This window comes from Prosopis cineraria, unplaced genomic scaffold (assembly GCF_029017545.1).
Source record: "Prosopis cineraria cultivar Desert tree isolate PC_DT_omini unplaced genomic scaffold, ASM2901754v1 PC7, whole genome shotgun sequence".
Taxonomy (NCBI): Eukaryota; Viridiplantae; Streptophyta; class Magnoliopsida; order Fabales; family Fabaceae; genus Prosopis; species Prosopis cineraria.
The window spans coordinates 21,680,719-21,752,807 of NW_026555338.1; the positions used below are offsets into that span (position 1 = coordinate 21,680,719).

General features: G+C 31.7%; 1 protein-coding gene and 1 pseudogene across 10 annotated transcripts; one reads left to right on the forward strand and one right to left on the reverse strand.

Annotated features, from left to right (window-relative positions):
* Positions 1-26,623: 26,623 nt before the first annotated feature.
* LOC129315610 (alcohol dehydrogenase 1-like) lies at positions 26,624-28,817 on the forward strand (annotated as a pseudogene).
* An 11,071-nt stretch (positions 28,818-39,888) lies between these two features.
* Positions 39,889-50,428, reverse strand: LOC129315609 (uncharacterized). Of its 10 annotated transcripts, none has more exons than XM_054959451.1 (6): positions 50,273-50,428; positions 48,547-48,608; positions 44,944-45,197; positions 44,734-44,858; positions 44,018-44,120; positions 39,889-41,693 (listed from the first exon to the last, which is right to left on the reverse strand). In XM_054959451.1, the coding sequence occupies exon 6, from the start codon at positions 41,249-41,251 to the stop codon at positions 40,178-40,180; it is 1,074 nt and encodes a 357-aa protein (XP_054815426.1). In that variant the 5' UTR covers positions 41,252-41,693; positions 44,018-44,120; positions 44,734-44,858; positions 44,944-45,197; positions 48,547-48,608; positions 50,273-50,428; the 3' UTR covers positions 39,889-40,177. The 10 variants fall into 10 exon arrangements, 8 of the variants coding, with proteins under 8 accessions (XP_054815426.1, XP_054815424.1, XP_054815428.1 ...); XM_054959449.1 differs by adding an exon at positions 44,333-44,429 and having other exon boundaries at positions 44,734-45,197; XR_008594546.1 differs by lacking the exon at positions 39,889-41,693 and adding exons at positions 42,665-43,555; positions 44,333-44,429 and having other exon boundaries at positions 44,734-45,197.
* Positions 50,429-72,089: the final 21,661 nt, after the last annotated feature.

Consider the following 72,089-nt stretch of genomic DNA (forward strand, 5'->3'; position numbering starts at 1 on the left):
TAAAGCATTGGATTATATTTATTTGCGGTCTCTTTTTTTGGTTCAGATGATAAATATTCAAAATCAGATTAGTATATTAACTGCTCATTGGAAGGTTGGGTAAGGTAGAAAATGCATTGCATGGCACCTAAAAATTTTAAGGGAATTTAATTCAGAGAACCTTATATATTTTTTTTAATTTTTAATCAAGTCCCTGAACTTTTTCATTTTTTTTCTTTTTATCAGATCCCTTATGTTTACTCTGTTTGAGGCGTTAATCCCTAAAGAATAAAACCATTTAGTAAGAACTAACAAGCTCTAACCGGCGTTTATAAACTATGAAGTGGTTAATGGGTTGATAAGCTGGTAGTGACTTTGCATCTTTTGGGTGTTTGAACTTGTTGTGGCATCTGAAAATGGATTTTTTTTGGGTTTTTGATCGAAGATTATGAGCATTGCTAGATGAAAATGATGCATCTATAGTATTGAAGGAGGTTGCTTAGCTGAGTGCGTGGATTTCTCAAATATGCAACAAATGAAGTTAATTTTTTTTCTGGAGAGAAAGAATATGTCCTCAAAGAATCTTTGTTACAAAAAAGAAAAATAATAGAAAGTCACTTTACCCAGAAAAAATTAGCATAGTTCTTGCCTGAAGCTCGTGACACCATTAAAGTTTAATGGAATAGAGATAGGACAACAAATGCACTATATTAATTTTTTTCCCCGAAAAACGCGGCTACTTTTTCCCAATTTGATTTTTGGTCTAAGTCTCTCTTGTCAAAAGATTCCCTGCTAGTTGCCACCTCACATCTTTTTAACAAATTTCTTAACTCTGTTGGCCTCTATTCAGCAATTTTATGAATGAGGGAGTAACAGATCTAACCGCAGAAACTTAAAGGATCTAATAAGAAAGGTGAAAAAAAAATGTTCAAGGACCTAATTCAAAACAAGAAGAATCTGTGAGGATTGGGAGATTAATTTTTCCCAAAAAAAAAAGATGTCAGAATATTTAACAATTTTTGCAATTTTTACCCATTGATGATTTTACAAGTTAAATGTCCTGAAAATAGTTGAATGTCCGATACGCTAAAAGAGGATTAAAAGAAAAAACTGATGATATCATTATTCATTTCTCTTTCTTTTTCTTTTTTTTTTTGTCATGTTCCTATGATGGTTTGTTTAGACTTTGTATTATTTGATTTCAAAAGTCAATCTATGCATGAAGCTACCGTGAAACAAGAACAATGTCACTAGAGTTTGCTTTGTTTTCTTGGGCTGATGAGTTGTCGCAAGGCAGAAAGGAGGTTGGATTTTATCAACTGGATTGATCTGTCCCATACTTTTTTTACTCCATTTTTTTTGATGATATAGCCAATTCTATTATTATTATTACTATTATCACCACCACCACCACTATCATTATTATTACTATTACTATACTAAAATTAAAGAAGGGCTTGAGTCTCAGGATTTTCATTTGATATTATATGAAGTTTCCATGAAACTTCTCAAAGCCACACATCTTCATTTTCTTCGTTTCTTTATAAGGCAATTTTTTTGCTTGAAAATAAAATATTGGATCAAATGTATCTAGAAAGAAAATAAAATAGGTATATTATATAACTTCAATCAAGAATTCGACCATATTACCTACATGACCTGAGGACTCCACAATATAGTGCATTACCAGGCGCTGCTATTTTTATGTCCCTTTTTTCTTCAAGACTAACAATCATTAGTAGTCATTAGATATGTTTCTTGACCTAGATACCAACTCTCTAGGTTTTCTGCTCTCAGGTTCTAAGTTGCAGCATTATCAAGAAAAACAAATAGGGTTTGCTGTCCATGCTTCATGAAAAACCTATTCATTAATCATTGGGAACAAGGGCACTTCTAACTCAAGACAGAATAGAAATCAAGTTCCTCAAGGCCGTAGATTATTGCCTGGCAAAATACTGCCAGTCACTAAGAGGAATAAACACTTACACAGGACATGAATGAATAGTATCTATGGGTGAAATTTAAAGTGCCATCTGGTACAAAGTGTCAACCATGGATAGAATTCTATTATTGATCCATTTTTGCTTCATATATTTAGCCTTTGACAACCTACTTTTAAAAATGAAAATTAGCTGCAAGTTAATTCTAACTTGTAGTTGGGTTTAGAAAGCCCAAGGTTATTCTCATCAGTAGAGAACTGATCAGATCCAAAAGACACCCGAACAGAGCAAACAATGAAGATTAATAACACAGTTAACAAATATGTCTTTATTGTATTCAGAATCTCAACTGAAGGAAGCAAAAGGCACATTAATTTCTTGCCTGGTTCATTGATGCCTCCTTGTCATAAAAATCATCAAGGAAAGGACCTGCTACTAAGCCTTTTGAATCAAAATAGTGTAAAGTTCTATGAGCCTTTGCCATAATGATTCATTAACAAAGCTGGCACTTGCCATGAGAACCTTGCACTTGCAACGATATAGCAGTTTGTTTGCATTCTGGTCCAACAAAACTAGAAAAAGAAGACAGCCAACATGAATGTCACATCACATTGACAATAATATGATTGACCTATGAAATGCTGTAACACACCAAAATTTTTTTTTTTAAATAATTTAACTCAACCATGGTTGGGTTACAGCCACACAACACATTTTTATATCAATAATTTCGATATAAAATATTTTATAATTGGCTTCAATTCACACACTATAACATTTCAGATAAATTTTTACCTCCCACATGCCATTAGGCTAAATCACATTTGTCCATCCTTATACTCCCAACAAGTAAACTAAATCACATTTGTCCATCCTTATACTCCCAACAAGTAAAATAAGCAATTTAGTCAATTTTCAACACAAGCCAGTTATTTGACCTTATAATCATGCCATTTTAACCAATCCAAAGTAAACCAAATATTAAAATTACAGTCATCCAAATTGTACCAAAAATAGAAATAGTTTGAAAGGCATGATTACATTTATATATTCATATAATTGACAATAAACAAAAAGCCCTAATATTGGCAATATAACACATTATAAATCATAAATTAAATACCCAAAAGAGACAGTGGATCTATACCACTAAGCCTCTGGGACTCCTCCACGTGTCACTCGTGGTTCTTCTCCTGAAAATTGTTAACCACATAATGAGACTCAAAAGTCCCAGTAACCAAAGCCAATTTATGATAGTGTATACAAACAGTTAAGTGTGTGCTTACTAAGTAAGAATTAAAAATAATATAATTCCAACAAATATAAGAAATATTATAATAAACACAAACAACCATCCTTATATCCCTCCATTAACCTCGAGCCGTAGCCCTCACTCGGTGCTAAATTACCCGGCCAAAGGTAGATTAGCCCGAGCCCTTACAAGCCACCTATTGAGCTCCAATAGGGGCGTACCACGTGGCACATAAATACAATAATAATAGCAAGTCTCCCAACACCTCCCACAATAATCAAACAAATTCATAATAATATTGCACAATTATACAATATTACAAAATTCATAATTTTCTCAATAATTACCCAATTAACATGAAGTAACACTAATCACAAATTAAAAGCATGGTTACCTTGTGGCTTTTTCAATAAATTATTCCTTAAAATTTTTCTCTCACCACAATCTTCACCAGTAATACAATCTACAAATAACATATTATTTATAAATATTAGTTTCAATTTTTGAAATTAATAAAATAATTCTAATAATAGAATTAAAAATATAACATAATTCCTAATCTCAATCTTAATACAAATCTAGAGTCAATACTATTAAGTAAAATTTTTAACTCCTCTTTTAATTATCAATAAACATTAATAATCTAAAAATCAACTTCTAAATTAATTTCTATTATCAAAATTTTCTTTTTATTTTATAAATTCGTACCTAAAATACTCAAAAATTAAAAATTGAGTCTCGAGCTTAGAATCATAATCCTATAACCATAATAATTCATTTCTCGTCCCAAATAATCATCTAAACCTCAATAAATCAACATATATTTTCAGATCTAGTTTAGAATTTGATCCATAAGCCACAAATTCAAAGATCACCAATAAATTTATACTCTAGAATATTTATTATACTACTAACAACCTCAAAAACCATATTTATTCAACATAAATTCATCCCTCTTCCAGATCTTAAATTTTCTACCACTACAAACTCAGAAATCAAAGAAGAAGGATGACTAAGAAAAATTTTAGAACACTTACTTAGTCTTGAAAAGCTTAAAATCACACCCTAAATATCCTATTAAAAACTCTTACCTTAAAAATTTAGATATTTTGCACCGGCGACTCGCTTCTCTCCGCCTCAGCTCGCGCGCAGGAAAAGAATTGCAGAAATGAAAGGAAACGGGTGAGTTTTATAAAAATTCAGTGGGTCCCACACATTTTTTTTATTCTTTTCTCTCTCTTCTTTCTTCTTCTTCTTTTTTTTTATTACTTTTCTTTACTATTGTTACTATTGAGGCGGCGGCACGTTTTCTTCCTTTTTTTATTATAATAATAATTTAATAATATATTTTTTTTATTTTTTTTAATTATTTTTTTTAAATTTTTTTATTTAATTAATTTTTTTAGAATTATATCCTAAGTTAGATTTAATAATCATTTCTTACTAATTTTCTTACCTCTAAATATTATTTTTTTTATTTCTATTAACCCAAATTAACTATTAAAATTTAAATTGGGATGTTACAAATGCTCCTTAGTTTCTACTAGAACTAGACTATGATTTTGAATTCTAGAGTTCAAAATAATTCATATTTCCATGTTATGAAAACTATCTGATAAATCCTGCTTACCATGAGTATTTTAAATCCAAGTAAATATTCATACTGTTTCAAAAACTTTTAAAGGATAAAATATAAATTATTCAGCAACAAGGTTGTGAAAGTAGTTATAGTCAAGTGGCATGATATATGAAACATCATTATTCCAACATGATTTGAAGTTCTAACATCAACATTAAGAAGTTACAGTTTAGTCGAGTTCCTGTTTGAACTTTGAAGGTAAACACACGAAAATCTCCAAGTGTATATATATATATATATATATATTAATTTAGATTGTAAACACATGAAAAATGAAAAAATTCACATTGAAAAATAAATAGGTTAAAAAATTGCTAAAAAAAACCAAACCAAGTGAAAAAATTAAACAGACAAAGACACATCACAGTACAAATAAACAGGAAAGCAATTAGTATATGTCAAATGGTCAGTTGAGAAGATCTCCATATCAATCATTAAAAGAAGGAGTAGCAAAACATAAAATGTTCAGCAAATTATGCCCAAACAAGGGAGAAGTAATATATGGAAGAAAAAAATTAGTTCAAGAAAACTTGGCGATATATGCATAATGGCCCACTGCTTTCTATTAAAGATCAAAGAAAAGAACTTGAGTTGTAGCAGAGCACATTGATTCTGATCAATGATCACAAACTATGGAATTTCATTAGTCTAAGCAATGCTTGGTATAGAGAGAAAGGGAAAAAAAATAAATGATGTGGTGGAGGAAAAAAAAACAAAGGTTCAATGAGAGGAATGCAAGACAAGTTAGCATAGAAATGTTCAGACACACCTGAGAAGAGCAAACATTATGAAGATTAATAACATAAAGTCAACAAACATGTTGGTTCTATATTTAGAATCTCAACTAAAGGAACGAAAAGCAACATTAATTTCCAATCCTTGACCTGCCATTCCGTGTTAAGTTCACTGATGTCTTCTTGTCATAAAAATCATTAGGAGAGGATGGGTTGCTGGCCCCTTGGAATTGAAATCATAAATAACTTCAGCAAACATGAACCGCACAATGTAATAACATAGCAGTCTGCTCACATTCTGGTCCATCGAAATTAGAAAAAAGTAAGACTACCTAACATGAATATCACATTAAGTATAATTTGAGTTACCTGTGAAATGCTCATCTGTTTCTACTAAAGATGGATCATGATTCTAAATTCTAGAGTTAATTGAGATTTCCATATTATGAACAAGAATCTGATTAAGTCTGCCATATGCATTCGTAATCCCAATAAATATTTAAACCTGCCAAAAAATTACACTGCAAGGGACTAGATGGCCTTTAAAAAGGACAATGTATAACTTATTCAGTAATAAGGCCATGAAAGCAGTTATTGCCTAGTGGCATGATGCAATACAATACCATTCATTTCAATATGATTTGGATTTCTAACATTAAGAAGTTACATTTTGGTAAAGCTCTTAATTGAAGGCAAACACAAGAGAATCTCCAAAGATATTGATCTAGATTGTAAGGAAAAAATTAAGATAAGCCGAAGATAAATAACTAAATAACCCATCTCCAAGCATTATCACTAAACATCCAGCAATAACTAAGGAAATGAAGCCATATTCCAATAAGTTATACCATTACACATGAGAAATGAAATAAATGTGTTTTAAAATTAGTTTAAAAAAAGACAAGTGAAATAATTAAATGTGCAAAAATTATCATCATTTGCATAAAATGGTAAAAGCAACAAGACCTCCATATCAATGAAAAAAAAAATCCTTAAAAGTAGGACTAAAAAAGCATAACAGGTTTAGCAAATTATACACCATGAAGGGAGAAGTAATAACAATATGGCAGAACAAAAATTAGTCTGAGAAAACTTAATGGTCACTATAAATTCCTAAAAGGATGCATAAATGACCTTCTGCTTTCTTACCAAAGCATAATTATCTAATCAGTAAAAATTGTAGATCTTTGTAGATTAAACTTGTTACATCTTTGCAAACTTAGAAAACATACTTTGCATGACATCAACTCTAAGCTTGTTGATATCAGTTACCTAGATTTATTCACATCAAGCTCCTCAAGCACTTGTCGGCATTGCACTTAGCTTTCCCTAGACATAGAAGCTTCAAAACCTGCAATACATGATGATATAAAGTCAACTATATCCTATAAAGTTAAAGAAAGAAGTTAACAATTTATAATAAACTAGAAGTAAAACACAGAGCTAGTTAGCATCCATTCAATAATGGCTCAATATTTCAAAATGCACATAGTGAAAGCTAGATTAGTTATAGTCATATATGATAATATGGAGAAACTGATTAAAGAGAAGTCACTCATTGAATAGAAATGTGCTAGCTGGTTAACTAAACAGGTACAACAAAATTAAATTTGCATTCAAATTTTTGTTTTCAATCTCTCAATATCTATGTGAAAGATATTGAGAGACTAATAAATATAAATAATGAAATGATAGAACCTCTACTGAAATGAAGAAGATTATATGATACCATCATCTTTGAAGTAGATCTGCCAACTTAATATCTGTAATTATCCTATAATTGTCCATGTCCTATTATAAGTTGCTGATATGGAGATAAATGGGTTTCCATATATACAAATAAGTGGTCATTTTGCATGATATTCTCTATTATATGAGACAACGTTTTAGTATTCACAGCTACAGACAATAGATTTAATCATAAAACTAGAAAATATAATCCTTTGTCTGATACTGATTGAGAAATTTTGTTAGAGCACTGAAGATTCTATATCATGACCAAAAGGCCTTTGAAACATGACTGATGACCCTTGTTTAACCATCAAGAGAAGAATTTGATGAGCTTCAATTCCCATTTTACAGCATTGATGACCATATAAAGAGGAATTCAACGATAAAATGGCAGACCCCCCCAGAAAAAACCAAAGAAAGAAAGAAAATATATACACACAACATTTGCATAGAGAAGACAGAAAGATAAGAAGGTACACGCAAATAACCTAAATTAAGGTAAGACATAATCTTCTGAATCCATCTTCATCCTCTAATGATTGACTGTTGGTAGGAGTGGCTGTATTGTTCTTGGATATGGTCAGCGTACATTGCCATATATGCCATGAAGTTTGTTAAGCAGCTTCAAGAATCCTCTGAGAAATAGGAGGATAAAGAAAATGGACCACCATAGAAGCTGCAGAACTAAAGGTGTTAGAGAGGCAACAGCCAAAGAGCCAGAGGCTGACATGAGCACTTCAAACAGAGAAGCAAAACCAGGAAACATGAACTTGGCCGCAAAACTGAAGTAATATGCTATGGAACACAGGACAGCAACCACGAAAAGGACAGGGTGAAGATGGAAGGGCAAGGCATTAGCGGTTGAACTTCGAACTTGAAGAAGGCTAGTAGAATTGTAATCGTGGGAGCGAAGACAGGTTGGGGGAAAAGGCTTCATTAAGGAAATTGAAGTTGTTGAGTTGCCTTCCTGGATACAAGTAGCGGTCATGGCAGTTGTTGTGAGAAGCTATCTCCGTTTGCTGAATAGGACAAAAGATAAGGTTATTTATTGTGGTCATAACTTCCGTTGTCATGTGCATTTTTTTTAATTAAAGTATCATTTTATGTTAAAAAATAAAAAATTACAGTTCAAAATTCTCAAAATCCTATTCTTTTTATACTTAGTATTTTTCACAATTTAGCCCGAATTATCATGATCTGCACTCCTAATTTTTTTCTCCACCAAAATTCAAGAGAGGGTGAGAGGGAGCAGTGAAGAGCGAGGGGCAAAAATGGGTGGAGTGGACTTTTCACCAAGCCCGTCCAGACGATTTTGATCCGACCCAATCTAAAATGTGGAAGCAAAGTATCAAATAGATAAAAGTAGTAAGGAAAGTTTCATATAAATAAATAAAAAAAGCTTGAGTTCAATGAACAGGAAAAAAATATGACCAAAATTTAGGCCAGGAAAGGGAATGTTGTAATAAATAAGCAAAGCATGAATTATAAAAGAGCTGACCAGCCAAGGTCGGCCATTGTTATGGGGTCGAGCAGCTAAAGCCCAGCTGACAGCGTGCTGATTCTCGTTATCGCCCACAGTTATGAAATCATTTTTCGGGCCCACCTGGGCTAGTGTGCATACAGTTGCCTACGGGTAGAAAACAATGATATAAAATGACTTAACTGATAATAAAATTATTTTAAAGTATATAAATAATAATTTAATCTGTTAAAATGTCATAATTTTTTTTAAATTTTTAAATTTTTTTTATCATTAATAAATTTATATAAATTATTAAGTTATTCTTCTTAAAAATAAATCATTTATAAGTTTTGTTTAAATATTTATAACTTTTCTTTTTATATTCACAACAATACAACAATAAATTATAACTTCGCATGTTGAATTTCTTATTTATTGTTGTGTTATTGTAAATATAAAAAAAAGTTGTGAATACTTAAATAAAACTTGTGAATCATTTATTTTTAAAAAAGGTAATTTAGTAATTTATATAAATTTATTAATAATAAAAAAGTCCTTAAAAACTTCAGGAGAATTATGGTATTTTGAGAGACTAAATTATTATTTACATATTTTAGAGATATTTTATTGTCATTTTTCTTAACTAAAACTTATTTCCCCCCTTAGAAAATTCCCTTGTCTGCATCATTTTGAAATAAATTCACTTATTTCATTAAAAAAATATATATAACCTATGAGGCTAAAATTTTATCAATGTCTTGTGATATTAAATTGTAATAGTTTCAGAAGGGATGAATCATAATTGAAAAAAATAAAACATAAATCGGTGTCCCAAAATGTAATTTCGTGATCCAAAATATAAATAACTTTGACAATAATTATGATGAGTAAGAAAAATGTCATAAGTTCCCAATAATTCAGAATAATAAATATAATGGGTAAAATAAAAAAAAATACAAATACTAAGTTCTATATATTTTAGATTAAGTTTAACTAAAAAAATTGTTTATATTTTGAATTAGATGGAGTAAGACATTTTGATAATTAAAAATAAAACCTCATTGCTCATCCTAGGCACAGCGTGTGAACACTTGGACTTTAGGATGTTGCGGCTCGAAGGAAACTTCCTCGAATATGACTTTCAATTTTTCCTGTTGCCATGGAAAATTTGGGATTAGATTTCAAATCTAGATCATTTAAAAATACGAGTTAAAAGATTTATCGAGTTATAGTTAAATATGGATGATACAAGCAAGATATAAATAGAGAAATGTTTATTATTTTCATCAATTCGAATGATTAAACAGATCATAATATATGCGGCTCATCCTTGATATTATAGAAATGATTTTTATTAGTCATATGCAATATGACTTGACTCAAACTCTGTATACAATGCAAGAAATCTACCTAGAGAACAATTTTTATATATTTTTAAAAAATTAATAATAATAATAATAATAAAAAGAATTCCAACTAACAGTTATTATTACCTCGGAATTTTTCACAATAGGAGCTTGCAGCCCTCTGATGACTTCTTGTATATCATACATATACATACATACAAACATACATACACACACACACACACACACACACACACACACACATATATATATATATTTCTTCAGTCTTTTTTATACGTTATTTTTATCAACATTGTCAATACTAATACAAAAAAGTAAAAGAAATAAAAATATATAAAATTTCAAATATACTCAACAACAACAATAACAACAAGCTTTATTTCACTAGGTGGGGTCAACTATATGAATTATATAACGCCATTGTACTCTATCATTTATTAAGTTTTTAAAAATAATTTCAAATATATTCATATATAATGAATTTAAAAACTGATGTCATGTTATTTTTTCTTTCTAAAAGTAATTTTGAAAATACATTTGAAATATTACCTAAAAAGCCAATTGTGACTTATAGTAGGACTAAATAGATCTTTTAAAATATATCTTATAAATAGGACAGGAGAGAGTACATATTTTCAAGGTGGATAGGGAGTTAAAATTTTCTTTTTAAGTTAATGGGCAAATAGGATTCTGAACTTTTGCTTGAAAATCATCTTGAACCCTAAATTCTTAAAATATGCAAAATAAATATTAAAATTTTAAATTCATAGCAAAATAAACCTTGATCATTAACTTTTTAACACCATTATCTATGAATTTAACCTTAATTGTTACAGTACCCGCGTGGTCAGTAATGATGTCAAAAAAGTTAATGGTTAAGATTTATTTTATTATGATTTTAAAAGTTTAGGATTTATTTTTCATAGTTTAAGAGTTCAAAGTTTAAGATGATTTTCGAGCAATAATTCAACGTCCTATTTACTCATTATTCCTTTTTTTTTTTTGTATAATACGGACTTAAAGTTGTTGAATCAACTTAGAATATTCAGAGACCTAATAGGCCCCAACACAGAATGAGCAATGATACTATTAGATTGAAAACATATGGTTCCACTTTTTTAAATGGTCAGAGTGTTTGTCGTGGTGTTTTGAAGAACGCGAATGGAATCTGAATCCTAGGCTTCAACCAAAAGCTGGGAAGTGTTCCAGCTACCATGCCTTTCTGAAATTCATGTAGTATTTTCAAAGAAGGCCTTGAGGTTTGATAGCAAAAGAATTTCTGGATTACGGAGGTTTTTTTTGTAATTGTGTGAATGTAATTTCGTTAATCACAAAGGATAATCATAGTGATCAACCAAGGCAATTTTTTTTTTACTATCATATATATATATATATATAAAATCCCCAAGTACTTTTAAAAAAAATTCCAAAAAATTGTGTGTATGGAAGTGGCTGCATTCAGAACGTTTCTAAAACATTCCCAGAGGTTAAAAAATAAATAAATAAAGGTTCGTATAAGCTTTTCTTTTTGTAGCGCACACCCTTTTGAAAGAAGAAGTCAGTTATAACATCAAGTGACATAAAGGATAGACTTGTAAGTGTAATAGATATACAATGGCAGAGCCAACGTGCGGAACCAGGGATACAATATACTTTAATTTAAAAAATAATAATTACACTAGAATTAAAATTATAATAATATAAATAGATTGATTATCATTATTTAAAAAATTATATTAAATATGTTAATAAAATCTTTTATGTAAATATACTCTTTATATCTTATCTCAATCACTAAAATATTGTATATCTAATAAAACTTTGAATTTAAATATTTTTTATTTAATTCAAAAAGTATAAAATATCATAAGTAAAGGTGTAAAGTTGCAAATTTCACTTACTCATTTTTTTTAATTAAAGTAAAGGGGTTCGTCTCAGAAACATATGCTAAACATATCTGGCGCAGGTTCGGTGCAAAGACCAAAGCACACCGTTTTGGTCATTGAGCCCCTTACTCCTATATAATAACAAACGTACTTGACTACAAGTCAAATTCACGGTAATATTTTTTAATAATATATTTGTGTGAGAATTAGTTTTTAATAATGTGTCGAGAATTAATTTTCATTAATTAAATTCATAACTGAAATTAATTTTATGTTGTCTTTTTTAATTAACGTGATTGGTTTTACTTTCTTTTTAAATCTCAATATAAAGTGGGATAAATTATGCTCAGCTCACCGATCTGTTAACGTTGAACAATTAAGAGCTAAATGACTCTTTTAGGCTTATTAAAAGATTCTAAACTTGTGACTTAAATTCATCATTTTAGTATGCTCAATTGGGCCAACTTCATCTATTTTGGCAATCACAGCAATTCAATCAATTTTTACCAACAACTTAATATTCAAGCCCCCACTAAAATATATGTATATATTTAATATCTAATTTTATCTTAAATATAATTACTTTTAATATAAGGATATTTATAAACAATAAAAACTTCCAAAAAATTTTATTTCAATCAACTCAATCTGTTTTGTTTCTTTTTTATTTTCTAAATTTAGGAGACAAACAGAATTGAAAAAAAAAAAAAAAGGTGAACCCACTTTAGTGTGTGTTTATGGAAAGTGATTCCTAGCGGCGCATCTAATGGGAGATGATTATCTCCTCTTCCCCTTGTTTTCCTTTTATAACAATTAAATCAAGATCTGAACAATTCATTTGATTTTTTATAAAATTATTATTGAAATTTTAAATTACAAAAAAATAAAATAATCAAATTAAAATTGTTAAAATTTAATCTGAACAGTTTAAAATTGCAATAAAACAAAATAAAACAATTATTTTATGAAGGATCAATTTCAAACCATCCATAATATTCATCTTGTGGCTAAAAAAGGAAGAGAATGAAAATTGGACAGGAAGGGAAGAGGATAGAATTCTCTCCCCACATCCAATTATTCGAATTAGCAAAGGATGCATTAATTAACTAAATTTAGTAGACATTGATTAGAAAGTATAAATAAATAAGTTTGTAACATGATAATGGACAGATAATTATTAAGGAAAATTGACAAAAAAAATATTCTTGAATTTTGCAACTGACAAAGAAGTCACAAAATGTGATTATTACTATGTAATACCTTGGAACATATCTGACATATTTATTTTTGACATAATCACAAAGTTGTCTTTAATTTCAAAATTTGAAGTGAAACATGTGGAGGATGGTGACTATTTCACAATATATTGGATTTTCAACTTAATCAAATGGCTAAAATTTAATAACAGATTTATAAGTACATTTCTGCCATTACCAGTAAAATGCAATGTAGGAAGGACGCGACAATGACTACTTAATAATAAGAAATATCCATAACTTCCCTTACCAAATGACTAAAACTTAATACTCTCTCTAATAATTTTTAACCGAATTATACTCCCAACGAGGTAATTAAATGTCTTTAAATTAAAATCACACACACTATTCCCATGTTCTCCCTTATTTAATAAGTTGCCTCTATTAAATTATTTTACTAATTACATCCTTTTAACTTAGAGTATTTTTGGAAAAAAATAATGTCATTATTACTGTATCTTGAAAGATCATAATGCTTTATATTTTTTAACATCTCACTTTATTGAAACTTACTTATACAGGAATATGGTGAGAGTTTGGATTGTTGGAATATTTATTTATAAATTAACATTAATTAATAAGCCTCAACATATTGGTCTTTATAATCTTGTGTGGATCGTGATAGAAGGACCACACAAGTGAGCCCAAATGGTAGAGGCCCAATCCACAAGCTAATACCCGTCAGTTATTCCTTATTTTTTAACTGACTGAGTCAGAAATAATGAAATATAATTATTTAATTATTTAATAAAGCAGATACTGATCTGATCCTTATAAATCGATCAGTCAATAACTACAAAACACACGATACATTTTTTTTCTAATCCATTATCTCTGCATTCTTTGAAAACTCTGGGATCTAATAAGTCATACGTCTGTCTATACTCGAAGTGATCGAAGTATCTCTAGTAAGTGATTATGGATTATTTAGATATACACATATTACTTTATTCTATCGTATTTAATTATATATGAATAGAGATGCTAAATCTAACATGAATGCCATGTGCAGTTTTGATGTAAAGTAGTTTTGGCTTTTGCCTCGATAATTTCACGTCTTGCAATTTGACGCCAAAATTCTTTCTTCAACTGTTTAATTTTAAACATTATCCAAAGTCTCAAACTCACTGGCATTGAAAAGTAGGCGACTCAATGGAGATTGATAGCAACATATGTATTATTATGGGCTAAGTGAATGAGTATGCATGTGCATGTTTATATTTGTGTTTCTCATGTCCCTTTACTTCGTTTTTACCCTCATGATCAGTGTTTCCATTGAATAACAGTACTCCTTATGGTCCTATTTGTTGGTTACATTTAAAAAGATTATTTTGATATTTAATGTAAGTCATTCTCCTTTATTTTATTTATGTAAATTAAACTTTGATGCACAATTCTAAAATTACCCTTCTATATATTTAAAAAAAAATATATAACATCTCAATTTCAAAAAAAAAAAATCTTCTATATTAAATCACTTTATTTATTTAAATTTTGAGATAAAAATAAAAAGTAATATACTTTTAAAATAATTTTATTTTAATTAACTCGCATTGGTTTTTAGTTATTATAAGTTAATTAGAAATAGATTAGAAGAGGAAGTACCTTTAATTTTACGAGGGGAGGGTTTGAAAAGCGACAATAGTGAGATGATCTTGCAAAAGGATATGATCAATTATATATGTTGTATTTTTTTTTTCCCCTATGGTTGCATTCTTCAACAATAATTAAATGGGTGTACTGGACTTTTCACTGGGCCTGTCCAGACTATTTTGATCCAACCCGATCTAAAATGTCGGAGCAAAGCATCAAATATATAAAAAGAAGTTAGCAAAGTTTGAAATAATTTAAAAAAGCTTGAGTTTGATGAACAGGAAAAAATATGGCCGAAATTTCTGCTTAACACCATCAGCAGAGCTTGTTCACCAACATTGACACAAAATAATATCAAAATTAATAAAATTAAATTTTATAATAAAATACAATCTAGGTCGTCTCTCTAAGAGTCAATAGAATAACTATTTGAATTATAATTATGAAAAGATAAATAATGAAAGAATTTTTTATGATGAAATTAATTTAAAAAACTAAATTAAAAGTAAATAAATAAAAACAAGTTAACTGAGAAAAAATACCTAACACAAGCAACACAATCAACTATAATCTAATCACCTAAATTTAATTTTCCTCCTTCACAAAATAAATTAATTTTATTTAATTAAAATCTCACTTCACTCACAACTTAACAACTGTTCCAAATTAACCACATCAGAAACAAAGCTTGAGTAATCACCTGAGTCAAATCACTCTTAAATTACTATACCAATCGATTATAGCAATTAAAGTATAAAATTTAGAGATAAAGATAACAAGAACAAATTAGAATAAAGTTAAAATAAAATCTTTCTTGAATATCAAAAACTCTAATTAAAATTTAGGATTATGATTTGTAATTGATTACACTAATAATTTAGTTCTTCATAAAATTAAAAATCAGACTGTACAGCATAAGAAATTGAGGAGCCATTGATCAATAAAATTGAAGGAAAGAATATGAAGGGCAATCACCTCCGTCCGCACTCTTCTGCACTGCCACTGTGTTTTCCAATTCTATTCTTCTCGTGGAGGTCGTGCGTTTGTGCGTGCTATTTCCTTGCTTTAAATAAAAAAATAGATACGTGTCCTTTTTCCATTGAAAAGCATGCGGCCATGCTCCTCTCAAAATAAAAACCTAATAGTTTAATGACAAAATCATCTTAAATAACCTTAATTAAAAACTGCACTAAAAATCTCAAATTAAATATAAACAAAATTTAAAGATTTTATTCTTAACTTCATCTTTAAATATATCCATATTTTTTTTATTCAAAATAATCTTTATCAACATCTTTTAAATTAAACTTAAAAAATCTGCACATATAAAATAAATAAAATAGAAACTTTGTAAAAATATCAAATAGATTATTTATATTTTAAAATCATAAATTTAATTATTTAAAATCTCAAAACTGAAGATTGACTAATAAAATTAAATAATATTTAATTAAACTCAATTAGCCTCAATTAAATATTTAAAAATTTAAATTAAACAAATAAAAATATATAAAATTATGATTTATCAAACATCACCACCTTCTTCAATATCTTCGCCACTAACAGCCTTAGACCTTCCCCCACACGTTGTGCCATCTCTGCTTTCATGTATCATCTAAAATGTTGGCCATTGTTTTCTCCTTTCATATATTCACTTTTCATTTGTCTCTTATATGACCTTTTCCTGTGGACTTTGGACATGCATAAATATGAACTTCTCAACAATATTGAATAAAAATCATGTTTTTATTTTATTCAATAAAATCTATATATCTCTTTTGCAGCATGGAAGATAATTTGTTTTGTGATAAGTATTTTATAAGTTTTTTTAATTATGATTCATCCCTTGTGAAACTATTACTATTTAATATTATAGGACATTGATAAAATTTTAGTCTCATAGGTTATTTTTTTTAATGGAATAAGTAAATTTATTTTAAAATGATAAGGACAAGTGAATCTTAGGGAAAATAAGTTTATTCAACTGTCCCCACACAGGTCCAAAGTCGACAGAAAAAAGGTCATATAAGAGAAAAGGAAAAGTGAACATATGAGAAGTTATTTATTTTAAAGACAGTTTTTTAATTAAAATTTTATATCTTATCTATTTTTTAGTGTTTAATTTTCTTATATTATATTCATAATATAATTGCTAATACCTGTTTGGCGTATGATTTTAAGATTGCTAATACCCATTTCAAGAAGAGAGATTAGCATCTCATCACTTATAAAAGCAGAGCTTTAAGGCCACAAATTGATTTCTTTTTGGTAAGGAATGCAGATAGAAGCCTTTGTAAAAATTGTAAGGTGATTCTTGAGGATGTTGTTACGACATAATATAAGGTCCTTGTCCTTGATATATGTATTATGAGTAAAAACCAAAAACATCGACAAGTAATAACTCTAAGGATAAGGTGGTGGCAATTAAAAGGTGAAAAGAGAGAAATCTTTCAAGAGAAATCTCTTGGCTGAAAGAATTTGGGAGTCTCAAGGAAGAGCTAATACTTGGTAGGAAGACTTGGCTGTGAAGATAAGGAAGGTTTGTAAAAGAAGTTTTGAGAGAATCAAGAGGTTTTAGTCCGAGAGATAAGGAATCTTGGTAGTAAAATGATAGCATACAGGAAAAAATAAGTACAAGAAGTGTTTCAAAGCCATCCATTTGTGCAATGATGATGAAAATTGGGAAAGGTATCATATGACTAAAAAGAAAACTAAGAAGGTCATGAGTGAAGCTAGTTCTAAAGTATTTGAAGAGTTTTATAATGGTCTTGGGATAAAGGATGGAGAATAAAAAATTTATAAGATTGCTAAGAGTAATGAAAGAAAATCAAAAGATTTGGAACAAGTAAGGTGTATAAAGGATGAAGAGGGAAATGTTTTGGTCACAGATAATGATATTAAGGACAGATGGGAGACATAATTTTCTAAACTTTTCAATGATGATGAGGGTTCATCAATTAACTTGGAAGATTTAGCAACTCTTGAAAGAGAGTGAAATTTGTCATTTTTTTGAAGAATACGAGTTTGGGAAGTGAGAGAAGCTCTTAAAAAAATGACAAATGATAGAGCCAATGAACCTAATTGTATCCCTATTGAAATGTGAAAATGTTTGGGTGAAGAAGGAGTGTGGTAGTTAACTAATTTATTTAATGAGATCTTACAATCCAAGAGAATACCGGATGATTGGAGGAGAAGCACCTTAGTTTCTATTTTTAAAAATAAAGGAGATATTCAGAATTATGCTGACTATAAAGAGATTAAACTTATGAGTCATACTATAAAATTATGGGAAAGAGTGATTGAGAATAGGTTGAGATTGAAAACTAGTATTTCTGAGAATTAGTTTAGCTTCATGCTAGGGAGGGTGACTACAAAAGTGATTTATCTACTAAGAGAATTAATGAAAAAGTATCGATGTAAATTTAAAGATTTACGTATGGTTTTTATTGATTTAAAAAAAAAGCTTATGATTGTATATTGAGAGAAGTACTTTGAAAGGCATTAGAAAAGAAGGGGTGTTCGAGTTGCCTATATTCGAGCTATACAAGACATGTATGAGGGAGCAACAACTAGTATAAGAATGCTTAGTGGTGAAACAAAAGATTTTCCTATAAAGATTGGATTGCATCAATGATCATCTTTGAGTCCTTATTTATTTAATCTAGTCTTAGATGTTTTGACTGAGCATATTCAAGACAAAATTCCTAAATGCATGCTTTTTGTGAATGATATAGTTCTTATTGTAGAGATAAGAGAAGAAATAAATTATAAACTTGAGTTATGGAGGAAGACGTTAGAGTCAAAAGATTTTCGCTTGAGTAGGAGTAAAATAGAATATTTATATTGTAATTTTGATAAGGGGTTAGTGAGTAGTAACTTGGAAGTGAAATTGGATAATCAAACCAAATCTCAAGTAAAAAAATTTAGATATTTAGGGGCGATTATTCAACAAAATAGGAAAATTGATGGAGATATTGCACATAGGATATAAGCGGGGTAATTTAATTGAAGAAAGGCTAAATGAGTTATCTGCGATTGTAAGATACCTGATAAGCTTAAAGGAAAGTTTTATCGAACTGCTATAAAACCAGCAATTTTATATGGTAGTGAATGTTGAGCTTTGACGGGACAGCAAGAGCATAAAATTAGAGTAGCAGAGATGGGAATGTTAAGTGTGGATATACACGTAAAAACAAAATTCGAAATGAGCAAATATGGAAAAATGTTGGTGTGGCACCTATTGAAGAAAAAATGGTCGAAAATCATTTGAGATGGTTCGGACATGTACAAAGAAGATCACAGAAAGCATCTGTGAAGAGAATGGAACAGATAATTTTGAGCCTTGTCAAGAAGGGTAGAGGAAGACTGAAAAAAATACTTTTGAAGGTTGTTAAGTGTGACTTTTTAATTAACAATATTTTTAAAAGCTTATAATGATAGAGAGTATAATGGTGTCATATAATCCATGTAGCCGACCCCATCTAGTGGAATAAGGCTGGTTGTTGTATATTCATAATATAATTAAATAAATATTTAAGATTATTTTTTTAAATGGATAATATAACTTTTAGTCCATCAAGTTTTCATAGCTATTAATTTGGTCCCTCAAGTTTAATTTAACTAATTTATCCATTAAATTTACATCAATTATCTATTTGGTCATTATCATTGAAAAAAGATTAAATTATCAAAATTTGTTAACATGGATAACAAAATATTGATGATAGTCATGCAGATTCATGAAAAGAAGTATAATTATTTATATAGAGAAAAAATAAATTCTAAAATTTTAAAAAACAAGAGAACAAAAAGAGTGTAAGGGATTATATTGATGAAATTAAACTAACTTGAGGGTTAATTTGTTCTCATTTAAATACATATACATGGAAAGTCATCACTATATTTTGCACATTAGATTTTTTTAATAGTCAATTTGTATTTTAAAACTCAAAGGACTCACATAAAAGTTGAGGGATCAAATCTATAATCGAGACAAATTTGAACAACTAAAAGTTTCATTATCCCTTATAAAGAATATTAATATTTTTTTAATATAAATTGTGTAACATCTCAAAATTTACTTTAAGGACTAATTAAATTAATTGAGGGTTTAACTAGTCAACTAAGGTAAGTGGAGGTTAATTAGAGAGTTTTGTTAGCCATTTGGGTCTATTAGACCTTATATGAGGGTTAAAATCATCCCTTAAGAGTAATTAGGTCACTTTAAGCCCAATTAATTGGGCTTAAGTGATGCTGCCCATTTTGAGCTATTCATCATGGTAAAAGTGTAGTTCACCATGGCGAGTGTGATGCAAATTCAAAACCCAATTCTATCATTCGAAATGATAGAATTTGGAAGAGTTTGAGAGACAACTAAGAGAGAGGTGCAGCTACTCTGCTAGGGCTCCATTTTGGTGCTTGTTTGGAGTGTTTTTTTTTTCCTAACTTAGGTAAATCTTCTCTACTCTTCTCCTAACTTATTTATGTATTTTTTTGCAAGTTTATAGGTTGGAGAGTGAAGGTCCGAATCTAGGACCAAGTTGCATCTATCTATATGACTTCAACGGAGTCTAGTGATGATTATTTACATTTCTAATCATTAGTTTAGGCTAATGACAATGTTTAGAGTGGTTTATAATGGGCTTAAGATTAACCTTAACACTAATTAACTAAGCATAAGCTAATGCAATAGGTTAACAATTTTTACTAAGCTTAATGATAGTAAAAGGATTGTTAATATCACTAATTAGGGCCTTAGGCCTTAATTGTGATTAATAACTAATTAATGATGATTTATGATTCTAATTGTATGTTGACTACTCTTAGAGCTATTTGTGCATTTGGAAGCTCCTTCGAAATTCAAATTATACTCTTGGGGTGGTAACTCAAGAGTTGAGATAATTAGGAGTTAAGTTCTTGTAGATGTCTGTGTTTGCATATATGAGCCTAATAGATTTTATTATGGAATGGTATGTTATGGTTGGAGCTTGCAATTGTGCAAGTAGAAGAATCATATGTTTGGAGTATTGGTATGTAAATAAATGGTTTTTTGGTAAGTTATAGGAAAAGTATGGCCTGATGAATATGATATTGATAATATATTGAGCAATATAAAGCTTTATCAACAAATATGACTTGATGATGATTATGTGATTGGATATGACTATGAGTATGAAAATGATTATGTGATTCTGTGGCATGAAAAGGTTGATATGAATTGTAAGTTGTAGGGCGGTGCCATGTTAATAAGTAGAGATGGCATGAGTTGTTTAATGTGATTGAGTTGAAGTGATATGGTTATATCTTGAGCATATGATGATGATATGTCATTGAGTACACACTTATAATACTATCATGAAATTTAAATATTGGTTAAATAGCCTTGTCTCAATAGTATGTGCTTAATTGTTAGATAAGTTAATCATGTTCACATGTATAGCATATCATTGAGTTACATGAGCATATTGAAAATGTGGACTGGGCAAATTGACAAGCATAGGGCCTTGGCCATGTCACCTCTCGCAATTGGAGAATGAGACTAATTTGGTCACACAGACTAGTCCTATATGATTTGATAGCCCATGAATTCAGTTAGAATATATAAGGACAGTAATAAGGGTCAAGTATGATCATGCATAGTCATCATTATTGTTACACATGCTTAATAGTCATGTGTGTGCGCGCATATACGCTCGTCATCGTGAGATACACATTGAAGAACTACAAAATTGCTAAATTCAATTGTATGCTTAATTTGCTTATGTGTGCCACATAATTATCTGCTTGAATTTATATGCTTGGTTACTAAAATTTTAAAATCTCTCTTGTGGTTTAACATTTTTTCGAGAGAAGCTTCGTTTTCAAGATAAAGGGAAGTAAATGAAGCTAGAAACAACTAATAATTATAATGTTTTTAGTATTTCTTAATGTGTAATTGAATATTTTATTGCCAATATTAAGAGTCATTTGCATATATTATATTGTTGCTTTGTGTGTAGCCTATGATAATAATGATTTGGGCACTTTGGCATGGACTTTATGTGTCTTGAACTGGGTTGAGTGTTATATGGGTTCGTGCTACAATTTGTTCAATAAGAGGATTGTTAATTGCTTTTAGTTTTAGTAACCTCCTTGTTATGAAAATAAAGAAAGAAGGGATGCTAGGCTTATGTTTATATAAATATAAAGTTTATCAAATTTAAACTCAAAATTCAGTGTTATTATTTTAAATATTTATATGTGATCTATATCTAGAGACAGACTAGGATATATTTTTGTGTTATTTAAAATTTGATAAGTTTTGTTAGATCTTGCCATTGTTTTGGATACTTAATTTTTCTTTTATTAAAATATATATTTTAGTTAAACTAACTTTATTTTTTTAAATTTTTAAAATCTACCTATTAGTTATTATTTACGACTTAATTCTCTCTCTTTCTCTCTCTCTCACACACACTATTTCTTTCTTCTCTTATTTTATAACTTTTTTTTTTGGGTATATCACGTTATATTATTGTTGGATATGGAAAACCAAAGACATGCTTCTCTCATAATGGTATTTTTTTCCCCCATATTTTTTGAAAGTGACGGTTAATTAATTCATTAACTAGGTTTGTTCTTATAATAGAAGTCAACCTAATAATTGTTTTGATGGACAAGATGATTTTTGGAGATTGAAAGATTGCTTGGATGTTGTATAGATGAGAACATTAGAGATCTTTTGCTCATTTTTATTATGAAAATAAGATGTTTTTTTAACCAAGATCCGGTTGAGAGCTCATCTTGGCCCAAATTAAAAGAAAACTCTAATGGAGATGTTGGTAATTGAATGGAAAGAATGTGTTTGGGACGTGCCCCGCACACAAAAGAAGCAGATTGTTGGGACACTTGCTATCTCCTTCTTCTATGGATCCCTCCTCGCCCCATCATTCCTGCCTTTTAATTGTGATAGTGTGTCAAATTCTAAGCCATTCTCTGGTCAAACAATTTTAAGAGACTCACTTAAGGTCCCAAAATGCAAAAATTTATATTTGGAGTCCAATATAATTTGAAAACGCACTACATGCTAGATGACCTTTCTTGTAAATTTTGTTGTGGACAAAAAGACGTATTTTTTTTGTCTCAATAGAATTTTAATGTACGCACAACATGATGTTTATAAATTCTCAACACAATATTTATAAATGTACAACATATTTAGTAGACATGGTTAATTTTGAAGTAAAATATACAAACAAATAAAGGATAAATAACACAATGTACATGAATATACAATATGAGGTTCATCAATATAAACTTACAACATTTGCATAACATAAAGTTCATGATGAACAACATAGTTTTATTGAAACAACATATTTTAAGTTAATGTCCATTAGATATATTGTACATTCATGAACATTGTGGTGAGAATTTATGGACATCATGTTGTGCATACATAAACATTTTATTAAAACAAGGGCAAATGCATCTTTTCATCTATAAGAAAATTTATGCTTTTACCAAAATAAAAGAAAATCTTAAAAGTCATTAACTCAATCTAAAAATTCAATAAGTTTTTAACTTTATTCATTATATATATGTGTATATATATATAACAATAAAATACTTGAATATTTAATAACTTTTTTAACATTGAATAAAAACAAAAGAACAAAGATAAACATAATAGTTATTAAAGTGTTTTATAAATTGTATCAAAATAAATACTCTTTCTATCCTATGAATAGTACAAGAGTAGAAACCAAGAAGTTCATTAAAGAAGTCATTTATGACTAATTAAACGTGTTATTTAATTTAGCAAGGCAAGATTATGTTGCTACTCCTTAGTTTATTTTGCTACATATCTTTTGATTACGTTTGTTGTTGTTTTTTGGCCAGATTGATTATGTTTGTTTGGCACTATCAAAAATTTTTTTTGATTAAGAGGTAAAAATGTTTTGATTTTTTTCAAAAGAAAGTATGGGTATTCCTATCTTTTAAAAAGAATAATGTTGCTCTAGAAATATTAAAGAGTGGATAACCTATTGCTAACGTTTGACTAACCATGGTAGTGGAGGAAGAAGAGGGAGGAGCAATCTCAAGAGGAACCTTGCCTTGAGGAGTGTTGAAAACATGGTGAAGTGCGATTTATTTCCAAGGATTTGGGTTTCAATTCCTACTTTTATTTGAGTTGGCGTAGTGATTAATGAAGCATCCTCACTCTCCCTTTCAACATCACCAAATCTGAGGCGCATGTGATTTTATTTTCGGGATCTAGGTTTCAATTCCCACTCCTCTTCCATCAAGATTCCCATGATTCAATCAATTTTTACTGGGCTATGGCGAATGGTAAGGATTCAGGCAAGTTCTTGGTGTTATCGAGGGTCTGAACGAGTCTACAGAGGGAGTTTGCATTTGCCATGTCAGCTCAATCTGAGATTTATGGATCTTTAAGACTCATGCCAGGAAAAACAAAAATGGGGTTCAAGATAGTCCTATAAATAAGGGGTCTAAGAAATCTCATTCCTCTAAGGTTTGGAGAGATGAGTAGAATTGCACGAAGTTGGTGCCAGAGGATTGATGTTGTGGAACCCATTGTTTTGGAAGAGGTCAAGGGAAAGGAGGTAAATGCTGTAAAATTAAAAACATAAAATTAAAGGAGGTAAAGTCATTTTTGAGCTTTAATAAAGTTGATGATAGCATTTTCGTGAAATGTTATTAGGGAAGAAATGGGAAAAATCTCAATCACTGCACTAGAAAATGGAATGATATTAAACCCCCATTCTCTATAAATCCAACTTCCATTAACTTCTCCTTCTCTCTCTTTCTCCCTTTAACATGACACTCTTGTTTCCTACTTCCTCCACTATAACCTCCAAATAACAAAACCACTATTAAGCCATCCTCTTTTGCTTCTGAATCTGCTCCATGTAACAGGGCTATGGCTGTTATGAATATAAACTACTTCTTTGGTAGATTCTAGATTCTTCTGGCATTGTTTGTGATTGTGGATTCTTCATGCAACATCACTGACCATGAGTTGGTCTTCAAGGCCTTTCAATCCACCTCTGAATTCAATGTTTCCAGACAAGAAGCGAGGGTTCACGGTTAGTCAATGACGAGAATCATGGCCAATCTTCGGGGGTTATTTTTTCCGTTAGTCAACTTTGGCAAGAAGTTAGGAAAAGGTAATATTGTTTCACTTTTAACATTTTTTTAAAGAGTAAAAATATTTATATCTTTTTTGAACAAAAATTTTTGAAAATATTTTTGTCTTTTAACCTATTTTTTTCCAATTTGACTTGACATTTTACCATGACTTTTTTTAATATAATAAACTCTCCCTCTTTTTTAATCTATCTTTTAAAACACATTAAACGAACACATTAAATTTACAATTAATACGTCATATGTTTTACAAGTCCTTAATTTCTGTTCAATGTTAATAAAATTTTAAATGTATAAATTTTTATTTTTTAGAATAAAAAATACAACTAATGTAAATATATCTTTTATTTTTTAGGTAATAAATTCATTTTACTACAAAGTAATGGTAGGAGGACTGTAATGATAGGATGACTATGTTTAATTTTAAATTATTTATATATTAAAATAAAGAATAAAATTGTCATAAAATAAATAGGATAAAAAAGTAAATTAACCCCTAAAAAAAGAAAGAGCTAGAGAGAGAGAGAGACTCTTATTTATGAGTTGATATGGTGAGTTGCCTCTCTGAATATATTCATAGGCGAAGTGTAGGACAATATGGAAAGAAATAAATCCAACATAGCAGCAAGCTAGAGAAGAAAAAAGTGCAATATAGCATATGTAGATTAAATTAATTATAATTTAATATGCCTAACATAATGACATCTTTATTATGTTAGGCATATTATGTATTATGTCGACATGATGGGTTTATTTAGGATTAAAGTAGATTTGGATGCTCATCTATTGTAGAGTCTCAAAAAATATATTGGTCACATTATTCATACGGTTTCCTATAAGTCTCTCTCCCCCTCTCACACACACACACACACACACACTTAATATTTGATAAATGAAATTTACTAAAAAAATGGATTAATTCTTGAATAGATGATATAAGAATAAAGAATATTGTCGACCGTTATCTGCTGATATATAATAGATAAACACAGCCATTTGTTTAATGATATAGTTTTATTCCTAGAAAGTCGCCATGGCAAGCCTTCTTGTGTTGGCACTTGGCGTCATCTTTAGAATGTCTTATTGTAGGAGCTTGTGATGTTGACTATTTGCATAATTTATGTAACCAATAAATTAGTTTGATAAGTAATCTTTGATGATATTTAGCTCACACTCTTCTAAACCGCCAAGGCTAAACCTGTGTTTCTAGTTTTCACTGGTCAACACGACCAGTTTTCTCATGGCCGTGGTATTTATTTTTTAATTATTTTTCCCAGATGCCATGCTAAAAAAATTGTTTGATAAAAAGAGACCAGGTATTAAAAAGACATAGAATCTAAAAACAACAAATCATAACCTCGAGTTAAAACCAGCGTTGAAGAAGCCACTCTAAAATTTCCTTGTATCTCCAGCTGGACAACGACGCAAAACAAAAGCAGTATTGCCTTTTAAACCCTCTAGACCAAAAACCAAATCTTAAATTCAGTTCACTAGTTTCTCTTGGCAGCCAAGTGGGCATGTCTTCCCTGAGTATATATAGCTTTAGCCGAGCTCTGCTTTCCCCCAGATCCCGACAACTTTCAGCAATTTCTCACTATCATTGTCGTCCTTCATACTCGGTGCTCAGAAACTACCATGTCTAGCACGACTGGTCAAGTTATCAAGTGCAGAGGTCAGCCTTCATACTTAATTTCTCATCTCCTCTGTCTTTCTCTATCCTCTTCACACAAAATTTCTTCTCTCTTCTCAATCCTGTATTGATTGTTTTGTGTGGAAATGGTGAAATGTAGCTGCATTGGCTTGGGAAGCAGGGAAGCCACTGTCGATTGAAGAGGTAGAGGTGGCGCCGCGCAGGCTGGAGAAGTGCGTCTCAAGATTCTCTTCACAGCCCTTTGCCATACTGATGTTTACTTTTGGGAAGCCGAGGTTACCTATCTTCTTCCATTGTTGAATCAGAATCTTACTATTATTATAATTTTTCTCCTATGATAGGGATAAACTCTATTGTTTCCTCGTATATTTGGCCATGAAGCCGGAGGGTATGTTCCTTCCTTCCCCTTTAATTTTTCGATTTATTTCGCGTTGGATATAAATTCCTTTAGTTACATGAAACTAATACACATGTTGATGGTGATGTTATTTTATTCACGAAAGTGGAGAGTGTAGGGGAGGGAGTGACTCATCTAAAACCAGGAGATCATGCTCTTCTAGTATTCACAGGGGAGTGTAGAGAGTGTCCACATTATAAATGAGAAGAAAGCAACATGTGCGACCTTCTAAGGATCAACACAGACAGGGGTGTAATGATCAACGACGGCAAGTCCAGATTCTCTAAGAACGGACAGCCAATATATCATTTTGTGAGGACCTCCACATTCAGTGAATACACTGTCGTGCATACTGGATGTGTCGCTAAGATTAAACCTCCTGTTCCTCTAGACAAAGTTTGCGTTCTTAGCTGTGGAATCTGCCCAAGTTTTCCCTTACTTCAACATTATGCATATATTCTTGTTGGATGAATTTGCAATACTGTTTTCTGATAATTGCTTCCTTTATTTTTGTAGGATTTGGTACTACTGTAAATGTTGCAAAACCAAAATCTAGTTCCTCTGTTGCCATTTTTGGACTCAGAGCTGTTGGCCTTTCTGTATGTTTATAGCCTTTTAAGGTTTAGTTTTTTCAACAGTACTTAACGAAATAACTGTATTTTGTCCTGATCATATTTCCTAATTTAAATTTTAGGCTGCTGAAGGGGCAAGGGTTTCTAGGGCATCCAGAATTCTTGAAGTTGATTCAGTTTCCAGCCGTATTGAGAAAGGTATTATATTCATATTTTCATTAAACACTCTGCATCTAATAAAACCCCAATATGTGTATGCGTGTGTCGATGGTAGTTTATGTTTTTACTGTTATTGACAACCAAGAAGTTTGGAGTTAATGAGCTTGTGAACCCAAAAGACCATGACAAACTTGTACAAGAGGCTAGTCAATAAGCAGATAATAGAGGTTGATTGATTGATAAATACAGCCGCCTATCTCAAACATGGTTTAAGGTTTTAACACTTGACACTTAAATAGGTAATAGCTGAAATGACAAATAGAGGTACAGATCGGGCGGTTGAGTGCACTGGGAGCAATCAGGCTACGATTTCAGCATTTGAATGTGTCCACGATGCATGTATTAGAAACTTACACAATTGCTAACTCTTCTAAGATGTCATCATAGTAGATTTATAGGCCACCAGCAAGGCCAGAGCTAACTATGTGAATGGTTATGGGTATGTAGGGATGAGGTGTGGCAATGCTTGTTGGAGTGCCAAACAAGGATGATGCATTCAAAACCCATCCAGTGAATTTCCTAAATGAAAAGACTTTGAAGGGCACCTTCTATGGCAATTACAAGTCTCATTTTGATCTGCCTTCTGTGGTAGAGATGTACATGAAAGGGGTAAGCCTACTTGTGGAATCAAATATGGTTGTGATTTTGTGTAAATTCTTAGTGCATGTTAGTGATGGGTGGGATCTTATGATGAAATTGCAGGAGTTGGATTTGGAGAAGTTCATCACTCATTCAGTCCCTTTATCAGAGATCAACAAATCCTTTGACTACATGCTCAAAGGAGAGTCCATCAGGTGTATCATTCGCATGGAAGACTAGAATAATGTGAAATAGTGTTTGGTGTCAGGATTCAAAGTGTTATTTGTGATTGTGAAAAAGGAAGAATAAAGTTTTGTATACAGTCAATCCTCATTGTATTTTATTAAATTGTGAGTGTCAGATTGTAATGAACTATAAAATGTTTGTTACCTGAAATTAAATTTTGGCGTCTGTGGCTTCCAACACACATGAATGTCATATGGTAGTATTTGTTTTATAATTTTGTTTAGATATCTTAAACTTTGATTGGAGGATGCTTGGCCATTCGTGGCTAGGAGCCTATGAGTATTGGCCTTCGATTGAAAAACATATACCAGTTTAAAATTAACAATGGTGAGAGGGCCTAGTATTTTTCTTTTTGCATATGCTAAATCAAGTTCAAATTCATGTTGCAAGAGGCGTCTATATTAAGCGCTCAACTTTATATATTGCTTAAAATATATTAAATTTTAATTTGATTAAATCATACTTTTTGAATTTTAATAAAGTTGAATTATTTTTGTTTAAACAAAAAGAATTCTTTCTCATGACAGCTAATATGAAAGAGATAAAAGGCCTAATTATTTAAGATTCAAAAAACTAAGTTCTTTTTAAATAATATATTTATTTCGTTGAGATTTTGGAAAAATTAAATTATTTCATGTTTGCTTAGAAATTTTTTTTTCAACTTATTTGGATAAAATGATGTACATTTTTTTTTAAATTATAGTTATGGGCATTTTGTTAAATTAAATTACTAAAATCAAGCCAAGATCAGGCATTTGCAGCGGCCAAAAAATGTAAAGAGAATGAAAATTAGGTTCAAAAATGCTGAATTAATATTAATTAAATTTATGATAAAAATTTTTAAAAAATGATCAATTAAAATAGTTATAAATAGAAATTCTTGTGAGAACTTAAAAATCATATTTGATACTTAAACTTAAATACTTTTTTTAGTTGAATAATTCTTGAATTTGTAATTATTTAGATTGATATTTTTAATTTATTTTTTTAAAAAAATTATTGGGTGTTAGCAATAGTGAATAAAATTATAATCTGAGTCGTGCCTAAAAATACCATCCTTAAGAGCTATTCCGCCATACAGGATTGATTGTACGGCAGCTTTTTAAGATTAAACAGACTTTTCCTGCAAAATGAATAGGGCTATAGAATAACAAAGACTAACAAAATTTACTTAGGCAATACAAAGGAGGAGAGAAGGACTCAAAATCTCAAGAGTCAAGCCCCACACACACTGCACTTCCTAGACTATATATAGACACAAACTATAAGAAGCCTTCATCACAATTTAGTTATATGTTTCATAAACATAGTAGTATGTTACTGTAATTCATTCCATAGGTTTTGAACGTTTGCAACTCTACCGCTTGAAGACAATTAAAAAACAGTTTCAAGCTTTAATTGGAAATAATGTGTAGTTAATGCACATTAAAAAAATCTGTGGGAAAAGAATTTGAATATGGAAAAAGCATAATTACAAATTAATTTAATAATTTTTGCAAAACAAATCTGATAAAAAGTATCAAGTGCCCCTTTGACTCATAGACCTACTTCTCCTTCTAGCCACCTATTAGCTCACTTTTATTCTTTAGTATATATGCATTGGGAGCTATACTTTTGTGGGTAATATGAAACTTCTCCTTTCAACACACTCACAAAAATTACAACATTTGGAGCCTAACTAACTATCATTAATTCAATCTTTTGGATCTTAACTATCATTCTTTCAAAAATATTTGAATTTGAATGCAAAAGGAGGGCATGGAGATCAATTGGAAAGCATGTTGGTTGTAGATCACCAACGAAACCAGCAAAAATTGCAAGAATCAAGATTCAATAGCTATATTAAAACAGATGAAGAACCAGTGAAGCTTTTCAACCACAGCTCACTAGATATTCATAAAAGAAAGAAGCCAAGAATACTTCTATTTATTTCATTTATAAGTCATTTACAACATTTTAATCAGAATTAAAAAAATATTAAATCTCATTAATTCTATCTAAAAATTTAATAAATTTTTAACTTTATCCTTATTAAATATACATACTTTAATAATAAAATATTTTAACATTTAGTAACCATTTTAACATTTAATAGAAGCAAAAGGGGAAAGATGAACACAATATTTAATAAATACTCTCTCTATCTTATAAATAGGACCATAGGACACCAAGAAGTTTCTTAAAGAAATAATTTATGACTAGTTAAATGTGTTATTTAGTTCAGCAATGCAAAATTGTGTTCCTACTCTTTTGTTTATTTTGCCACAAATAGGCTGATTATGCTTGCTTGGCACTATCAATTTTTTTTGGATTAAAGAGTGAAAATGTTTCTGAATTAAAATTATGGGTATCTTTATAGTAATTAGTAATGTTACTTTGAAAGTATTAGAAATGGCTTACCCATCTCTTAATGTTTGACTAAGCATAGGTGTGAGAGAGCCTATCAGTGTAGGAAGAAGAGGGAGAAGCGCAGTCTTAATAAGAACCTTGTCTTGAGAAGTGTTGAAAACATGGTGGAGTGCGATTTATTTCTAGGATCTGGGTTTCAATTCCTACTTTTTTTTTTGAATAAAAGGCCATGGAAAAATCATGTAGATAGACATATTAAGTCATATCAATGTACAAAAAGTTACTACAACTCAAAGGTGGACTATCAAAAATTTAAACAATTGAGTTGTAGGGAAAGACTTGATGGGTCATCCAATCTACGCATTTGTTAGCCTCTCTGAAAACGTGATCAAAAGTGACTGACCAATCATGCATAAGAAGATCTCTGATTTTGTTAATAACTGCAATAAATAGATGAGTAATAGAAAACTCATTGCGTATGAGTGTAATTGCTTTAGTAGAATTTGAGTAGACATTGACTCTGTTAAACTTCTTAGCCCAGCAAATACTAAGTCCTTCAAGAATGCCCATAAGTTCGGCTGCCGTGCTGGGATGGTAACCAAAAAATTTAGATAAGCCTTTGATCCAATTGTCTTGGTTATCTCGAATGAGACCACTACAAGAAGCAACCTCTTGATTGTTGACAAAGCTATCTATATCAAGTCTTACCCAATCTTTTTCGGGGGGAACTATTTGGCCTTTATTCTATCACCCTGTTAAGTCAAAAAATTGATTCTAGATTGGAGGTATGATTATTGAGAATATCTTGTATACTAGTGAAGGCAATGTCTCTCTCATGGGTATCATCTTCAAAGTAAATGATTTTGCATCTCTCTTTCTAAATATTCCAATACATGTGTGCGAAGAGCTTTTACCAAGGGATATTACGTGATCTTGCATTATCTTCTTCTCTTTTTGCATTCCAGAGAATCCACTCCTATAAAGATAGAGAAAAGAAAGTGTTTAGTTTAGTTTGTTTAACTAGTTTTAACCAAACCTCTTTAGATCTTTTGCAATCTTTCAAGATATGAATGGTAGAATCCAAAGAATTACAACCAAAAGGACAAATTTAAGTTTTGAGAGAAGGAATATTCCCATTAAAACATGAGATTTTAGGTTGAAGTCGATCCTAAGTTGCTTTCTAGAGAAAGGATTTGATCTTCTCATAAGTTGGTCACTTCCAAATTTTAGACCAAATTTCAGAGCTAGTGGTGTCACAATGATTTTCTATGGTCTTGTAAGTAGTTTTGATAGAGAAGTTGCCATCATTTGAAGGTCTCCAGCATAAAACATCATCATCTATATTAAAGTTTGGATAAGTTTGATGACTTTTGGATGAAGATATCTGCGCAACTGGCTTACTTTTTAGAAACTATTATTATCATAAAAATCAGAGACTCTAGCATGCAGGATGGAGTCCACATTAGATGAAGCATATTTGACAAGGGGATTTGGGAGGGGACACCATTTGTCATACCAGAAAGAAACTTGATCCCCTCTTCCTACCTTCCATCCCATGTGAATAATGAAGTGATCCAAGACTTTACAAATACTGGACCATGTGTAAGAGCTAGAGTTGGTTTTGTAAACCATGGGAATGATAGGATTATTGCATTTGTATTTATCACGCAGGACACGAACCCAAAGACAATTGGGCTTCTTTATAATTCCCTAACAAAGTTTCATAATATAGGCCTTGTTTTGACTTTTAAGCTTTTTAAACCCAAGACCTCCTTGATTTTTAGTTTTGGTGATCAACTCCTAAGATATTAAGTGAGGCTTTTTGGTCCCATCAGTAGAGTCCCAATAGAAGTTTTGAGAGTGAGATTCCATTTGAGCTAGGACATTATCCGATAAAAGCATAGTTTGCATGGCATAACTGGGAATAGAAGATAGAACAGACTTTATAAGAATATCTTTCCCAACATTGTTAAGATAGCAGCTTTTTCAATTGGTTAAGTGAGAATTGATTATGTCAAGCTAAGGGGCAAAAGTGAGTTTAGAAACTCTTTTATGGATAATAGGAATCCCTAAATATTTGTCAAGATTTCCAGTTAGGGGAATTCTTAATTCCTCGCTAATCTGCAAGGCTCTATTAATATTGACATTCTTGGAGCAATAGAGCTTGGATTTGATAAAGTTAACTTTTTGTCCTGAAGCTTCACAAAAATTGGAAAGACATTGTTGGATAATCCTAGCTTAATCAAGAAAAGAATTTACAAAAAGCTACAAGTCATCAGTAAAAAAATAAATGTGAAATTGGGGGACTATTAGTTGTTAATCTAACAGGTCTCCAATCTTCTTTATCAATGCTATTAATAATGCTATGACTTAATCGCTCAATACAAAGAATGAAGAGATAAGGTGAGAGAGGATCTCCCTGTCTAATGCCACGTGTTGGCTTGAATTCTCCTGTTGGTTCTCCATTCTAGAGTACTCTCATTCATGCGGTTGAGATGGCTGCCATGATGAGTTTTCTAATATTATCTTTGATTCCTATAATAAGAAGAGTCTCATCAATAAAATCTCAAGATAGTCTGTTAAAAGATTTCTCGAGATCAATCTTAAGTGCCATAAACCCCTTTTCCCAACTTTAGTTCACATAAAGTAAATGACTTCTTGAGCAATGATGATATTATCGCTACTTTGTCTTTCTTGTAGAAATTTGAGTTGGCATAGTGATTAATGAAGCATCCTCACTTTCCCTCTTTAGTATCACCAAATCTAAAATGCATGCGATTTATTTCATACATCTAGGTTTCAGTTTCCACTCTTCTTCTATCAGGTCCTTATGATTCAATCAATTTTTGCTAAGCTATAGTGAGCGATAAGGATTCTCGCGAGTTCTTAGTGTTATCGAGCAATCGGATGGGTCCCAAGAGGGAGTTTGCATTTGCCATGTAGGCCAAATCTGAGATCAATGGATCTTTAGGACCCATGCCAGCAAAAACAAAAATTAGGTTCAAGATAGTCCTATCAACAAGAGGTCCAAGAAATCTAGTTCCTCTAGGATTCAAAGAGATAAGTAGAATGGCGCAAAGTCGTTGTGAGAGAATTGATGTTGTTAAACCCATTGTTTTGGAAGAGGTCAAGGAAAAGGCGATAATGGCTGTACAATTAAGAACACAAAATTAGAGGAGGTAAAATCATTTTTGAGCTTTGATAGAGTTGATGATAGCATTTTGGTGAAATGTTATTAAGGAAGAGATGGGACAAATCACAATCACCGTAGTAGCCAACAGGATCATATTAAAGCCCCATTCCCTGTAAATCCAACTTTCATTAACTTCTCCTTCTCTCTCTTTCTCTCCCTCTAACATGACGCTCTTGTTTCCTACTTCTTCCCTTGTAATCTCCAAATAACAAGACCACTATTAAGCTATCCTCTTTTGCTTTTGAATCTGCTCCATCTTATTCTCTCTCTCAGAAAGTTGCTAAGAATATAAACTCCTTCTTTGGTAGATTCTAGATTCTTCTGGCATTGTTTGCTATTATGGATTCTTCATGCAACACCACTGACCATGAGTTGGTTTTAAAGGCCTTTCAATCCGTCTCTAGATTCAATGTTTCCAAATAAGAAGCGAGGGTTCACAATTAGTCAACGACAAGAATGATGGCAAATCTTCAGAGGTTATTTTTTTTCGTTAGTCAACATTAGTAAGAAGTTAGAAAAAGATAATATTGTTTCACTTTTAACACTTAGAACAAGATTTCTAGGGTAAAAATATGTAATCCCTTCATTTAAAAAAGAGTTAAATATTAAAAAATGTAAACATTTTTAATCTTTTGAGGTGTAATCATTGCTTTTTTTCAAAAGTATTAGTATTGATAAATAATTTTATATTTATTGTAAGGTGTTTAATAAAGTAAATATTAAAAAAATAGGGTTAGCTTAAAAATAGATAACTACTTTATTAGAGGTGAGATTCGATTAAAAATGCCTTATATTTTTGAACTAAGGGAGTATAACTTTTCTCTTGACCTTTCTTTTCTTTCCAAGACATTGTGCCATGACCTTTTTAATATAATAAACTCTCACTATTTTTTAATCTATATTTTAAAATACATTAAACGAACACATTAAATATATAATTAATATGTCATATGTTTTACAAGTCTTTAATTTATTTTCAATGTTAATATAATTTTAAATGTATTAATTTTTATTTGTCAGAATAAAAAATACAACTAATGTAAATATATCTTTTAGTTTTTAGATAATAAATTCATTTTAGTACAGAGTAATGGTAGGATGACTATGTTTAATTTTAAATTATGTATATATTAAAATTAAGAACAAAATTGTCATAAAATAAATAGGATAAAAGAGCAAATTAACCCCTACAAAAATGAGCTAGAGAGAAAGAAAGAGACATTTGTTTATAAGTTGATAGAGTGACTGGCCTCTCTGAATATATTTATAGGAGAAATGAAGGACTTTTAGGGGAAAAGAAAGAGAAATGAAAGATAATGTGGAAGCAAATAAAGCCAACATAGCAGCAAGATAGAGAAGAAGAAAGTTCAATATAGCATATGTAGATTAAATTAATTATAACTTAATATGCTTAACATCATTATCAATAAATTTTATGTATTATGTTGACGTGATGGGTTTATTAGGGTTAAAGTAGATTTCGAGGCTCATCTATTGTAGATTTTCAAAAATATAGGTGAGGGTAATATTATTCATACGGCTTTCTATAATATATACATATATACATATATATTTAATGTTAAATGAATCAAAATTACTCAAAAAAATAGATTAATTCTAGAATAGATGATATAAGAATGAAGAATATTGCCAATCGTTATCTGGTGATATATAATAGATAAACACAGCAACTTGCATTTTAATAGCGTAGTTTTATTCCTAGAATTATAAAGTAGCCATGGCAAGAATTCCTGTGTTGGCACTTGGCAGCATCTTTATAATGTCTTATTGCAAGAGCTTGTGATGTTAACTATTTGCATAATTTAAGTAACCAAGAAATTAGTTTAATAATTAATCCTTGATGATATTTAGCTTACACTCTTCCAAATCGCCAAGGCTTAACCTATGTTTCTAGTTTTCACTGGTTAACGCGACTAGTTTTCTCATGGCTGTGGTATTTAATTTTCAATTATTTTTTTCAGAAGCCACGCTAAAAAATTTGTTTAATGACGAGAGGCCAGGGATTGAAAAGACAAAGGATCTAAAATAATAAAGCATAACCTCGAGTTGAAACCAGCATTGAAGAAACCACTTTAAAATTTCCTTTTAGCTCCTATTGGACGATGCTGTAAAACTACAGTGGTATTATTGCGTTTCAAACCCTCTAAACCAAAAATCAAAACTCAAATTCAGTTCGTGGTTCTTTATGGGCAACCAAGTGGGCATGTCTTTCCTGAGTATATATAGCTTTTGCTAGGCTCTACTTTCCCCCACATCCCAACAACTTTCAACAATTTCTCACTACTATTGTCGTCCCTCATACTAAGTTCTCAAAAACTACCATGTCTAGCACGGCTGGTTAAGTTATCAAGTGCAGAGGTCAGCCTTCATACTTAATCTCTTCACTCCTCTATCTTTCACCATCTTCTTCACATATAAAATTTCTTCTCTCTCCTCAATTCTGTATTGCATCTTATATAAGTGTCTGATTATACTAATTGTTTTGTATGGAATTGGTGAAATGTAGTTGTGGCGGCTTGGTAACCAGGGAAGCCACTGTCGATTGAAGAGGTAAAGTGTCACGGTCACTGTAGAAATAAGAAAGAATATAGCAAAAGGAATCTCAAAGGATCAGTGTAGTATTATTTATATAGTGAAAATTCAGGTACATTAAAAGATTCTAATGGAAAACACTGATCTACACTAGAAAAATGACATCAAGTAACAGAGTAATATCAGAAAGAGTAGAAGAACCGCAGATTCAGGAAAGAAAAGTTCATACAGAAGGGAAATGACTAATCAATATTCTTCACACCCCCTTGCCAGTGTCCTTTCCTAGTTCATATACCTTCATTGGCCCTCACTTTCCATGATTTCTTACGCTCCCTAGTGCCTCTTCTAACAAACTTTCTTGTCTTTTCTGCTGACCTCTGATCGGATGCCATCTGTCCCTCATAACTTCCTTGTAGCTCACCACCCAAATCAGCCAACTTACTAGCCACGTTATTCTTCTTATGCTGGTTTGTGACATATCCCTCCCCATCAAGAATGACCTTGTCCTCAAGGTCAAGTGTTGGAAATTGCTCAAGCAAGTATTCCTTGAATTCCCAAGTTGGGGTCACATCAGAATTCCACTTAACCAAGTACTGCTGCCACCATCTGCCTAATATCCGAATTGTCCGTTGGGCTAAAATTTCAACAGGAGATAGCATAAGACAATTATCTTTATCCAACATGGGTAGAGGAATATATTGATCATCAGGGGATCCTTCACATTTTTTTAATAAGGAAACATGAAACACCGGATGTATCTTAGCGGTAGCAGGTAGTTGTAGCCTATAAGCAACTTCCCCAATCCTCTCCATAATCAAGAAAAGACCAAAATATTTCAGGGCAAGTTTTTGGTACTGTCTTGGGTATACAAAAGATTGCCTATACGGTTGTAACTTGAGGAAGACATAATCCCCCACAGCAAACTGAACTTTAGTCCTTTTTCTATCAGCATACTTCTTCATTCGTGTCTGAGCCTTCATCAAATTAACTTTTAACAAAGCCAATATCTCATCTCACTACTGTAGCTGCTGTTGAACATCAAAAGGAACCTCGATAGGAAAAGTGCAAGGAAGTAGAGCTAGAGATTCATGTCCATACAGTATTTTAGAGGGAGACATACCTATAGAAGAGTGAAAAGAGGTGTTGTACCAATACTCTGCCCAAGGAAGGAAAGTTACCCACTGCTTCGGAGTGTCAAACACAAAACACCTGAGATACATCTCCAAACACCTATTTAAAGCCTCACTTTGACTGTCCGTTTGAGGATGATAGGCCATGCTCATCTTAAGTTGAGTATCCTGTAACTTAAACAATTGCTGCCAAAAATGACTAATAAAGACCTTATCACGGTCTGAAAAAAATTGATTTAGGTATGCCATGCAACTTCACTACTTGGGATATGAAAGCATCAGCCACTTGTTGATTGTTAAGTTACCCCGTAGTGGAATAAAGTGCCCATATTTGGACAGACGATCAACAACAACCAAAATGACAGAATACCCTTTAGAAATAGGGAGTCCAATGATAAAATCCATAGCTATATCCTCCCAAACCTGTTGAGGAATTGGTAGAGGATACAATAAACCACCAGGGTGAGTCTGTGATATTTTAGCTTTTTGACAGACTTGGTAATGACATATATACTCTGATATGTCTTGTTGCATAGCTGACCAGAAAAAATGGGTAGCTATTCTAGCACAAGTTCTATGTAAGCCTGCATGCCCCCCACAGGTGAAGAATGATACATCTCAAGAAGTTTATAGATAATGCTATGCATAGTAGAAGGTACAAACAACCTCTTTTTCCAGTACACTAAACCATTCTTAACTGAGTAGTTAGGCAGAGTAGTAGGGTCTATCTCCTATTTAGAAATAAGAGATTGTACCTTAATGGAGGTCTTGAGTTCATTTAGTAGTTCGTCAGTTACTGCTGGAATAACTTCACTAATGGCCATGTAACAAGATCTTGATAAGGCATCTGCTGCTTGATTGTTCTTTCCTGGCTTGTATTCAATAATGTAGTTGTATCCCAATAACTTTGGAAGCCAAGCCTCTTGTTCAGGGGTTTGTATTGTTTGTTCTACTAAATGCTTCAGACTTTTCTAATCTGTTCTTATAATAAAAAAATGACTAAATAAATAATGTCTGAATTTGGCAACAGCCTCAATAATTGCATAGAGTTCTCTAACATATGTTGATTGGGCCTGCATCCTTGGTGAAAGCTTTTCTGAAAAGAAAGCTATGGGATGCCCTTCTTGAGACAAAACAGCTCCTATTCCACAACCGAAAGCATCTGTTTCTACAATAAAAGTTTTGGAGAAATCTAGTAGTGCAAGTATAGGGGCTTGTAATACTGCATTTTTAAACTAGTCAAAAGCCTTCTGTGCTTCCCCTCCCCAAACAAAGCTGTTTTTATGAAGTAAAGTGATCAGGGGTTGAGCTATGTTAGCATATCCCTTTATGAATCTCCTATAATACCCAGTCAAACCTAGAAATCCCTTAATTGTGACACATTGATGGGGATATTCCAGTCTCTCACAACTTGTACTTTTTCTTGATTCACCTCTACTCCATATCTAGAAACAATATGGCCAAGGTAATGAATCTTTCTTTGCCCAAAGGAACACTGTGATAATTTAGCAAAGAGTTGATGCTGTAATAAACAGGCTAATACCTGTTTTAGATGTTGTAAGTGATCCTTCCATTCAGAGCTATACACCAGAATATCATCGAAGAACACCAGAACAAAGTAGTGCAGATAAGGCTTAAAGACGTCATTCATTAGAGACTGAAAAGTCGCAGGCGCATTTGTGAGCCCAAATGGCATTGCCAACCACTCATAGTGGCCATGGTGTGTTCTAAAGGCTGTCTTGTGTTGGTCATCCTTCTTTATTAATATTTGGTGGTAGCCGAAACGCAAGTCAAGCTTTGAAAAATAGCTGGCTCCCTTTAGTTCATCTAACAGCTCATCTACTGTTGGTATAGGGAAGGAATCCTTAATAGTTACTGCATTCAAGGCACGGTAATCTGTGCAAAAACGCCATGACCCATATCTTTTTTTAACTAACAGAACAGGGGCTGAATAAGGACTGTTACTTGGTCGTATTATGCTAGCTTCCAACATTTCTTTCACCATTTCTTCTATCTGACTTTTCTGGCTAAAGGGATACCTATATGGTCTCACCTTGACTGGCCCTGCCCCTGGTTACAAATTTATGGCATGATCTTACGTGCGATACGGAGGAAGGCCTTTGGGAACATCAAACACTGACTTATATTGATTTAGCACTGCAGCTAAATCTATAGGAGTATCACTAGGTAATACTAGTGCTGAACTATCTTGCGCCTTCTCAATTAGTCTCTTGAAAACGGAGTAGATGGTTAATCTGAGCTTCGGCTGGTAAAGCTATCTTATTACCTTGTAAAGTGACCTACCTATCCTTTGTCAAAAACTTGATGAAAGCTTCATTATAATTAGAGATATGGGACCCGAGTGTGGCTAACCAAGAGGACCCCAATACCACATCATAACTGGTGGATGGCAAAACAAAAGCCGAAACGTGTATCCTAGTGCCTTGGATCATTAAGGGCAGATCCTTCACTATACTGTCACCTTGCATATACTGGTTATTTCCTACCATTACTCGAAATGGAGGAACTCTCTCAACTGGTAGATTCAAATGTTTAACAATCCTCGGTTGAATGAAATCATCTGATCTTCCACCATCAAGTAAAACCAACACATCAATTCCTAAAATATTTTCAATAAAACGGATAGTACACTTACCCGAAGTTCCATGCAATGCATTTAATGACAGATGATGCAACTCTACTGGACCAGTGTTTTCAGGATTTTGCTCTTCTCTTTTATCCTCAATCTGGTCTTCAATTGGGTTATCGTCAGTTTCATAGTGTAGCATCATAATCTGGCGATTAGGGCACCAATGAGTGGCAGAGAACTTCTCATCACGCATATAACAAAGGCCTTTCTCTCTCTTTAATTGAATCTCGGCTGGCGTCAATTTCTTCGCTGGCATAAGAGGCTTCGTGTTCGGTTTAGGTAATAATGGAGGCAAGTTCGCCTTTGCTGTGCTAGTACTACCCAAACCCGAAGTACTGGTCAACCCTCTCGGAGTCGTGACTATGGTTGTGAAGGTTGTCGGACTTCGCCCCTTCAAATATCCCCAGGTTGTTGTAGTTTTCTCATCTAGCAAACGCGCCAAGGCAGTGGCCTTGGGTAGTGACTCCGGCTCTCTAGAAGTGACCTCACAGTGGAGATCATCACGTAACCCACTGATGAAACAGTCGAGTAGGGCTTCAGTAGAAAGACCTTCAACCCGATTTGCTATAACCATAAATCTAATGTGATACTCTTGGACTAACCCAGTTTGAGTCAACTTGAATAGTTGAGCCCTGGGATTTTCATACTGAGTTGGGCCAAATTGTCGTCCTACGGCTTGAGTTAAAGCAGACCATGTAGGAACCTGGTGCGTCTTCTTCATCATTTAAAACCATGGCATCACATCCCCTTCCATGTTAATGGCGGCCAAAATCACCTGCTGCGAGTCTAACATTTCATAGTAATTGAAGAATTGTTCTGCCTTAAAAATCCAATTCAAAGGATCAGTCCCATCAAACCTCAGGAAGTCAATCTTTGCATGCTTCACCTGAACCATCTGTCCTTGATTGTTATGCGCAACGACCATCTGCTCTAAGTTCGAAGACCCGATGGCTTTCTCATGAACAAGCTTAGCGACATTTGCAGATAACTCTATCATCACCTTAGCCATATCATCCATACTACTATCAAACTTATCCATCCAGGCATTATGAGCCAATTCATGTTGTTCCCTAACTCTTGGAGTTTCTTAATTTCAGCAGCCAATTCCTTCATCCTATTTTTATCAGTCATCAGGCTCTCAATGAAAGCACCTTTTGTCACGGTCACTGCAGAAATAAGAAAGAATACAGCAAAAGGAATCTCAAAGGATCAGTGTAGTATTATTTATATAGTGAAAATTCAGGTACATCAAAAGATTCTAATGGAAAACACTGATCTACACTAGGAAAATGACATCAAGTAACAGAGTAATATCAGAAAGAGTAGAAGAACCGCAGATTCAGGAAAGGAAAGTTCATACAGAAGGGAAATGACTAATCAATATTCTTCACACCCCCTTGCCAGTGTCCTTTCCTAGTTCATATACCTTCATTAGCCCTCACTTTCCATGATTTCTTACGCTTCCTAATGCCTCTTCTAACAAATTTTCTTGTCTTTTTTGCTGGCCTCTGATCGGATGCCATCTGTCCCTCATAACTTCCTTGTGGCTCACCACCCAAATCAGCCAACTTACTAGCCACGTCATTCTTCTTATGCTGGTCTATGACATAGAGGTAGTGCCACTGCAGGCCAGATAAGTGCATTTCAAGATTCTTTTCACAGCCCTTTGTCATACTGATGTTTACTTTTAGGAAGCCAAGGTCAATTCTTTCATTTCATTGCATCACCTATCATTACACTTCTTTTATTGTCAAATCTCAAGATTCTCTTATGATAGGGATAAATTCCACTATTCCCTCATATACTTGGCTATGAAGTCGGAAGGTATGTTCCTTCCTTCATCTTCAATTCTTACTTATTTCACGTTGGTTATAAATTCATCTTTAATTCTTACCTATTTCACGTTGGTTATAAATTCCTTTAGCGTACATAAAACAAATACACAAATGGATGTTGATGTTATTTTTATTTTATTTAGGATTGTAGAGAGCTTAAAGGAGGGAGTAACTCATCTAAAACTAGGAGATCAGGCTCTTCCAGTATTCAGAGGGGAGTGTGGAGAGTGCCCGCACTGTAAATTGAAAGAAAGCAACATGTGTGACCTTCTAAGGATCAACACAGACAGGGGTGTAATAATCAACGACGGCAAGTCCAGATTCTCTAAAAATGGACAGCCAATATATCATTTTGTGGGGACTTCCACATTCATCGAGTACACTGTCTTGCATGCTGGATGTGTCGCTAAGATTAACCCTGTTACTCTTCTTGACAAAGTTTGCATTATTAGCTGTGGAATCTGCACAGGTTTTACCTTCAACATTATACATATACAACCTTGTTGGATGAAGTAGCAATACTACTTTCTGAGTGCATACTTTATTGTTGTAGGATTTGGTGCTACCGTAAATGTTGCAAAGCCAAAATGTCATCTAAATTTACATGTGTACGTGTGCATACACATTGATGATCAAAACACTGTTCTTATTTCTTAATCATTCTTACATGTTAAAATCTATCAAAGCTTTCAAATGCATAGAATTAATACTTTATATAAAAAAAATGATATTGCAACTTGTACAAAAAATCTTGCAATAAAAATCATAGAATAGTCTTATCTTATACTAAAGAGTAGTAAAGCATAATCAAGTAGGCTGATCTATGCCAACCTTCATCTCACGGGGGCTAAGGGCTTATAAACCCCCATTGAACAAGCTCCTTTACCTCCTTCTGGCATTTAACTCTAATGGGGATTTCACATTTAAATTAGTATATAAAGCTTTTCAATTTGCTAGCTGGAATGATGAAGAATGGAAACTCCCAATGGCTCAACGAGTAAGGGCTTTTGTTTGGCCCATGCTCAAAGGGAAACTACTAACAAATGCCAAACGGCTATGGAGGAAGATGACTGATAACCCCCACTGCGCATTCTGTATAGATGCAGTTGAGACATCAACCATGTCTTCAAGAATTGCTCCATCATAATATCGGTGTGGAAGAAGATCCTATGCAGAGATATGTATGCTGAATTCTGCAAGGATAAGATTGACACATGGCTTCTTAAAGTTATTCTCTCTAAAAAAAGTTGATACTTCATGGAAAGTGGGAATTAGTATTTTCTGCTGGAAGCTATGGGAAGTAAGGAGCCAAAGGATATTCATTCACAAACACTCTAATGTTGATTCTTTCCTTATACATACTAGAATCTTAGCCAATCATACTCTTAAAGTTGTTCCTACTTTTAAGTCATTTTTGTTGTTGGCTTTTGCCTTTTGCCTTTTGTATCTGTACAGTTTTTTTTTTTAATGAAATTCCACTTTCCATTCCAAAAAAACAAAAAAAAAACAGAGAGACAGAGTAGTAAAGTGTACATGAAACATGATGGTTTTTCTTTTAAAATTTTTAAAATATATATATATATATATATAGGGACAAAGATATGCAATAAACCTTAAATTTATGGAAGTAGTTATGCAAGAGAAAGATTCCCCACCTTTGCTCTTCTCATATATGCAAGAGAAAGGTTGATTATACTTTAATATACTGGTGCCGTTGGTGGTTCCCCCAAACAAGAGTACATGTAATATCTTATACGCCTGCAAAGAAAAGGCATCTAATTTAATAATGAGTTCACAAACTCACATGACAATAATAAATATAACAAATAATTAAAAATAATATGAACAAATTTTAGATTATATTTATTAATTTTATGGTCCTTTATATTAAATATTATAAGTTTTTTATTGTAATTTTTAACACATACGTTCACCCTTATATAAAAGAGAAGGGTAGACATCTATATTACCTATTTTGATATATGTTGGAAGGCTGATGCATGGGTAGATAAGGGTCAGGCTCATCACTCTATTAAATTAGCAGCTCTAATACATAAGCTTCTTCAACTGAAAAAATTAAATTCATGTTGAATGATTATGAATCTAAGTTGTGTACTCCTGGATTAGAATGAATTAAGAATTAAATTATCCAAAATTTGCTACATAAAGATTGATATCAAACCCAATTAGATCATTGATTCATCATTCAGTCAATTAACAACTAAATTACAAAGAAAATAAGGGTAAAGCAAAAGAAATATTAAAGATCCAAAAAATTCTTGAGACCTAAAAATTAGCAATCACCATTTGGGCAACTATCCTAGAGATGTCTACAGCACCAAAACATCAATTGAGCTGTGAAGATGCTAACCTTGCAGACACATCAAGGAAACTCAGCTACATATGAAAATGGTAGTAAAAAGTGCCAATAGTGTCATCATGTAAAACTTCAAGCTTTCTCTAAAAGCATGAACTCCATAAGAGTGGTCCTGCTCTCTGTAGGTAAAACTCATAAAACAATCATAAAAGGTTCTTTAAGAGAAATTATAAACATGACAATAAACAATTAAACAAGTAATACGTTGGAAAGATTGGATAATTAGGATGAAGAGACTTGAGGGGTCTACAATACAGTGCATTATCTGGTGTTGCCATTTTTGTTTCCCCATCTTCTTCAAGATTAACAATCATCAATCATTAGATAAGTTTCTCGAGCTAGATTCCACCTCTCCAGGTTTTCTGCTCCTAGGTTCTATGCTCCAACATTGTCAAGAGAAACAAACAAGGATTGCTGTCCATGCTTCAGGAAAAACCAATCCATTGGGGTCAAGGGTGCTTCAAACACAAGACAAAACAGAAATCAAATCTCTAAAGGTAATAGATTATTGCTTGGAAAAATACTAACAGTCACTAAGAGGAAAAAGACACTTATATATAGAACTCCATTATCGAACCATTCCTTTTTTTTTGAACAATCAAAATCAGCTGCAAGTTAATTCTAACTTGTAGTTGGGTTTAGATCCAGAAGACTGGAGAAAACTAGTCATTTTTTGTAGCAGAGAACTGGTCAAATCTAGAAGACACCTAAACAGAATAGACAATGAAGATTAAAAGCAAAGTTAACAAATATGTCATTTTTGTATCCAGAATCTAAACTGAAGGAAGAAAAAGAAACATTAATCTCTTTCCTAGAACATTGATGCCTCTTCGTCATAAACATCATCAGGGAGAGGACCTATTGCAAGGCCTTTAGAATCAGAATAGTATGAAGTGCTATGAGCCTTTGCCATAATGATTCATTAACAGAGCTGGCACTTGTAATGCCACCAAATAAGAACCTTGAACTTGCAAAAATATAATAGTCTGTTTGCATCCCAGTCCAACGAAACTAAAAGAAGACTACCAACATGAATATCACATGAAATTGACTATAATATGATTGACTTGTGAAATGCCCTTCAATTTCCACTAGAACTAGACTACGATTCTGAATTCTAGAGTTCAAAATAATTCAATTTTTCATATTATGAAAACTATCTGATAAATCTTACTTATCATGAGTATTTTAAGTCTAAATAAATATTCAGACTGTTACAAAAACTTTTAAAGGATAATATACAAATTATTTAGTAACAAGGTCATGAAAGTTGTTATAGACTTATAGCCAATAGCATGATATATAAAACATCATTACTTCCAACATGATTTGAAGTTCTGACATCAACATTAAGAAGTTACAGTTTGGTCATGTTCCTGTTTGAAGGTAAACATGAGAAAATCTCCCCACACACACACACACACATTAATCCAGATTGTAAAAAACATTTAAAAGAAATTCAAAAATCTAATTTACATGCACTATCACTGAATGCGCAACAATAACTACAAGGAAATGAAGCCATAATTTAGACCTTTGCATATGAAAAATGAAATAATCACATTGAAAAATAAATGGATTAGAAAATTGTACAAAAACCAAACAAGGTGAAAAAAAATTAAATAGACAAAGATGCATCACAATACAAATAAATAGGAAAGTAACGTGTATACATCAAATGTCAGTTGAGAAGACCTCCATATCAATGAAATGATAAAATCTTTAAAAGAAGGAGTAACAAAACATAACATGATTAGCAAATTATGCCCTAACAAGGGAGAAGTAATATATAGAAGAACAAAAATTAGTTCAAGAAAACATGGTCATATCATAATGACCCACTACATTCTTACCAAAGTATTGTTATCTAATCAGTGGAATTTTTCAAGTATGGCCTCTAAGGATAGACATATTAAGACTGAGGGTGTATATACAAATATTAAAAATCAAAGAAAAGAACTTCACTTGTAGCATGAGCACGATGATTCTGATCACCAACTATGAAATTTCATCAGTTTAAGCAACACTTGGTATAGAGAGAAAGGAAAAAACATTAATAAATGATGTAGCGGAGGAAAATGAAAAAGAGTAAAGGTTTAATGAAAGGAATGCAAGACACATTAGCATTGACGTCAAAATGATAAACAAAAGCTCTAGAGGAAAATGAATAAAAAAGCCTTAGGATAGAAATATTAGCTTATATGTGTTCATGTCCATGATTTTCATTAAATGTGAAAAAGTACAAGAACATCAATTATAATAGGGAATGCAGATTAAAACTTATTATAGCTTGGAAAATTTAGAAGACATACTATGCATGGCCGATATAAGAATTGTAAGTGTACTTGAATAATAGCTGTATTAACCGAATACCATTACTAACTGTCATTTATTTCTATAAGGAGTTAGTTCATTAGTGGGAAGAAATGTTAATGAAAGTTAGTCATTGATTCTTCTGTTCTCTCTCCTCTCTCAGTTCTGTATCAGTTACCTAGACTTACTCACATCAAGATCTTCAAAAACTTGTTGGCATTACACTTACTTTTCCCTAGAGTTGCTACAAAACCTACAAGTCTTGGTAATGTAAAATCACTAACATGTTGTACTATAAAGTTAAAAAAAGAAGTTAATATATAAGAAAATAAAAATAAAACCGAGGGCAAGGTAACTTCTACTCAACTAGAGCTCAATATTCCAACATGTAAATAGTAGTCACTTATTAAGAGGAACAAATCCTTAGAGAAACACAATGTGAAAATAAAGTATCTATAAGTGGAAATGTGAGTCCTATCTAGTATAAATGTTAAACACATATATGACTCCACTATTGAAACAAGTGTGCTTCATATGTACCTTATGTTTGTTCAAATCTGAAATTTCAGTTAGTAATATCTCAGATGCTAGTATATATGCATAATCTAAAAACATCTACAAAGCTTTAGACATACTCTTAACTAACTCAATAGTTAGAAGTCTACTTTTTATTATCAAATCAACTAAAGTTAACTCTAACTTGCAAGCTTAGGTTAGAAAGCCTATAGTTATTCTCAATAGAAGAGAAATCTTCAGATCCAAAAGACACATTAGCAGAGCAAACATAGTGAAGATTAATAATATAAAGTCAACAAATATGTTAGTTCTATATTTAGTATTAAGGAAGCAAAAGCAACATTGATTTCTAATCCCTCCTGACATATTTGGTTCATTAATGCCTCCCTTTCATAAAAACCATTGGGCAGAAAGGACGGGTAGCTGGCCCTCTAATGGGAATCATGCGGAACTTCAGCAAACATGAACTATGCACATATAATAAAATAGCAGTCTACTCACATTCTGGTCCATCCAAATTGGAAAGAGTAAGACTATCCAACATGAATATCACATTAAGTATAATTTGATTGACCTGTGAATGGCTCATCTGTTTTTACCAGAAATGGATTATGATTCTAAATTTGAGAGTTAATTGAAATTTCCATGTCATGAACAAGAATCTCATTAAGTTATGCATGCTATTTGCATTAGTAATCCTAATAAGTATTCAAATGAAACCAAAAACATACACTGCAAAGGGCTAGATTGCTGCCTTTCAAAGGATTAAATATAAGTTATTCAGTAACAAGGTCATGAAAGCAGTTATTGCCAAGTGGCATGAGACAACATCATTCAATTCAATATGATTTGAAGTTCTAACATCAAGAAGTTATATTCAGGTAGAGCTCTTGATTGAAAATAAACACAAGAAAATCTCCAAAGACATTGGTCCAGATTGTAAGAAAAATTTAAAGTAAGCCAAAAAATCTAACTTACATTACCACTAAATGTCCAACAATAACTGTAAGGAAATGAAGCTATATTCCGATGAGTTAGACCTGTAGACATAAAAAATGGAATAATTGGCTTAGAAAATTACTTTAAAAAATAAGTGAAAAAATGTAATGTACGAATATAACACCATTTACATAAAAATAGGGAAAGCAACAAGACCTCCATATCAATAAAATGATAAAATCCTTAAAAGGAGAAGTACCAAAGCATAACAGGTTCAGCAAATTATGCACGGGAGAAGTAATGAAAATATGGAAGAACAAAAATTAGTCCAAGATAACTTAGTGGTCACTATAAATCCCCAAAAGATGCATAATGATCTCCTACTTTCTTACCTAATCAACAGAAATTGTAGATCTTTACTTATTAAACTTGTTACATCTTTGCAAATTTTACCCTACATGACATCAACTTTGAGTTTGTTGATATCAGTTTCCTCGATTTACTCACATCAAGCTCTTGAATCACTTGTTGACATTGCACTTAGTTTTCCCTAGACATAGTTGCTTCAAAATCAACTATATCTTATAATGTTAAAGAAAGAAGTTAACCATATGCAATAAAATGGGAGGAAAACATAGAGCTAACTGGCATATACTCAACAATAGCTCAATATTTCAAAATGAAAATGGTAAAAGTTAGATTAGTTTTCGGTATATATGAAAATATAGAGAAACTGATTAATGAAAAGTCACTTATTGAATTGAAATGTACTAGCCAGTTAACTAAACGGGTGCAGCAAACTCAGATTTGCATTCAAATTTTTGTTTTCACTTTTAACCATAACGATTTGAAGGGAGATCAAACTGTGAATGTCATTAAGGTTTACATATCTTAAGCTGTCAAGTAATAAAAGGTTGATTAGTTTCAGATATATGTGAAAGATATTGAGAGACTTATAAATATCAATAAAGAAATGATAGAACCTTCACTGAAATTGAAATAGATTACATGACAACATCATCTTTGAAGTAGACGTTTCAGCTTAATATCTGTGATTATTTTATAATTGTGCAAGTCCCTTCAGAAGTTACGGACGTGGAGACAAATGGGTTTCAAGATAGATAAATTAGTGGCAAATTAGCATGAAAATTTCCCTTTTATTAGACCATCTTTCAGTATTCACAGTTGCAGAAAATAGATTTAATCATAAAGCCAAAAAATATAAATCTCTATTAAATACTACTTGAGAGATTTTGAACAATGACCCTTGTCTAACCAATAAGAGAAGAAGATGATGAGCTTTAGTTCTCATTTTACAACATTGATGAATATATCAAGTGGAATCCACCCAAAAAAAAAACACATATAGTCATGAAAAGAAGGCACATGAAAATACCCTAAATTAAGGTAAGAAACATTTTTCTGAATCAATCTCCATCCTCTAATGACTTTATATAGGCAGTTGCTGTACTGTTCTAAGGTATGGACGACGCATATTGCCATATATACCATGAAGTTTGTTGAGCAACTTAAAGAACCCTCCCAAAAATAAGAGGATAAAGAAAATGGACCACCATGGAAGTTGCAGAACCAAAGGCATCAAAGAGGCAACAGCCAAATTGCCAAAGGCTGACGTGAGCACTTCAAACAGAGAAGCAAAACCAAGAAATACAAACGTGGCCCCAAAACTGAAGTAATATGCTATGGAACACAGGACAGCAACTAGAAACATGACAGGGTGAAGTTGGAAGGGTGAGGTAATCACCGTTGAACTTCGAACTTGAAGGAAGGCAAGTAGAATTGTAATGATGGGAGCGTAGACAACGTTGGGGCAGAAGGCTTCATGAGAGAAATTGGAGATGTTGGCGTTGAAGAAGACAGCACCAGGGATTCGCCTTTCGGAGGAATAGAAGAAGTGGCTACGGCTATGGTTGTGAGAAGTGGCCCCTGCCGGCTGGAGGAAATGAGAGATAAATTCATGTGACTAAGTGCACATTTGAATAACTAAATAAATCAATTTTAAAAACTAAAACCATGATTTTATAAACATAAAAATATAGTCAAACATCTTTCTTATATATTAAATTTAATTATAAATTGAAAATTATGATTTTTCTAACAAAAATTCAAACAAGCCCTAAGCCATTAAGGACTATTTATTGTTGGTCATGAGACATCACATGCCTTTTTTTATTATTAATAAAGTAGCAATTTATATTTTAAAAATAAGTCTCTAGAAATAAACTAATTCTTTTAAAAAAAAAACACACACACAGACACACAAAGTGAAATAATAAAATCATCTTTTCCAAGTTTTTATTTTGTTTTATTTTATTTTTTTGTGCGCTGCATCCAGGCTAAAAATGGGTCAGGCTGATCCTAATAAGCAAAATTTTAATGAACTTACTTTATTACTTGATATTTTTATTCAAAATTTAGCTCAAATTATCACGATCTAAAGCTAAGTCGTTTTTTTATTTTCAAAATTCAAGATAAGGTGAGAGACAGCTGCAAAGAGAGAGACAAAAATGGGTGCAGTGGAATTATCCCTGCAGCTATATATCGAGACCATGGAGATCCGGGCTGATCTAAAATGTGGGGAGCAAAGTATCAAATATATAAAAGGGGGAAAAAATGATAATAGAAGCTTGAGTTTGAAGAGGTAAAAAATATATACATCCAAGATAACAGCCAAGAAAGGGAATGTTCTATAAATAAACAAAGCATGTTAAAAAAAAGAGCTAACCAGTGGTAGTGTTGGCAAAGGATAGCCATTATTGGGTTGAGCAGCTAAAGTCCAGGTCAGAGCGTGCTCATTCTCATTTTCGCCCCCCGACGGCTGCGACCACCATGTACGGACGTTGTTCACCACCACTGCCGTGTTCAATATCTTCGCCAGCAACCACCATAGACCTTCCCCTACTCGTGTTATCTCTGCTTTCATTTGTAATATATGGGCCGGTTCACTTTATATATACACATTTGTGGGTTCCCATCAACCTGTGGTTGTGTATGCTGATAAAGTAAGTGATTCTATTTGACAGAATTTAATCTGTTTGTATGCTGATAAAGTGTATGCTTACAAACAGATTAAAATCTGTCAAATAGAATCACTTACTTTATTAGCATACAAACAGATTAAATTCTATCAAATAGAATCTCTTACCTTATCAGCATACACAACCACAGGGTGATGGCATACAAACGACATTAGACTTTTCACACGCCAGTACTTGAGCTCCATCCATGCAAGTATGCAAGTTTACAAGACACTTCTATTTGAAAATAAATTAGTACGTCCCAAAATACAATCTTTCTAATGTAAAATATAAATAGCTTTCAATAATAATTTGTACTCCAATAAAATTTTTATATTCATTAAAATATATTATTTTTTTATCCTTAATTTAGTTTTATGATAAATAAGATGGATGTCATAAGTTCGTAATAAAAGTTCAGATTGATAAATATAATGGGTAACATAGAATATATATATATATATATATATATTTTACAAATATTAAGATTCTTTGCTTATATTTTATAACTGGAAAAAAGATTTATATTTTGCACATGATGGAGTGAGACATTTTGATAAAAATAAAATTTCATTAATTATACTTGTCCAAATATTATCCTTTTTTATTATATTTTTTTCTCTTTAATATTTCACAAATTAGGTTACATTAAATGAAGATTATTTTTTAAAAATTTATATTGGTGTTTTAAAAATTTAAAAATTATACAGTTTATTTAATAAAATTTATATTAATATGCATTTTTTGTCCAAAATATTTTATAAACTGGAAGGATGATGCATCCACCATCCATTAAGCATCTTCTTCCTTCACGCCGCGGTAGAATGTTTAGGAGCTTCGCCCCACTTCTTTGACTTTGTTGTGGGTTGGATTTCCCCAGGAACGTATTTTAGGGTTTGGTTTTGCAGCGCAGCTTCTCTGCATTGGAAAAAAATAAATAAATTAAACCATCCTAATTTAATCTAAATAATTCAGATTTAATATTTAATATTTTTATTTTATATTTATTAAAATAAAATATTATATAAATTATTAAAAATTTAATAAATCTTTTTATCAATCTAAACAGTCTGAATTTAATATATGTAGTCCAAATTTAATATTAAGATTTAAAATGTTGTTGGTTTATAGTCACAATTGAAACTTAGCACAGAAGGCAGTGGCGCGAAACTTCATAGAATTTTTCCATGAAATGTTTTTGGTTTCATTTCGTGGGGATCATGTCATGAAATTTAGATAATTTAAAACTGATTTTAATAACTAAGATTTAAAAATTTTAACACGTAATTTTCACAAAACTTTTTGTTTGCTAAAGTGATAATTATAAAATTATCTTTATTTTAAAATAATAATTTATTAAAAATACAAAAATAAAATTTTATCAAAATCTAGACCATCGAGGCCTAATCTTCTAATTATACTATCTATTTGAGCTTATATAACTATTGGTGAAGAATGCATCCATAGCCCAAATTGAGAACATATGAATTAGAATCTACAAAGAACTAATACAGTGGCTTGCTTGCATTATGGAATGTCAAAATAGGAGAAGACTAGGAGTACATTATAATGATCCTGAATTCTAGAGTTCAAGCTTCTTCTTCTTCTTCTTTTTCCTTGGCCTTATCATATCTATTTTTAACCCCGACATGTATTTTAAAAAATCCAAAACTTTATATACTAAAGTGCCTGCATTATATTTAGAATGTTTCTAAAACATCCTGAAAGAATAAAAATAAATGTTCCTGTAAACTTTTCTTGTATTTATTTTCTCTCTACTTATCATTTTAACCTTTTGATCAAATTTTAAATGCCTAGAATTTAGTATTTCATAAAATTACTATTATTAAGATGTGAAATTATGAAAAATAAATAAATAAAGGAAAAATTAATCTTTTAGTCCTCCAACTTTTAAGTCACTTGTAACTCAATCCCTCAACTATGACTCGCTGTGACTCAGTCCCTCAACTATAACTCGCCTATGACTCAGGCCCTCAACTTTTGAATCACTTACAAATTAGTCCCTTAACTTTTGTTAATTTTTTTTTCATGTTAGCTTATATCTCACATTAATAAATAAGAAGAGGGTATTTTAAAATAATATATGAGCATTTTTTTATCCATCTTATTTGATAAAAAAATAAAAAAAAATTAAAAAATAAGGACCGAGTTATAGGTAAATCAAAAGTTGAGGGACTGAGTTGCAGCGAGTGATAGTTGAGGGACTGAGTTGCAGCGAGTCATAGTTGAGGGACTGAGTTACAAGTGAGTTAAAAGTTGAAGGACTAAAAAATTAATTTTTTTCATAAATAAATTTAAAATACAACAAATTTGATTTAAGCTACAATTCAAGTTTTAAGCTTGTAATTAAGAAATAAAAAAATTTATAAAATACTAAATACTAACCATTCAAAAATTGATTCAATGATTGAAATGATAAATGAAGAGAAAGTGGAGAAAAATTAAATGGAGAGAAGAAAAGTTCATATGTGTAATGGATACGTATGCGTCACATTTTCTTGTAAGAATTGGTTACGGTAAATGCATGTAAAAGATAAAAAAGCATTTTCAAAAGCCTGCACGTTAAACTTATGTGGTGCAGATTCGGTAAATAGAACAAAACACACCGTTTTGGTCATTGCGTCCCTCACTCCAATATATGTCGACAAACGTAGGCACTCCCTTCAAGTTAAATTCATGAAAATATTGCCAAATAATATATCTGTGTAAGAATTAGTTTTTAATAATGTTTCGAGAATTAATTTTCATTAATCAAATTCATTACTGAAATAAATTTTATATCATCTTTTTTTAATTATTGAGCTCGGTTTTCTTTTTTTTAAAAAAATTCAAGTACTCATGAAGTGCGATAAATTATGTTTAGCTCACCAATGCATTAACCAGTTAAGAACTAAATCACTCTTTTGGGCTTATTAAAAGATTCTGAGCTTGTAACTTGAATTCATCATTTTAATTAGTACACCCAATGAGGCTAACTCAATCGATTTAGGGCATGTTTGGATGACCCACTTTTAGTATTTGAAAAGTATTTTCTCATTTTTGAGATGTAGGATGTTGTTTGATAAAAAAAAAAGATAAAAATGCATCTTAAAAATACTTTGAGAATGTTATTGAAAGTGGGTTTGGTGAATCTAAGATGATGGGGTTTTTGAAAAGTGGTTGTGATTTGATCATGATATCCCGAGTATAATCTATTCTTTTAGTTAAAAAAATTATTAATTCATTAAAAATATAATAATTATTTAAATAATAATAATAATTAATGATCAATTTTTTAGCATTGTACATTGAATAATTAATTATTTTAATTTTTAGCATTGATGTATATTTAACTATTTATAAAAATTTTGTCCAATAAATCAAATTTTATGTTTTTATACTTTTATTATTTAATATATCAAATTTTATGTTGTTTAAAATTTTTATCAACTAACAAAGATTTATCCACTTGGTTAAATTTTTTTGATAAAAAATGTATCATATATATTTTTTGAATCATGTTAATTTTCAATATTAATGAATGTTGGAGTTGAACTATTTATTATATGATTTTCCCAACATATCAAACTATATATTTTTTTATTCTTATTATTTAATATATTAAATTTTATATTATTTTAAATTTTTTTCATATTTTTTAAACATTTCTAATATATTATATTTGTATAAAAAAGTTATATATTATCATAAATCAATATCTTTTTCAGTCATTGTATATTTGAAAGCATATTTTAAAATATAAATTATTATTAATCTAAATAATTTTTAGTTTACTAAATTAAATTTTAAAAAAATATATTTAAACATAAATTTTGTTATAACAACTAACTTTTACAAAATTAAATTTTATCAAATAAACTTTTAAAAATTAAATATTTAATAAACTAAAAATCAAACACACACTTAATATATATTTACAATCACAGCAACTCATTCAACTTTTACTAACAACTCTTAAATAGCACCCAAATTTTTTAGAGAATTAGTTTTATGGTTATCAGTTGCGGGGATTCCTTGAGAGAGAGAGAAAACTTTAACCAGCAATTTAATATTTAAATTTTTATCAAGAGAAGTGTTCATATTTAAATATCCAATTATATCTCAAACTAGAAGGACACTTGATAGCAATAAAAAACTCCAAAAACTTTTATTTCGATCAATTCAATCTGTTTTGTTTCTTTTTTATTTTCTAAATTTAGGTGACAAACAGGATCGAAAAAAAGAAAGAGAAAAGTAAACCCACTTTAATATATATATATATATATATATATATAGATATAGTGATTCCTATTGGCACATCTAATGGGAGATAATTATCTCCTCCTCCCCTTGTTTTCATTTTCTAATATTAAATCAAAATCTGAATGGTTTATATTTGATTTCTTATAAAATTATTATTGAAGTGTTAAATTATAAAAAATATAAATAATCAAATTAAAATTATTGAAATTTAATTTGAACCGTTTAAAATTGCAATAAAACAAAATAAAAACAATTATTTTATAAAAAATCAAATTCAAACCATCCATGATACTCATCTTGTGATTAGAAAAGGAAGAGGACGGAAAGATGATGGGAGGGGAAGACCCACATCCAACTGTTGGAATTGGCAAAGGATGCATTAATTAACTAAATTTAGAAGACATTGATTAGCAAGTATAAATAACTAAATAAATGAGTTCATAACAAAATCAAGATAGAGAACTACTAAGAGAAAACGACAAATTTTTTTTTTCCCTTTAAAATATGCAAGTGACAAAGAAGTTAATGGATGTGATTATTACTATGTAGTACTTAAGAACATGTCTAACATATTTATTTTTGACAAGATAAAAAATGTGTCTTTAATTTTAAAATTTAAAAATGAAACGTGGAGGATGGTGAGTTGGTGACGGTAAATTTTAACTTCTCTTGATTAATTATCAAATGACTAAAATCTAATAGAAAATTATAAGTACATTTCTCCAATCTTTTTATCAGTAAAATGCAATGTAGGAAGGGCCGAAGGACAATGACTAGAGAATAAGAAATAGTGATAACTTCTCTTACCAAATGACTAAAACATAGTAATACTCTCCCGGCTTAATATTATAAAATATTTTTAATCAAACTATAACCCCAATGAGTTAGTTAATTGTATTTAAAATTACACACTCTTTTTATATTTACTTTTATTTAATAAGGTATATCCATTAAAAAACTTTATTAATTACACATCTTAATTAAGAATATTTTTAAAAAAACTTCATTAATTATATCTTGAAAGATGTGTAATGCCTCATATTCTCTTTGTCCTAAATTATAAGACATTTTTATACAAAATCTCACTTACCACAATAGCTCATTAAATACACTTTACAACCTTTCTTTTTCATTACAAACATATAAATTTTTAAAAATGTTCTTTATTTAATACTTCATTGATAAGAGAATATTGAAGATAGAGAATATATGAAAAGAATAATATTAAAAAAATATTATCAATGAAACTTTATTTTTATCAAAATATCTTATATTTTAAAATGTTAAATCTTTTTTTAAAAATATTTTATAATTTGAGATGAAAGGAGTATTACTTTTTTAACATCCCACCTATAGGAACTTACATGTACAGGGATATGGTGGGAGTTTGGATCCCATTTGCAATTTTGATGTAAAGTAGTTTGGGCTTTTGCCCCATTAATTGCACTTTCTACATGCTCCCTCTATCTCTTTATATAACATATTTTTAATTGAATTATGTAAATTAATAAAAGTTAGTTATTTAATTAAAAGTACAGTAACATTTTAATTTAATTTATCCCTAATTATTGTAAATAAAAAATAAATTTATTTTTTCAAAGTAAATTAATAAAAATATTTATCTTTTTTTAATTTAATAAAAATATAATAGTCCATTCATTAAAAAATATGCTAATAACCCTTTATATTTAAGGACAAAAAAAAGTTTTAGAAGATTTCTTATATATAGAGATAGAGGGAGTATTTATGTATGATAATTATGTTGATGGAGCTAACTCATTAACAATGATATATGTGAAGACACAAAATTGAATCGAGCTACTCATCCGTTATAAACATAAATCAATGTCAGAATGATATATAGCACCGTAATTTTTATTTATGTAGTATCGTTGTCGTTGCAATTGGTCAACTCTCTTGGCTCAACTACTTTATTCTTTGAGTGTTTTATTTCAAAATTTAAAGTAGAGATTCATTTCCATATATTAAAATTATAAATTTTCATATATTAAAATTATAAGAGTTTAATTTACGAAGATACTCCCTCCAGTCCTATACATAGAATATCTTCTATAAATAATTTTTAATTTAAAATTTACAACACATTGTAATAATTAAATTACCTTCTCTAATTTTAACGTTTTTGATTATTATAAGGTAAAAATAAAAGTGCATATCATTTTTTATGATATAAAAAATTAATTTTTTTTAAAATATATGAAACGGTTAAAAGTGTTTTATAATCAGGATTGAAGGGAGTATATAAAAGCTTTCTACAATCTTAATTCTGATCTGTAAGAACATTTTTTTCTAAAAAATAATTTCCAGGATCGATAAATTGAGAAATAAATATAATAGGAGAGCGATCAAGAAAATCCTTTTTCAATGATCAAATTAAAACCTTTATTGCAATGGAAGCTACTGAAAAGGAGATAGAATGCTCAACATTGACACCCCATCCTTACTAAAGCACAAGGAACAGTCAGCTAGCTAATTAATTATTATGTATGAGTTTGATTTCCAGTTTGATATATTCTTGATTGATAAAATAATTAAACTCTATTTTTTTAGGTTGGTTCTCATAAGTTATGAATAATTCAACTCAGTTATAGAAAAACGCATTCAGTTTTTGTTGATAAACATTAGTTAATACGAAATTCTTTCGTCGTCAACTGTTTAACTGCAGCTTCGCTTGCATATATTTAATTCTAAACACTATGCAAACTCGTATTGAAAAGTAGGCAACTCAAAAAGATTATTACTTTTACTAATTAATTATATATATATATATATATATATATACTTCTTTCGGGTTGGAGGAGATTGATATCAACATGTATTATTATTATTATTATTATTATGGGCTAAGTGAATGGGTATATATGTGGATGCTCTTGTGTTTCTCAGGTGGCCCGCTGCTACTCATAGGCATATATTGTTCAATTGGCCATCGGGTGAGTTAAACAACAATACTCTTTTCGAACTTATTTGTAAGTTATATTTAAAAAGATCATTTTGAGATCTTTAATGAAAGTCATTCTCAACCTTGTTTTATGTTAATTAAATTAAACTTTGATGCATGATTTTAAAAATACCTGTCTGTATATTTTAAAAAGAAATATGATATTTCAATTCTCAGGAAACCCTTCTCTAATATTAAATCACTTTTATTTAAATTTTGGGATAAAAACAAAAAGTAAATTATTTTTATAACAATTTTACTCTAACTACATTGTTTTTTTTATTATAAATCTTTACCTTGGTTAGTTAATTAGAAATTATTTATATATTAGATCAAAAGAAGAATCTTTAATTTTACGAGGGAAGGGTTTGAATAGCGACAATACTCATGCGGTGAGCGATGGTCCAGATTAATAAGTTTTTATTTTAATTTTAATTTATAATTATTAAAGTAAAAATTATAAAAAAATAATAAATTTATTTTATTATCAATTTAGACAATATACATTTAATTTTATTATCCAATTTAATATTAAAATTTTTTAAAATTTTTATTAATTAATTATTTAGGACTGCTCTGAACAGTCAAATTTTAAAATTTTTAACTTGCAACTTTTTTTAGTTTTTTTAAACTTTCAGTTTAGATATTATCTTTAGTTTTCATATTATTATTACATAAATAAAAAATTATGAAAATTTTAAAAAATTTAATGTTAAATTTAAGCTGTTCCTCATACAACAGGGTAAATTTATAAAATTTATAAAAATTTATTATTAAATTTGATAGTCATTATTTTTTATCAAAAATAAAAATTTTAAATTTTAAATTAAATCCGTATAATTCATAAGGTTAATAAGCTAAAGTTATTGCAAAATTTATAATTTTTATTTTAAAAAATATTAAATAAAAAATAAAATAAAACTTGTGAATCTAGACTGTTTAAATTAGAAATCCAGACGGTCCACCAAAACCAATTCCTACAGGCACTGACTTTCGTATCTTTTTAAAATAAAATCTTTTGATTAATCATTATTTTTTCAAAATAATTTATGTTATGGGACGGACATCAAATCACTTCAAAATAAAACATGTCATAAAATGGAGGCAAAGGTAGTATTATTGCTCTTGTTACCTTGTAGAACTTCTGTTTTAGCAGATTATTTGCATTATTACTTTATATATTCATTGCATTTCAAATGTTTCGGAATAATAAAGAACCAAAATCAATTTCAAGTTAAAATATAACATGAGAGGAATGCCTTTAACTTTTTAGATATAATTTAAGAAGAACCTAATATCTAAGGGGGGCGGGAAATGTTTTTTAAAATATAAATAATTAAATTGACAATTGATATTCAATCTAAACTATTTCCAATAAAAAAATTAAGAATCTAAACTATTTTTAAATTTGGTAATAATTTAGAAAATATAATCTACACCTATTAAATTTGGGATGTTTTCATGAACCATGAATGAATATTGAATTATCAAAAATACCTCCAATTTCCTCTCTTATGGCTAGGGGTGTTCACGGGATGGGATCGGAACACCCCCGTCTCGTGGCCCGTCCCGAAAAATAATCGAGATTCAAAATTTATCCCGTGTCCCATTCCGTCCCATTCGATCCCAAAAGTTGTCCCGTCCCAAAAGGAGTCGGGACGGGATCGGGACGTCCCGAATGCACATCAACAAAATTGTTACAATCTTTCAACTTATTACTTAACAAGAAAAAGCATATGTTACATTAATTAGAACCCTAAAAAAGTTTAATGCAAATTTCATTATGAATATGGTTGATCATAGAAGTAATGAGAGACTAAAAGAATTAAATCATATAAATTAAATTTTGTTCACAACTCAACACCTAGATCTTTTTCTTTGAAAATATTTCTTAACAATGTCCTACTTTTATGGGAGATTTGGAGAGAAAAAAATTACCTCATACGACTTTCATTTGAACGGCACTTGAATTCTTCCCATATTCTCGATCATTTCAAATTCCTTCCCTGCAAAATCATATTGAAATAAAAAAATTCAGTCTTGCTGTTTGCCTAAAGTATTCCTATAATTAATTTATCATTAATTGCATCACTGAAATTACTGTAAAAATACATTAAAGTTTTGAGAAAGAAGCTACTTTTAGCATGCCCCTGTAATTTATAAGTGGTTCACTGTACTCTTAAGGCAACTCTTTCAAATCATAACCCTGATACTTAAAAATTGTTATGGCAAAGAATGAAACGAATTAGAGGACAATGTGTTAAGGTACTAAACCTGCACTTTTTCTTGACCTTCTTCATATAATGTAGTCTCAACTAGTGATGCCGCCATCTTTCCCACAAGAATATGCTTAGTCATGTAGAAAAAAATTCAAGAAAAAGAATGCTTTTGGAAATACCAAGATTTCCCACTAAAGGAAAAAAAAAACAGTAACAGAAAATCAAATTAAATCAAGTCTAAGAAGAACATTTCGGCAGCAATATTCAAAAGACAAACAACAACAACAATTCAGCAAATACAACTCAACAAAGACAAGTAACTTCCAAATGATAAGTGTAACAATAAGTCAAGAATCAACAATTTAAGGCCCAAGCACAACTTCAACTTCAAGTCATTGCTCTTCCTCTTCAACTGAGATATTTGAAGCCAATGATTCTTCTGAAAATAAAACAATAAACACAATATAAACAAAAATTATTAAATATAGATAAACAAAAAGTTAAATCATATTAAAAGAAATAATCAATTATAAAAAATGATCTTACCCTCCACAGCTTGCTCTGTATCGTTAAAATTATCAACGTCAACACCCTTCAATTTTGCAGTTGATGGAGATAGCCAGTTTTGGGTATAAATTAGTGCCTCAACCATCTTTGGAGATAGGGAGCTCCTAAAATCATCAATTACACGACCTCCTGTGCTAAATGCAGATTTTGAAGACACAGTAGAAACAGGCATGGCCAATACATCACGTGCAATCAAGGAAAGGACTTTATATTTAGCTGAATTCAATTTCCACCATGTTAAAATGTCAAAATTTGGATCAAGTGCTTCAGCTAACTCATCGTGCAAATACTTGTCCACCTCTGCATACTTATCTGCTTGAATCTCTGTCTCTTTTTGGGCAAGAAACCTTTAAAATGAAGCCCTAGACCTAGAACTTAAGAAAGTTAAAGGCCTACGATGTGATCCAAGTGATTGAGTCAAACTACTTTCACTTGCACCTTGTGTCTGACTCTAACTCTGACTTTGAGTTTGAGATGTGTCAACCCCACTTGAATAATGATCATACAAATGATACAAGACATCTGAGACCTTTTTTGTCATAGCTTCACGTTGTGTAGCCTCAGAAAACATATCCTCAAAAGCAAACTGTAAATATTTCATTTTATACCTTGGGTCAAGTACCACTGCTAGCACAAGCAAAAGATTAAGTTTCTCTAAGTTTTCCCAGTACTTATTATACTTGGTCAACATGCTCTTAGCTATATCACAAAGCAAGAATCATAATTGTTTGTACTTTCATATAAAATTGCAAAGACATCAACTATCTGTTGAAAGCACACATTTGAGGTCACATAAAGTGATCCTGAAAATTGTAAAGTAATATCATAGAACACCTTCAAAAAGATCACAGAATCTTTTGCATCCTTCCAATCATTTTCATTAGGGGGACCAATCAAATTTTTATCCAAGAAAAAGTTTCTATAATCACTATCTTGCTGCTCCGTCCTCTCAAAAACACTGCAAAATTTAATTGCACTCTCTAATATGATGTAAGTTGAATTCCATCTAGTTGGACAATCCATGCTCAGTAGCCTCTTTGAGTCAATTTTCATTTTTTCCACAAGCTCCTTGAATTTATGAAACATTGATGAAGAAGATCTCACATATTTAATGGCATTCTGAATGCCTTCAATACACTTATGCATATCCTTCACACCATCAGAAACAATCAAATTTAAGATATGCGCACAACAATGCAAGTGCAAGAACTCCTCATCACAAACTAAACCATTCTAATGCCTCAAGACCCCCTTTAAAGATGCCAAAGTAGTGTCATTAGAAGAAGCATTATCAACTGTGATTGTAAACACCTTATCAATGCTCCAAAACAGTAAGCATTTCTCAATTTATTGAGCAATTGTTTCTCCCTTATGATTTTCAACTACATAAAAATTCAAGATTCGCTTTTGATATGTCCAATGCTCATCAACCCAGTGAGCAATTAAGCACATATAATTGACATTTTGATTGAAAGTTCAAGTATCAATAGTGAGAGAAACACAGATTTGAGATTTTTTAAAATACCTTTTTAACTTTCTAGCTTCTTCAAGGTATAACTTGTAGCAATCTCTGATAACTGTCGCTCTTGAAGGGACTTGAAAGCGAGGTTCTAGCCTTCTCATCATCTCTTTAAAACCATCACCTTCCACAACATTAAAAGGCATTTCATCCATAAATATAGCAATGGCTTGTCTACAATCGAGTTGATTAAATAGATAATGACTCAAAGTTTTAGATGACCCTAATTGAGTCCGATAGCAAAGATTGTGCCAACTTGTTTGCTTTGTTTGGATTTCTGGGACATCTTTTTACATGTTTTCTCATTCCATTTGTCCCATGTCTTGTAGAGTCACAACCAATTATTGTTGGGAAATACTTGCACTTAGCACGGGGTTCTCCATTAGTTTTGTCCAATGGCAACCTTTCAAAATGTGCCCAGACAGCTGATTTATGTCTCTTTCTTCCACTTTCTCCTTCATTCTTTAACTCATTTTCTTCTTCAGTATTAGGTGATGAAGCATTTTCAGGATCTCCTTCTATTTTTTCGACATTTTCTTGAAGGGTGGGTGTAGTGGCCATTTTTCTTTGCAATGTAGATTTGGCGAACAGCAGCAACAACAATTACCCTTAACTGATTAAAACCTCATATTAAATATTCAAATAGGCATGCATAAAAATCAAGAGCATTAATTTCCACACATGCAAATAATCTAAATCATGTAACCAAATACTTAAATAATTTATATGGTCAATATTTGCTTTACTTAATCTAGAGGATGCAAATAAAAGTGTGCAATAACAGGTTCGGTTGGAGGCACCATCACTTCTTGTTCTTATTAAATAGAATTCTAACACGCAAATTAATATAATCAACTTAATTAAAACATGGATATATATACTGCATTTGTAATGAAGTATCTATTTTTGTCAATCTACAAATATAAATAGTATATACATGGGCATATATATTTCAAATATAAATAGTATTTGCCTTTAGCAATGTAATCGTGAAATCTCATGCACAGAAGAGGATATATATGGGCATTACTTTATTAACTCGAAATGCCAAGCACAAGCTCAACCATCCCTATTAATTTATTTCTTAGCATTCAGCAAGACAACAAATCAGCAATGAAACGCACCAGATCTGAGGACGACAAGGAGAATGATGGATTTGACTCGGAGCACCTTGTATAGACTCAATGACCACCAGGAATTGATCACCACCGCATCTGGGTCAAAGAGAATAATAGCTGTGGAAATATAAGACAAAGCTAGGCTTGGGAGCTTGGGATGAAGATTTGGGTAGAGATCTCGGTTGAGACAACAAATACCTTACAGCCGCGTCGTGTGGAGGTGGAGACGGAGGCGTGGTTGAGGTCACGAAGGCAGAGGCGTGAAGCTATGTGACTTGTGCAGCTCTCGTCTTCGTGCATTGGAACTCAAAATAGAGAAAGATGTGGATGCTTGTTGAGCTATGCATCTGAAAGCTCTCGTCTTCTAGTTAGAGCTCTCGTCTTCTAACCAGAACTCGGAAGGACCGAAGGTCTGCTGACTATGTGACTGATCTGCGGCTGAACATTGGAGGCTTGGAGCTGGAGCTTTGAAAGGGAAAGCTGGAAAGTGGGAACCAGATCTAGAAAGTGGAAACTGGAAAGGGCAAAATCAAAAATGAACTCCCTGGCCCTGCCGTGTGCGTGTGTAGTATGTCTCAGTCGGTTTACGGTTTACCATAAAAAATTAGTTTAATTAAAATAAATAAATAATGGTTAAATTTAATATATATATATATATATATAGTTATATGGTGAATATAAACGGGATGGGATGTCCCGATGGCTGGCCCGAGTCCCGTCTCTATTTTGGCCCTGTCCCATAAAAGTCCCGTCCCAAATTTTTTCGGTCCGGGATAGACCAGTCCCAATATGATCGGGACGAGCACGGGTTGGGTACATCTTGAACACCCCTACTTATGGCGGTGATGCAAATGACTTTCACAGTAAAATACCAAAAAAGCCCTCCATCATCAATGATTTTCTTCCTTCTTGGCATCATCTTTGCTGTTTTCTTCCCTATCGCTTGACTCGTTTGCACAAACATCACCGCCAAGCCCTAGGGCATCGTTCTACCACGCTGCGACTCACGTCTCCTATTCTTCTCCCGCAACCACGTTACCCATGCGTCGCAAACGCAAGTCTCGTCTCCCCCGTTCGTCCACTTCGTTGAGTTTGTCTTGGTCTGGCAATGTCAGGTCAAGATTAATTCAAGGCTCCCATACTGCTCCTAGGGTTTTTTCACAAGGGTGATGTGGTTCAAATTTTCCTCCTATTAGTTTCCTCGGGTTCGTGTGTTCCCTTTGTGATTGGAATTTCTTTTTGCAGTCTCTTTCTGGTTTCATGTCCAGTGCGGGGACAAATAGTGCTAATGTGAAGGAAGAAGAGAAATTTGAGACATATAGTCAAAATATGATTGAAGCCATGGGTGCTGGTAGGTTTAATTCTTTTGTCACATGATTGCTCCAAACCACAGCTTTGTTTGTTACAATTTACAGTTCTAGAAGTCTATGCAATCTTCATATTCATCTATTAGTTTGGGTTAATTGAAGGATTGAAAGTGATGCTCGTGGTCATCATATTCTTGCATTCTTTGAATCTATGTTTTTAGATCTTTGATATTGGGTCCTTTACGGTTCTGACTTATAGGCAGGAACTGGGGATGGACTACGACTTCATTCGTCCAGACTTATTTGTGGGATCATGCCTGCAGGTGTTTGTTTGTTTTTTTTTTTTTTCCCGTCTCAATGATGGAAAAATGCAGCAGTTTTCATAAAAAAATTGAGCTTTATCCAACTGTTTGTACCATCACACGAGGAAGCCAGAGAATAGTATCACTGACTTCTTTGCCACATTCACATAAAGTAAAATAGAAGGGAAATGCGTTTTCCATGTAGAATTGCATTGAAAGCTTGTGTCAGTTACAGTTTGTCAAACTATATTAGCAAAATCTGGTATAAAGATATAAATCATGTGTTTATGCATGTAATTCATTTAATCAAAAGTTACTTCACATATAGGGTGGAATGAACTTAGAACAAATTATAGTAGTTGATGGAACCATCACATGCATCAACGGCAGTTGGGCAATACTGTATGTCATTGCACATGGCATAAACTATAGGAGGAAGGATCTTAAATCAGGACACTTACGACATAGGCTCATTTTTCCCCCCTTAAAAAATTGAGGATTCTGAAGTATTCTTGTCAAACAACCCTAACCTCCCGTATGTTTTGTCTTAATCTCTTACAAACATTGGACCTAACCTTCAGGTCAGTTTCTTCTGCCATTCTGATTATTTCTTCGCAGATTCATCTGCTTTTCTAACCTTTTTATTACCTTTTGTTCTCTAATTAATTTTTTATCTTTAACAAATAAGTATTTAGATTAATGGAAGGTACTTTATCTGGAAAAAATAATTAGACTATAGTGGCACTTTTTTTGGTTTCAAGGGAAGTTAGCATATATGTTGAAAAAAGAGATGTCTGTATAATTTACTCTAAGTATTACATTATGGATCTACTTACTCCGCATTTCTCCGTTCATAAAGTATTGCATTTTGACTTTTATGAAAACTGCCGCACCTTTACGTTTTTTGTCAAGAATTCTGCCTCTGATTGATAGCCGTTCATTCGATAACATGACCTGTTAATCTTATCAATTTATTTCCGAGTCGTTTATGAGTTTTGGATTTTGAAAAGGAGCTGTTTGTTTGATGGCCTAATAGAAATCAAACACCATGTGTTTGGCTCATATGTGGACTATTGTATTTTTTTAACCACTTAGGATTGGATTTTTCAGGGAAGCACTACTCAAATTATGATATCCTTACTGCACCTTGGCCAATGAAGAGAGTGTGATTATTTTCAGATTGTAAACATACAAAATAGCTTGAGCAAATAGATAGGATAATTTTGACAGTTATGACAATAAAAAATGACATGTCATGACTTTCTTTTATTTTGTAATTGTTTCTTTTAGCATTTGTTATTTATCTTGATTAGAAATCAGATTGATTTTCTTGGATCATTGTGAAACAGGAAATTGAAGAATGAATTATCAAAAACCCATTTTGTGGAGACTTGTGGTCTTCCGATTAGCACTTGTGGGCAGAAGGGTATCAAAGGTGATTTGTGGAAGTGCCCAATCAATTCATTTTTTCCTTTCTGGCAATATAGAATTCAATCTTTTAAATATAACTTCTTTTATATTTTGGGAAGTTATACACACCATATCACTTCCATCCACCATTTGTTTAGACAGAAAGGCTTGATCCTTTTTTCTTTCGATTTTGTATGGGTATTGATTTAGAGAAAATGTTTTGCTTTATTTTGATGATTTTGGATGAAAAAAGAATCAAATATACAACCATGAATATGAAAGCATGTTTTGGGATTTGGTTTTGCAGTCACATTGAACGATGTTGTTCATTTTTTAGGTGCAAGTTTACAAAACTATTACTGTCATTCCAACCAATATCGCTAGATTCCTCTTTCTTTACTCCGACATTGTGTTTGGGAAATTTATTACTATGCTAATATGATCCCATGAGAAAAAACAGAGTATGTGTAAATTCTTACAAGTTGTGGCATATTTATGTAAATTACATTTTTCCTGTTGTTTACCATGATCTGTTTCTCACTTGAATAAGTTGTATTGATTGTCTGAAGCTATTTTGTTTTCCCAATAAACATAGAAAATACTGTAGAGTTAGGAGATGGACTGTTGGAATATCAGGCGGTAAAAACCTGGTAGCCATTATCCAAGCCCCTGGGAGCATTAGTCGTGTCAAGAGTTCATTAAGTGTGTCTAGATCGGGTATTATTGCTGAACAGTTCATTGAGAAGATTCACAAAGTAAAAGGTACAATTAACTGCGAAATGTAATTAAGCTACATTGCATTAATTGTTGAGGTTATCATTATGCATCAACAACAACAACAACAACAACAACAAGCCTTTATCCCACTAGGTGGGGTCGGCTACATGGATTGCAAGACGCCATTGTGCTCTATCATTTATTAAGCTTTTAGAAATATTATTAATTAAGAGATCACGTTCAACAACTTCCAAGAGTGTTCTCTTAGGCCTTCCTCTACCTCTCTTAATCGGACTCAAAGTTATATGTTCCACTCTTCTCACTGGTGCCTCCCTTGGTCTTCTTTGTACATGCCCAAACCATCTCAACCGATTTTCTACCATTTTTTCCTCAATAGGTGCCACCCTCACTTTTTCACGTATGTGCTCATTTCGAATTTTATCTTTACGTGTATGTCCGCACATCCATCGTAACATTCTCATCTCTGCTACTCCAACTTTATGCTCTTGCTGTCCCGTTAGAGCCCAGCATTCACTACTATATAACATTGCCGGTCTGATAGCAGTACGATAAAACTTTCCTTTAAGTTTATTAGGCACCTTACGGTCACAAATAACTCCTTTAGCTTTTCTCCAATTAACCCACCCAGCTTGAATTCTATGTGAAATATCTCCACTGATTTCGCCATCATTTTGAATAATGGCTCCCAAATATCTAAACTTTTCCACTTGAGGTATAATTTGATCTCCCAATTTTACTTCCAAATTATTTTCGAATAGTCCTTTATCAAATTTACAATATAAATATTCCGTCTTACTTCTACTCAGACGAAAACCTTTCGACTCCAATGTCCTCCTCCATAACTCAAGTTTGCAATTAACCTCTTCTCTTGTCTCTGCTATAAGAACTATATCATCCGCGAAGAGCATACATTTCGGGATTTCCTCTTGAATATGTTCCGTCAAAACATTTAAAATCAAGTTGAACAAATAAGGACTCAGAGATGATCCCTGATGTAGTCCAATCTTTATAGGAAAATCCTTTGTTTGACCACTAGGCGTTCTTATACTAGTTTTTACCCCCTCATACATATCTTGTATGGCTTTAATATAAGCAATCCGTACTCCCTTTTTTTCCAACGCTTTCCAAAGCACTTCTCTTGGTATACGGTCATAAGCTTTTTCCAAATCAATAAAAACCATGTGTAGATCTTTATCTTTACAACGATACTTTTCCATTAATCCCCTTAGTAGATAAATCGCCTTTGTAGTTGATCTACCTGGCATAAAACCAAATTGATTCTCAGAAATACTTGTCTCCAATCTCAACCTGTGCTCAATTACTTTCTCCCACAATTTCATTGTGTGGCTCATGAGTTTAATCCCTCTATAGTTAGTACAATTCTGAATATCTCCTTTATTTTTATAAATAGGAATTAATGTACTTCTCCTCCACTCATCAGGCATTTTCTTGGACCGTAAAATCACATTAAATAACTTAGTTAACCATCTCACCCCTTCTTCACCTAAACATTTCCACGCTTCGATAGATATACAATCAGGTCCGTTAGCTCTACCATTTGCCATTTTCTTAAGAGCTTCCTTTACCTCCTTATCACGTATTTTTTGATAGAATGACAAATTTTGTTCTCTTTCACCAGTTACTAAATCCTCCAAGTTACTAGATGAATCCTCTCCATCATTGAAAAGTTTAGAAAAATAAGTCTCCCATCTATTTTTAATTTCATCATCTGTAACTAAAATTCTTCCCTCTTCATCCTTAATACACCTTACCTGTTCTAGATCTCTTGATTTTCTTTCCCTACTCTTGGCAATCTTATAAATATTTTGCTCTCCTTCCTTCGTCTCAAGGTTCTTATAAAATTCTTCAAAAGCTTTAGAACGAGCTTCACCCACAGCTCTTTTAGTTTCCTTCTTAGCCATACGGTACCTCTCCCAATTTTCCTCATTGTTACACAAATGTATGGCTTTAAAACAGTTCTTCTTATACTTGATTTTGTCCTGTACACCATTATTCCACCACCAAGACTCCTTATCTCTCGGACCAAAACCTTTCGATTCTCCCAAAACTACTTTTGCAACCTCCCGTATCTTTTTAGCCATATCCTCACATATGATGTTAGCACTTCCCTGAGAATCCCAAATTCCTTTATCCAAAAGATTTCGCTTGAAAATATCTTGCTTCTCACCTTTTAATTGCCACCACCTAATCCTTGGTGTTACTACTTGTCGACGTTTTTGGATTTTACTCATAATACACACATCAAGGACTAGGACCCTATGTTGTGTCGTTACAGCATCTCCAGGGATCACCTTACAATTTTTACAAAGTTTTCTATCTGTGTTCCTAACCAAAAGAAAATCAATCTGCGACCTTGAGGCTCCACTTTTGTAGGTGATGAGATGCTCATCTCTCTTCTTGAAACAAGTGTTGGCAATCTTAAAATCATACGCCAATGAGAAATCAAGAAGAGTTTGCCCTTCATTGTTTAGCTCTCCAAAACCAAAACCACCATGCACCCTCGCATACTGACCAGCTTCCCTCCCGACATGCCCATTAAAGTCTCCTCCAATAAAAATCTTTTCACTCTGTGGTATGTGTCGAATCAACCCCTCCAGATCCTCCCAAAATAATTCCTTAAAACTGGCTTCTGTCCCGACTTGCGGCGCATAAGCGCTAACAATATTAACAGTCTCACGTCCAATTATCATTTTTAAAGAAATAATTCTGTCTCCAATTCTGCTAACTTCTACAACGTTCTTCTTCCACTCCTTATCTATAATGATGCCTACTCCATTGCGTGCACTTACTTTTCCTATATACCAAAGTTTGAAACCTTGAATATCCTTAGCTCCTTCTCCACGCCATTTTGTTTCTTGTAAGCAAAGGATATTGATTTTTCTTTGAATCATAACCCTTACAACCTCTACAGATTTACAATTTAATGTCCCAACATTCCAAGTACCAAATCTAATTTTGCTCTTATGGACTAACTTCTTTAGCCGCGTGCGTCCAGAATGACGCGGTAGCCCTTGCTCATTTAACACTACATCCGGGCGCCGATGCAGCGGCTCTAACTCACTTATCACTGTACTCGAGCCATGCAGCGCGTTACTTACGGGCAACGACCTAGCATTAACATTATAACGTCTATTGTCCATGTTCATGATAGATTCAACAAATTTTTACATTGGCTGTTGATGGCCTAACACAACCCTCCTCCTTTACCCGGGCTTGGGACCGGCTATAAACATAGGCGGAGTTAGGTTATCATTATGCATCATCATGGATATTTTTCCTTGTAGAACAATTATATTAATTATTGTCACGACTAGGTGTGGGGTCTGTGTGTTATATGAAGTGTATGGTGAGCCGCATTGTGCATGGCTTATGAATCAATTGATTATATATATATATATATTATATTTATTATATTTATAATGGATGGAAGCTTACATGTTTCTTTTTGCAACATCTGCCTTTAGAGTTATGCTTTCCTATGCAATATTTTTGAAGCCTAAATTTGACAAGAACAAGGGGAAGGGGATTAGATGGGGGCTGCAATAACTAAAGAAAGTTAATTAGTTAGATCTGTGAAATTTCAAGCACAGGCAAAAAGAGACACGTTGGCTAGAGGAAACCCAAGGTTGATATGCATAAATGTGACTTTCTAGGTCTCTTTATTTAATGACGTGTTGATAAAAAATGACTGCCACAAGAACTAATTAGTTTTGACTTAGGCTTTGCTCGTGGATGAAGATTGTAAAGAAATACCATTGAAAAAGGAAAAACTACAAAGTGGTTGGACTGCACTCAAAGTCTATTGAGATTTTCTCACTATTGAGATTGTATAACATTGCCTTTGCAAGCTTATCCAGGAAGTCCTAAAATTAACATAAAGCACTCTGCTTAGCACTTTTAGCTCTCTACTGAAGTACGCATGTCAAATAGCTTGTAGGTTTCGGAAGGAGTTCAATAAAAGTGAAGTAGCCTAGGAATGATGGGGCTATGTTTCTACATTGATATTATTATAGCGCACGTATTTGCTATAAGGTTTAAAGGGCATTATAAAACGATAATTTCATGTGTCTGATCATCTATACTTAGCTTCTTCCCATGTTTTCTGGTTATTTTATTAA

Excerpts from the sequence above, each read along its gene's own strand:
- LOC129315609 (XM_054959453.1), bottom strand. The coding sequence starts at position 41,251 with ATGATGAAGAAGACGCACCAGGTTCCTACATGGTCTGCTTTAACTCAA.